The sequence below is a fragment of the Neofelis nebulosa genome, chromosome 8, assembly GCF_028018385.1.
Source record: "Neofelis nebulosa isolate mNeoNeb1 chromosome 8, mNeoNeb1.pri, whole genome shotgun sequence".
In the NCBI taxonomy this organism is placed as follows: Eukaryota; Metazoa; Chordata; class Mammalia; order Carnivora; family Felidae; genus Neofelis; species Neofelis nebulosa.
In genome coordinates this window covers 63153253-63208230 of record NC_080789.1, presented here as the reverse complement: position 1 = coordinate 63208230, position 54978 = coordinate 63153253, and the positions used below count along the sequence as shown (strand labels likewise).

Sequence of the window (54978 nt, the reverse complement as noted above, 5' to 3'; positions counted from 1 at the left end):
TGGGAAACCAGTCCTATCCGTCTAACTGCAAAGTCTAATGACCTTAACCTCTATACCACTTTACATCAGTGACTCTGCCCCACACAATACCTGCAGGAAAAAAAGAAAAAAAAAATACAGCAACTTCTACAGAACCATAGTTTATAATCCAACAGGGCATCAACAGGGTCCTTAACGAGCATGCTCTGTAGAGCTGTCTCTGCTCTTTCTGCCCTTTCTCTTGTTACATGATTGGTTGTTCTGTTTACATTACCTCGTCCTTGCAAGTATCCAATTAGGTAGGACATTGTCCCAAGGGACCGATTCTGTGTCGTTCAATTAACCAGATCCAAATTAATGTAAATACATTTGGGCTTTTTCCATAATTTGGCTACTGTAGACAAACATCAGGGTATAAACATCAGGGCGCGTGCCCCCTTCGAATCCATATTTTCGTAACCTTTGGGTGAATAGTGCAATTGCTGGGTAGTAGGGTGGTTCTATTTTAACTTTTTGAGAAAACTCCACACTGTTTTCCAGAGTGGCTGCACCAGTTTGCATTCCCACCAACAGTGTAAGAGGGTTCCCCTTTCTTCACATCTGCTGTTTCCTGTGTTGTTCATGTTAGCCATTCTGATGGATAAAGAAGATGTGGTGTGTGTGTGTGTGTGTGTGTGTGTGTGTGTAATGGAATATTACTCTGCAATCAAAAAGAATGAAATCTTGAAAGGAACAGCTTTGAATCCAAATGACAGCCCTGCCTTAGTTTAAAGCTAGGTTCTCTTTTCTGCTTATTATGGATCTTTGATAAGAAATACAATTGCTGAGAAGTGTGTTTTGTTTGCTGTTTGCTATGAGCATTGTGAGACCTTTCCTGATTGTAACCCACTGTAGAATGGGCTGTAAAACTTCCTAAATGTAGTCTGATATGTAATGGAATGAGTGATTGTATACAAACTAACCGGCATTTCTCACTTCTGTAAACCTGCTTGCTTAGCACATTCCTCACCTACCCCCTTCCCCCTTTCTTCCTCCCACCACAAGTAAAAACCTCCCCTGTGCTATTTGTCTCTGTCTATAAAAACGCTATACCAACCCTAATCGTGGCCTCTTGTGTCACCGGCGACGAGTGCGCAGAGGACCAGGTTCGAACCTGCAATAAACGACCCTTGCCGCTTGGCTTTGACTTACGACTCTGGTGGTCTTTTGTGGGAAGTTTTGGAACTTCAGGCATTACAATCTTGCCATTTGCAACAACCTAGATGGAACTGGAAGGTACTATGCTAAGCAAAATAAGTCAGTCAGAGAAAGACAAATACCATATGATTTCACTCAAATGTGGAATTTAAGAAACAAAACAGATGAACATAGAGAAAAGAAACAAAGGAGAGAGAGACAAACCATAAAAGACTCTTACATACAGAGAATAAACTGAAGGTTGATGGGGGTGGGCGAGGTAGGTGATGGCATTAAGGAGGGCACTTGTTGTGACTGGGTGCTGTATGTAAGTGATGAATCACTAAATTCTATTCCTGAAACCAATATGACCCTGAAACCAATATGACCCTATATGTTAACTAACTAGAATTTAAATAAAAACCTGAAGCATTAAAAAAATAAGGTATGCACCTACAAAAATTGTTTAATTTTTTTTCATTAAAAGCAAATTAACTTAATTACACATCCTACAATAAACCCAAGCCAAACAGGAAGAAAGTTCTAGACTACAGCCATATTCTGTGCCTTTATTAAGTCAGAATTGCCAGAAGTTCACAAACCCCTCAAACTGTAACATGGGAAACCGAAGGTAGACATGCCTCCCGTCTGCAGGGGCAGATTTTTCCTGGAGTGACAGAAGCACACATGAGGGTCTTTCCCTAGAAAATGGAGAGACGTCTGCTGCCCACAGAGGCTGGACTCAGGAGGTGGAGCAAGGTGACTCTACCAGACAGCGAAGTCTAAAAGCTGGTTGCCATCCCACCCCCCAGCTTCCGCTATTGTCCTCGGTGACCCTTTGTCCTCCAGCCACTGTTCCCACTCTTATCAAAGAGGTCGTTGGGCCGGGAGATCAGGACCCGAGCTGAAGTCAGACACTTAACCATGGTGAAGCAACCGACTTCAGCTCGGGTCATGATCCCAGGGTCAGTGGATTCGAGCCCCGCGTCGGGCTTTGTGCTGACAGCTCAGAGCCTGGAGCCTGCTTCAGATTCTGTGTCTCCCTCTCTCCCTGCCCCTCCCTCCCCTGCTTGCTCTCTCTCTCTCTCTCTCTCTCTCAAAAATAAGCAATAAACTTTAATTTTTTTTAAAAAAAAGAGAACACTTACAAAGAGGATGGCTTGCTGACAGGGGTGTGGAGCAGGGGCAGGAGGGTGTGTTTGTTTAGGGCTTTCTGAGTGAGGCAGGTGTGCACTCGCATTCAGCCTGGGATTACAGAGATCCCGAGGTCGTTCACGCAGCCCCAAAGCTGGCTGGCGCTGTGAGAAAGTACCCCCGCCCTCCCTGGCCGATCCGTGCCCTTGTGCCTGCAGTCACTGTCACTGGGCCTCGGCCGCACACTGGGCCTGAGTCACCCTTCGGGCAGCCAGAGTCAACTTGGGGATCAGAGACTTGGTAGGAAAGAAGCAGTCGGCATTCAAGGAAGGGGCCAGGAAGAACAGTGAGAGGTGAGGACTCCTAGAATGGGGGAGGGGAGGTTTTCCCACCCTGGGCACGTGCAAGCCGGGACGACCTGACACATATGGATGGCAAAACCATTCTTGCCATCCAAGACTTGCATGGCCCCACTTGTAAAACAAACAAAAGGAGACATACTCTGTCCGACTGCTGTTATGAGCAGGGAAGTGTGGGTTTCTCCCGGGCTAGCCTCCACCCCACCCCGCCCCCACCCCAAGCGGTTCCTGGGGTCTTCAGGCTCCAGGAACTCTGTGTGGGAACCCCTGCGTCCTGGTCATTCCCAGCCTTCAACAAGTATTTCTAAGGAACACGTTGTTGTTAGTGGACCTTCCGGACAAGGGATAGAATCCTTGTGTTTTATTGCATGATAACCCAAATATCTCGAGTTCTTAAGCTGTAAATATAATTTCAGTAAAACTGTTTGCTTGTTCTATTCAACCATTAGCAAGTCCTCCCAGTTCTCAACCCTAGTTTTCTTACATATAAAATCAAAAGTTTGGACTGGATCGCGTCCCCTTCCAGCTTCGGCATCCCGTCCTCTGTATCTTTCTCCACAAAAGCAGCATCACCCAGCTGTTAAGAACTTGGGGTCTGGAATCAGATTGTTTAGGTTCCATGCCCAGCTCTGCTACTTACTGGCTGAGAGCCATTAGACAAGTTACTTAGCCATTAGGTGCCTCAGCTTCCTCATCTGCAAGATCAGGATGATAACAGTACTTCTATCAGAGGCTGTTGGGAGGAGTGAATCGGCTAGAGCATTGACAGTGGCTCCAGCCCACAGTAAGCACTCAGGGGACAGTAGCTGTTATTCCTAGAAGGTGCTGGACATCAGGGGTGGCCTACGATCCACCCCTTGCAACGAGAAACATCACTCTGAAAGTGTGACTGTCTTCCCAGGCTGGAGACCACCCAGTTTGGTAAGGTGGAACTGGTTTTGCCGAGCACTAAGTCTTTGTGTTCCTAAGCTGTGGTTTAGGGTTTGGCTCACAGTCCCTCTGCGGACCTTCCTGTAACCCTAGAGGAAGCTTTCATGGGGCATGTCTGGGCTCTTCCAAGGAGGATGGGGTGACCAGGCTCAGAGTACAGGGGACATCCACCAAGAGGGGTTCAGATGAATCATCAGGAGGTCTAAGGTTGTCCGGGATGGGGTGGATAAAATGATAGCCTCAACACAGGAGGCCACTCTTCTGATTTGGTAGTAAGGCTTGGGGGGGTAGAGGGCATAGACCAGTTGGGTGTAGATTGAGGAGTGAGGTCCAAGCTCAGAGTAGGGAGCTGTGGAGATGAAGAGGGAAAGGGGTGACTCTGAGAGCCACGATAGGGGAAGGACGAGAAGATTTGGAGAGAGAGGGAAGCAGGGGTGGGACAGAGATAGCCTCACAGGAAAGGGACATAGGGCTTGATATCAGCAGCCCTAGAAGCCACTAACCAGCCATATGGCTGCTGGTGTGAGAGTTAGCTTCCGTGAGCCTTAATAGCCTCCCCTGCTTGGGATTCTCGTCTCCCTCTCTCTCTGCCCTTCCCATGCTCTCTCTCTCTCTCTCTCTCTCTCTCAAAAATAAATAAACATTTACTTAAAAAAAAATGCTGCAATGAACATGGAGTGCAGAGATCTCTTCCACATAGTGATTTTGTTTCCTTCAAATATATTCCCAGGAGTGGAATTACGAGATCATCTGGAGAGTTCTATTTTTTATTTTTTGAGGACACTATGCACTGTTTTCCATAGTGGCTGCACCAATCTACATTCTCATCAACAGTGCATGAGGTTTCCCTTATCCTCCACATCCTTGCCCACATTTGTATCTCTTGTCTTTGTGATGGGGGCCATTCAAACAGGTGGGAGGTGATATCTCATTGTTGTTTTGCTTTGCATTTCCCTGAAGATAAGGGACATTGAACATCTTTTCATGTACCTGTGGACTATTTTAATTTCCTCTTTGGGAAAATGTCTATTCAGGTCCTCTGGCCATTTTTTAATTGGGTTATTTGGATTTTTTTGCTTTTGAATTGTAAAGGTTATTTATGTAATTTGGATCGTATATGTGATTTGCAAATATTTTTTCCCAATCCATGGTGGCCTTCTCATTTTGTTGATTGTTTCTTTTGCTGTGTGGAAGCTTTTTAGTTTGATAGAGTCCCACTTGTTTATTTTTTATTTTGTTGTTTATGCTTTAGGTGTCAAACCCACAAAACATCATTGCCAAGACCCTGTCAAGAGGCTTTTTCCCTGTTTTTTCTTCTAGGAGTTTTATGGTTTTATGGTTTCGGGTCTTACCTTTAAGTTTTTAATCCATTAAAGAATTCACTTTTGTGGGTGCTATGAGATAGTTTTATTCTTTTATGTGAATACCCAATTCCCTCAGCACTATTTATTGAAGATAATGTCTTTTCTCCATTGAGTATTCTTGGCTCTCTTATCAATATTAGTTGACTGTATATGCATAAATGGGTTTATTTCTGGGCTCTTGATTCTGTTCTATTGGTCTCTGAATCTGTTTTTACACTGGTGCCATACTGTTTTAATTACTATAACTTCATAGTATACTTTGAGATCAGGAAGTGTGATGCCTCTAGCTTTGGTCTTCTTTCTCAGGATTGCTTTGACTATTTGCACTCCTTTGTAGTTCCATACAAATTTTATGACTGTTTTTTCTACTTTTGTAAAAAAAAAAAATTACTATTGGAATCTTGATAGGGATTGTATTGAATCTATAGATGGCTTTGAGTAGTATGGACATTCTAACAATATTAAATTCTTCCAATCCATGAACACAGATATCTTTCCATGTATTTATGTCTTATCCAATTTCTTTCATCAATGTCTTACAGCTTCCAGTGTACAGATCTTTCACTGCCTTGGTTAAGTTTCTTCCTAAGTATTTTATTGGTTTTGATGCTATTGTAAGTGAGATCATTTTCATAATTTCTCTTTCAGATAATTCATCATTAGTGTGTAGAAATACTACTGACTTTTGTATGTTGATTTTGTGTCCTGCAACTTTACAGAATGCATTGATTAGATCTAATGGTTATTTGGTGGAGTCTTTAAGATTTTCTATATATAAAACCATGTCATCTGCAAAGAGAGACCATTTTACTTCTTCCTTTTCCAATTCTGACAGCTTCTATTTCTTTTTGTTGCCTGATTTCTCAGGCTAGGACTTCTAGTACTTTGTTGAATAGGAATGGTAAGAGAGGGCACCCTTGTGTTGATCCTGATCCAAGAAGAAAAACTTTTAATTCTTCACCATTGAGTATGATGCTAGCTGTGGGCTTGTTATACGTGGTCTTGTTTGCTGACAGTTTGCTGACAGTTGCTGACTATGAATGGGTGTTGAGTTTTTTCAAAAGCTCTTCCTACATTCATTGAGATGATCATATGATTTTTATCTTACATTATATATTTTTTTAGTTTCTTAAGGTTTATTTGTTTTTGAGATAGAAAGAGAGACAGAGCCTGAGCAGGGGAGGGGCAGAGAGAACAGAGGCAGAACCTGAAGCAGGATCCCAGCTCTGAGCTGTCAGCACAGAGCCCAATGTGGGGCTCGAACTCACAAACTGTGAGATCACTACCTGAGCCAAAGACAGACGCTTAACTGACTGAGCCACCCGAGCGTCCCTATCTTTCATTATATTAATGTGATGTATCACATTTATTGATTTGTGTATTTTGAACCAATCTTGTATGCCAGAGATAAATCCCACTTGATCACAATGTAAGGCCCTTTTTTTTTAAGCTTATTTATTTATTTATTTTGAGAGATAGCACGTGTGCACAAGCAGGGAAGAGGAAGAGAGAGAGAATCCCAAGCAGGCCCCATGCTGTCAGTGCAGAACCCAACCCAGGACTTCATCTTCTGAACCATGAGATCATGACCTGAGCCAAAATCAAGAGTCGAACACTTAACCAACTGAGCCACCTAGGAGCCCCAATAGTGTAGAGTCCTTTTAACGTGCTGCTGAGTTCAGTTTGCTAGTATTTTCTTGAGAATGTTGGCATCTATGTTTATCAGGGATATTGGCCTGTATTTTTCTTTTCTTGTAGTGCCCTTGTCTGCCTTTGGTATCAGGGTAGGCTGGCCTGGTAGAATAGTTGGGAGTGTTCCCTCCTCTTCTATTTTTTGTAAGAGTTTGAGAAGGATTGGCATTCATTCTTCTTTAAATGTTTAATTCACCAGTGAGGCCATCTGGTCCTGGACTTTTTTTTGTTAGGAGATTTTTGATTACTGATTCAATCTCCTTACTTAGTAATTGGTCTGTTCAGATTTTGTATTTCTTTCTGATTTGGTCTTGGTAGGTTGTATGTTTCTAGGAATGCAGCCATTTCTTCCAGGGTGTCCAGTTTTTTGTCATATGAGTGTTCAGAGGAGCCTCTTATGATCCTTTGCATTTCCATGGGATCCGTTATTGTACCTCCTTTTTCACTTATAATTTTGTTAATTTGGATCCTCTCTCTCTTTTCCTTGGTAAGTCCAGATAAAGGTTTGTCAATTTTGTTTGAAGGGTCAAAGATACAACTCTTAGTTTGGTTAGTCTTTTCTATTGTTTTCCTACTCTTTATTTCATTTATTTCTACTCTAATCTTTATCGTTTTCTTCCTTCTGCTGACTTTGGGCTTAGTTTGTTCTTCTTTTTCTAGTTATTTAAGGTGTAAAGTTAGATGGTTTAGTTGAGGTCTTTCTATGTTCTTTTTTTTCTTTAAGGTTTATTTTAATGTTGAGGGAGAGAGACGGAGCGTGAGCAGGGGAGGGGCAGAGAGAGAGGGAGACACAGAATCTGAAGCAGGCTCCAGGCTCTGAGCTGTCAGCACAGAGCCCAACATGGGGCTCAAACTCATGAACCGTAAGATCATGACCTGGCCCGAAGTCAGATGCTTAACCAACTGAGCCACTCATGAGCCCCTCTTATTTCCTTGACATATGTGTTTATAGCTATAAAATTTCCTCTGAGAACTACTTCTGCACTATCCCATAAGTTTTAGTACGTTATTTTTCCATTATTATTTGTCTCAAGATACTTTTTTATTTTCCTTTGAATTTCTTTTATGATCCATTAGTTGTTGAGGAAAGTACTGTTTAATTTCCATGGGTTTGTGAATTTCTCAGTTCTCCTCCTATTACTGACTTCTAGTTTCATACCATTGTGGCCAGAGAAGACACTTGGTATGATTTCAATCTTCCCGAATTTACCAAGACTTGTTTTGTGCCCTGACATATGATCTACCCTAGAAAATTGTTCTGTGTGTGCTTGAGAAAAATGTGTATTCTGCTGTTGTTGGAAAAATGTGGATTTTTCTTAATGACCAGATATGAGGGCTGAGAGAGAAGCTATCTGACGCCACGATGATGAGTTACTTGGGAAACCAGGAGCCAGAGTGAAAGCAAGTGAAGAGAACTGGTTCTTGTTAAGACCCTCATTAGCCAGGTGATTTACACATGTTCTCATCACACCTTGCTTTTATGAAGGAGGAAACTGGGGCTCAGCGGTTAAGTGACTTGCCGAAGGTCACACAGTAAGTGGCAGAACTGGGATTTGAAGCCAAGTCGGCCCAGTTCTGAAGGCCAAGTTGAGCCCCTTAACAGAGGGCTCAACAGCATCAGGGGATGGGCTGGTAATAGGCAGATGCTCAGTGGCTGGGTTCTGCCTTGAACAACTTAGATATTCCCTCAAGTCTCCCCCTATGAATTCCACAAGGGAGAGAGTAAGAGCCAGGCCTACAGTGGTGATGGTTATCAGTGGATGTGTTTTTTAACACGGTAATTAGCATGGGGCATAATGAGCATGTGGTTGACAATTTCAGCTCCCCCGGGGCAGGAGAGACCGGAGCCACAGACATTTAGCTGCAGTTACCATTTATTGAGATACATCACAGGCACAGACAGGGGAGGTGGGGTGGGTAAATTTGGAAAGGGATTGGGGGTTGGTGGGAGCCCGGGGAGGTTGAAAGACCTTCGGGGACCATTCCCAACTTCCCTCCTTCCTCCCCCAGCCTGTCCCGAGTGCAGAGCAGACAAGCAGAGGAACTGAGGGAAATCTAGCCTCCTCTCGGTTGTCAAAAGATCACTCCCAAAGCACTCAAATACATCATTCAAGATGGTAGCCTTAACCCCCGTCCCCCTCCCATCACATTGCAGAAGCAAGGAGAAAACCTGGGCAGATTTGAGCCTTCCCAAAATGCAGATCACGTGCAAAGAGTCTGGCATGCAAGTAACACTGGACCTGTGGTCCGGGGGCTGTTCCCGCTCCTATGGAGGTAGGCAGGGAGGGCAGCAGAGGTGGGGTGAGTAGAGCAAGGAGAAAACGGCAGGAGCCCCGCTTGCGAGGCTGCGCAGCTAATACCTCCGGCTGGACGTCTTGACCGTGGTGGTCTTCCGCAGGATGGAGGTACCCCCAGAGACGGGCCCTCCCTTGGTGCTGTAGCCCACACTGGTGCTGAACCCGCCCTTGCCAGCACCCCCACTCCCGCCCAGGGACATGCCACCCCCGAAGCCGGCGGCACCGCTTCCGCACACAGTGGTGGAGTTGCCAGTCACCGCTGCAAGACAAAGGGTCTGGGTGAGGTAGGGCAGCCGTGCTGGAGGAGGGCCGGGGACTTGGAGAAACCAGTGAGGGACAGCAACAAACGCAGGCCGTGGAGCCATGGAACACTGATGGAGAAGGTGGGGCGGGAAGCTCATTCTTTGAGAACCCCCCAACTGGTCTCCAGGGGCTCAGGCGGGGGGAACATGGGCTCCTGGCCAAGGATAGATTGAGTGGACTGAGCAGAGGACGGGGCTGGGCCTGGGGCAGGGGAAGGCAGCAAAATACTCACAAATGCTGACTGCACTGGGGCACTCTCCAGACATCCTGCAGAAACAGAAAGACCAGGAGAAGGGTCAGGTGTCCCCGGAGCCCAAGCGAAAGCCCTCTGTCTCCCTGACTCCCTCCTTCCCACTCTCTGCCTTTACAATGGATCAACTCAGTGGGTCATCTCTCGAGCCAGGGCCCGCAAGACAAGACCAGGAGACACGAGAAACACGTCGTGGCCCTTCCAGCCGCTGCTGCAGAGAAAGCAGAGCCAGGGCGGGCCAAGTGGCCCCGTCCTGCGCCGTCCTCACTTCCCTCTGCACGCACACCACGGACAGCAAACAGAGCCCATGCCGAAAGACACCCAGTTTCTGGCTGAGGGGACTTTCTTTACATCTCGTGCCTTCCCAAGGACAGAGATGATTCATTTTTTCTCGAAGCTCCAGAGGTGGTGGCACCTGGTGTTGGAAGGAGAAGGCTCACTCCTGCAGGGATTCCAGACACCCTAAGGATTACTGATGGCTCTGCCAACCAAGGAAACACGTGGCAGAAGCGGTCAAGCTCTCCCCCAGGGCAGGGCTGGGAAGCCCTCTGAAGCAGGAGGGGCTCCCACCTGCTCTCCTCGCTCTCCAGCAACTTGCGGTAGGTGGCGATCTCCACATCCAGGGCCAGCTTGACATTCATGAGGGCCTGGTAGTCACGCAGCAGCCGGGCTAGGTCCTCCTTGGCCTGGTGCAGGGCCGTGTCCAGGTCCCCAAGCTTCTTCTGAGCATCCTTCAGCGCCAGATCCCCACGCTGTTCCGCTTCTGCGATGGCAGTCTGCAGTTGCTGGCACTGCCCAGGGGATGAGAGGGGTTAGGGACACCCTCCAGGGCCATCACATCCACCTCTCTGCCCTCAAACCAGACGTCACCATCCCCCACCCACCCCACCCACCCTGACTAACCGAGCTGGAAGGAAAGCAGAAATATTCCTCTGAGAGAAGAGATACTATTACACAAGCAGGGTCTTGTAGCACCACTGGGGAAGTCCTTACTGAAGTCTAACCTTAGCCTTTCCTGCTGCAACTCAACCCAGTGCCTCAAAAGAGATAAAATAAATAATGTAACCTCACCGTTCACCAGGTGCTTCACCCTGATACGGGGAAAAGTCCTTGCTTTTTTAGCCACGCCCTAAATGGAATCAGCATCTAGGACCTGAGCACTTGAACCCTCAGCCTCCTGCTCTGACCCCCTGGGGATGGGACCAACCTCCTTGGAGGACGTTGTCCCAACTGCTCTACCACTAATATGCCATGTGACCTTCCCCAGGCCTCAGTTTCCTGTCCTGTAAAAGAAGTACATTGATCCAGCGTTTGAGTGTGTCCCATCCATCAGGAAAAGAGCAGCTCTGACCCCCTCAGCATGACAGTGAGAAGGTCCCCACCTCCGCCAACCCAGGCCTGACCCCCAGGCTCCCAGCCAAAGGCTCACCTGCTTCTTAACTGCATCCGCCTCACCCTGCAGCCTCTGGACAGTGCGGGTGAGCTCAGCAATCTCGTTCTTAGTGTCCCGCAGGTTGTCCCCATGCTTCCCAGCTGTCACCTGTAGCTCTTCATACTAGAGACCAAAAAAGTGGCTGTTGTGAGCTGTCAGTTCCCGGCCCTCCTGGGTGACTAGGGGCCCTGCGGAGGCTGGGTGTGTCTGGCCCCAGGCCTCGCACGATGGGGGATGTTCTGTGTCCAGTCCCAGCCCATACACCTGACCGGCTATTCTCCTCACCTTGGTCTGGTACCAAGCCTCAGCCTCAGCCCTGCTCCTCTGGGCAATCAGCTCATACTGGGCCTTGACCTCAGCAATGATGCTATCCAGGTCAAGTCTGCGATTGTTGTCCATGGAAAGGATTACATTGGTGTCAGACACGTGGGTCTGCACTTGGCTCAGCTCCTGCGGAAAAAGAGAGAGCTGCCAGCGGTGCCCCTGCTCCAGGCCCCCAGGAGACAGCTGAAGGGTGAAGGATGGGGTCCCCAGGTGGCATCAGGAGGCCTGTGCTCTGCCCCAGGCTCCAGCCTAGAAGGAAAAGCATCATTCTCCCCAGCTGTGAAATGGCACTCTCATTTTGGTAAATACCATTTCTTTTTGTGCATTTACAAGTTTCCAAGAGATTAAAGAAGGGGAAAGAATGCATACTTACTGCCCTCAACCCTGGTGCCAGGCATTCGGCCAGCACGTCCACCAGTCCCTTTCATCGTCAGAAAGCCCTGGGAGGCAGGCAAGGCCATGGCTGGCGCACAGGGTGCTTTTGTCAAATTGGGAAAAGTCTCCCCTCTGAGTGGAAGCAGCTGGTGGGACCCAGGGAGCTGACCGTGGGCCTGATTCGAACCCCACTCTCCACTCAGCCAGTTAACAACCTGCAGCATCATTCACGGTGGTCCTGACAGAGGTTGGTGAGGAAAGAGTCTTGGAGAAGAGAAGTGACACATCCAAGGTCATCCAGTCCTGTCCTGGAGCCCAACTGGAACCAGTCAGTTGAGCGACAAATCCCAAATCGTTTCCTCTAGAATATACTGACATTTATAGACCATGGTGATATTCTTGGACCCTTCCTGGGTTTCTAGGACCATCAACTTTGACATATAAACAGGCATTTAAAGATGTCATGAACAGCAGCTTAGTTTCTGTGTTCTGGCTTTGGGTTCAGCTCTATCACTACGCCATATGCATTGGCTCCCAGCTGAGCTCTGCCTCCGTCTCTCCCATGGTCCTTCCTGCCCTGGGCTGCCAACAAACTGCCCAAACCCCAGCGGCAATCAAATACCTCATCCAGAGGCGCCAGAGTGGTTTAGTAGGTTGAGCATCTGACTCTTGATTTTGGCTCAGGTCATGACCCCAGGGTCATGAAATCAAGCCCCACACCAGGCTCTGCACTGAGTGTGGAGCCTGCTTGAGATTCTCTCTCTCTCTCTCTCTCTCTCTCTCTCCCTCTTCTCCTCTCCCCCACTCACTCTATCTCTCTCTCTAAAATTAAAAAAAATGTGGGATGGGTGAAGAGAAAGGGGTGAACATCCACGCTGCTCCCCAAACACAAGGCGCTCTATGCTGCCTCCGTGTCACTGTGCAGGCTGGACCCTGGCTAGCAGGCCCTTACTGCTCTTCCTTTAGAATTCCTGCCCTTCCCTCAAAATTCGTCTCAAATCCCACCTCTTCTGAAGCTCCCACAGCTCTCCCAGGAAGAATCAGGCTCAGCCTGCTCCATATACCTTGTCTCTGTCCCAGCACGGCCTCACCACATGGTAACTGGAGATACAGGGCCCCCAAAGCAGGGACTTTGTCCTTCTGGTGCCATGTGGAAGCTACTCAGTAATATGTGTTAAATGAATAAGGGACCGCAAAGGAAAGAAACACTGAGCATGCAGACATGGGTCTTAGACAGTAAGAAAGCCAATTGTTGTCCATTCAGAGAAGAGAGGGTGGGCACCGTTGACCTGGCCCAAAAGTGAAAAGAATCTAAGAGAAGAGAATGAGGAATCCGCAAGCAATGAATGACCATCAGTGGTCCAGCAAGGAAAAAAGTGGGGAGGCACCTAGGAAATCATCGTGATGGCACAGAACACTCCCCAACAAGTTCCATTCTGACAGGGCAGATGGAGATGTTAGAAGGAGAAAAACACAGCCATGGATGAGCCAGGGGAAATGCTGAGGCCAGTAGACAAGGGCTGTAGGTAAGCTCTAGGTGAAAAGAACAGAGAGGCAGCATTGGACTAACCCAAAACACCAATAACTCAACTGCTACGTCATTTGCCTCTTTCCCATCAAAGGGAACAATCATCAACTTAGAAAGAGCAGCATGCTGGAGAAGAAATGGAAAACCAACACAGACACAGAGAGTATGAGAGGCCTTGGCCTTGTTGGGGATCTCAGGGGTCCAGGCCAAAGGAGCATATCCTAGAAGGCCATGGCATTGCCAAGGGGATGAACACTCCCAGAGATCCATGAGAAATATGGAGAGTAGGACAGGTTCCAGAACCCCAGACACAGCAAATGTCCTCATTTTTGAGGGGATGATATTTAGACTTTTTCGACTTAAACTTGACATCAACTTCCTATGAACCTCTAGAAATACAAAATATAAGTAAGAGGCAAGGAGCCAGCAAGACTTCCCTAAGGAAAGGCCAAGCCAAATGGATTTCACTTTCTACTATGGTTGTCTTACTAAAATGCTAAGGGACCATCACAGATATTGCTTAACCAACAACTTCTTGAACACAAGACAGAAAGATGTGGGCCAGATAATGATGTGGTCACCTAGATTTTACAGTAGCTGAGCCACTTGAACCATAAATTATTGATTGGTGGAGTGAGGTCAGCCTGGGAGAAAGGCACCCCTGAAGGCCTAGGTCTTGCACTAGGACTCCGTTCTTGGCCCCGTCTGCTTTAATGTACTTACCAGTCATTTACACTGAAATGTTATCACCCCACTGAGCGGAAAGTTGACCAGGTCCACAGAGAACCCAAAGCTGGGGCATCATCAATAAATATATCCAATTACCCAACTGGGTATCTCCAACATATGGATGGGGGAAATCAAGTTTCAAAGTGCCCAATAGTGTCTGGTTGCCCAGACAATGGGACGAAACCACAATGACATTTCACAGGAGAAATGGGACTCAGTAACCCTTCGGTTACAAAAATTCAACGGCCAACTTCCTGTCTTTGGAAGCTGGAAGCAAACAGATACATACCTCACTTGAAAGCACTCATGTGAAAAACTCCAGGGTTTTTATTAAGGATCAAATATCGTGAAGTGACTTCTAAAGATGACACATAAACTAGTGCGACATTAGGCTGCAGGAATGCAAGTCTGTAACCGCCCTCCCTACCTCCCCTGTTTTCCAAAGTCTGAGATCAGAACCCTATTTCCTCAGCTTCTTCATATGCCACAGATGGCAGTCACCTAAACATCCTGACCTCTAAAGTGCTGCCATATGAAAGACACAGGCCACACAGATGTGTGCAGCCTGGAGGGCAGAAGCAGGGCCAATCAAGAACAGAAGTCACGGGAAGAAGATTGAAGTCAGCTTTCTAATTTGATCAACAATGAAAGTGCCTGCCCTAAAAAATAGTGAGTTCCCTGCCACTAAAAGCATTCAAGTCGAGACTACATGACTCCTATCAGCGATGTTAGAGGAAGGGCTCCAGCATGGAGGGGAAGGGGGGCCATGAGGTCCCTTCCAAGTCTGAGTCTGAGATGCTAGGATCAACTCGGTTAACTTCAGCCCTCTTAGCCCGGTCTTCAAAGCCCCTTGTTTCCTGGGACCTGGCCTGGATTCTACCCACTACCCATACCTCAACTCCTGAGGCAATCTGGAATCTCCGTCCCCTCTCTGTCCATCTCTGCTCCTCCAACCCTTGCTCCATTACAAATGGTCTAGAAGGGAAATGGTCTAACACAGGAATAAGAGTCAGACTTTGAAGAAGTCCAAGAACCAGGCTTTATTTCCAGCACTGCATCTAACTAGCTATGTAACCATGAGGAAGCTACTCTGAGCCTCAGTGTCCCTGACTATAAAATGGAAACAATAATGGTATCTATATTGTGGCTTTGTTGAGAGGATCATATAAAGCTTAGCCCAGTGTCTGACCCATCCTTAGCACCTGATACATGGAAGCCTGTGTTAATGAAAGGCCCAGGTTCTATATTCCCGCAATTAAATTGCACTGGTGAATTCAGATCAGACCTGCGGGGGAATCCCCAATGCCATATGTAAATGTCATTGTCTCTGTCCATTGCCATCTCACCAGTTCATAGAGGTGGTTTAGGAAGTCGAGCTCCTCAGTCAAGGTCCCTACTTTGCTGTGTAGATCCATCCGGGTCATGTACGCAGCATCCACATCCTGGGGGCAAGAGAGACAGCAGGGCAGATGCTTCAGCCCCCAGGGCTCTCACCTCCCTCTGAGTCAGCCCAGCACCCTGGCGAGCCCAAAAACCACCTCCCCCACTCCCTGCCACCCTGCTCACCTTCTTGAGCACCACAAACTCGTTCTCCGCTGCAGTGCGCTTGTTGATTTCATCCTCATACCTGTTACACAGGAAGACTCAGGCCAGGCTCAGCCAGGTTCTGCCTTTTGGGACATTTAACCCACTCGGCTTTAAGCCCCGTTGGGTCCCACGTTATCTAAGGACACCTTTGAGAAGGAGTTCTGTAATACAGCCCACCAGTGAAGAAACTTGGGGTACAGTCTTTAAATATTCCTGCCCTGCCCCCCCTTTGAGGAAATGGACACAGAATGTGTGCAATAATATGGCGACCAAGAGCAACTATCTCTTTGGATCAGAGCCCTGAGGAGGCTTTTATAAGAACAGGCAAAGATGTGTCCACAGTGGCTCATCTTTGCTTTCACTTTCAACAGACGGGACATCTTTTTTATTTTTTTATTTTTTTTTATTTTTGGGACAGAGAGAGACATAGCATGAACGGGGGAGGGGCAGAGAGAGGGAGACACAGAATCGGAAACAGGCTCCAGGCTCCGAGCCATCAGCCCAGAGCCTGACGCGGGGCTCGAACTCACGGACCGCGAGATCGTGACCTGGCTGAAGTCGGACGCTTAACCGACTGCGCCACCCAGGCGCCCCTGACGGGACATCTTTTAAAACAACTAACTTCTCTCCAACTGCTTTTGCTGAGACTTGAAGGGTTAGAAATTGCCAGTATCGAGTTATTGGAAAAGTTATGAAAGATTGGGCCCTAAAATGACAAATATACATATCAACTGATCATAATATGTGAACTTTATTTGGGTCTTGATTCAAACAAACTGTATTTTTAAAACTTAGGACATGTATGGACAATTGGAAATTCATAATGAACGGACAGTCAATGATATTGAAGAATTACTCTTTTGAAAGTTTTAGGTGTGTGAGGTGCCTGGGTGGCTCAATCGGCTAAGCGTCCAACTTCAGCTCAGATCATGATCCCGCGGTTCATGATTTCGAGCCCCACGTCGGGCTCTGTGCTGACAGCTCAGAGCCTGGAGCCTGCTTTGGATTCTCTCTCTCTCTCTCTCTCTCTCTCTCTGCCCCTCCCCTGCTGGCACTCTGTCCCTGTCTCTCTCTCAAAAATAAAACAAACATTAAAATTTTTTTTTAATTTTAAAGTTTTAGGTGTGACTATGGCATTGTGTTTATGTTTTATTAAGTCAAGCTATGCAGATAGGCTCTATGAATATAGCCAGCAAATATTTGTGAATGGAATCACACGATGGCTGGGATTTGCTTCAAGACAATAAGGTAAGGGAAAAATCAAGTAGATGTAGAAATAAAACAAGATGGGCTACGAGTTAAGAATTATTAAAGCTGAGTAATGAGGACATAAATGTTCATTACACTGTCCTCCCTACCTTAGAGTTTTTAAAATGAGGAACAATACACAAGTAAGTGGGACAATTCTCCAGGACGCAATGGGTCCAGAGCCTGGACACCCAACGGGAGTAGCTCTGTCTGGGCACTGCCCCGGGTGGGTCCCAGGAGCCTGGGAATGGGGTGATTTCCCACGCTGTCCCATCCCCGCCTCCACAAGCTCCCAGCCTGTCCAGTCCTCCTTACTTGCTCTTGAAGTCCTCAAGGAGATCCTGCACATTTCTCAGCTCTGAGTCCAGCCTCCCCCGATCGCTCTGGAGGCTGTCCAGCTGCCTCCGCAGGTTGCCCAAGTAGCTCTCAAAGAGGGGCTCCAGGTTGTTCCTAGTGACACCCGTGTTCTGGCCCTGCTCCTGCAGCAGTGCCCACTTGGTCTCCAGCACCTTATTCTGCTGCTCTAGAAACCGCACCTGAGCCAGAGCAAGAAGGGTGGTGGGCTGGTACCATTCCTCTGGCCCCAGGAGGGACCCAGGACTGGGCCCATCACCACCACCCATCCCCAACCAGGACGTCACAGGGCCAGTGCAGACTACACATTGCCAAGGGGAGGAGTTCCTGAGAAAACATTCTTTGCTGGAAAAAAACAGTCCAATCCAATGACAAGACTCTAAAGAGTTAATAAACCATCAAAGCCCCAGCTCAGTCATTTGGTGGTTGGTGATGGTCAAGTCACTTCTCTCTGCATCTCCCTTTCCTACTTACACTGATTACACTGGACTAGATCAATGTTTGTGAACCCTCATTCTGCATCAAAATCAACTGTTAAAAATGCGGATGATGGGGGCACCTGGGTGGCTCAGGCAGTTAAGTGTCCGACTTCGGCTCAGGTCATGATCTCGCGGTCCGTGAGTTCAAGCCCCGCATCAGGCTCTGTGCTAACAAGCTCAGAGCCTGGAGCCTGTTTCGGATTCTGTGTCTCCCTCTCTCTGCCCCTCCCCCACTTGCACTCTGTCTCTTTCTCTCTCAAAAATAAACATTAAAAAAATGTTTTTAATGCAAATTCATATATAGTGTATGTGAATGTATGTATGCATATATACAAACATGTATGTATGGACATGTGGACACGCACACATATACAGAGAAAGCAAATGTGACAAAATGTAAACATTGGTGAATCTAAAGCAAAATAAGTCCGTCAGAGAAAGACAAGACCATATGATTTCACTCATGTGTGGAATTTAAGAAAAAGAACAAACAAGAAAAGAAAATAGAGAGAGAGAGAGAGAGAGAGAAACCAAGAAACAGACTCTTAACTCAAGAGAACAAGCCGATGGTTACCAGAGAGGAGGCGGGTGAAGTAGGGGACAGGGTCTGAGGAGGGCACTTGTCATGATGAGCACAGGGTGATGTATAGAGCTGTTGAATCACTATACTGTTCACTTGAAGCTAATATAACACTGTAGGTTAACTGTATTGGAATTAAAATTAAATTAAATTTTAAAAATGGGTGCATCTGGGTGAAAAAATAGTTAGAAATATGTTGTACTGTGCTTGTAACTTTTCTGTAAATTTGACTTTTTTTTTAAATTTTAACTCTAGATGCCCAGTCCTATCTCTAAAGACTTAGAAGGGAGCTCAGGGGTGGGCTCTGGGGGGCTTCTCTGCCCGGCCAACAGGGACGACCACACAGACCACGTCCTAGACTGTGATGCTGAGAGCCTGGGAGAGGTTTTTGCTTGTCTGACCTCTGGGACAGTCCCCCAGGAGGACCAAAAGTCACTAGGGGAGAAGGTGAGGAGGTGGGCGGAATAGCTTGCTTCACCTTCCACCATCTGGTTTCTCCAGGTCCCACCTCCACAGCACCCCAGGCCCTAAATCACATGGCCTGGGAACCATGCATCAGGTGCACCTGCCATGAGCGGTGACAGGGCCTCTTAATGCCAAGGACCATAGGGCCCATGAACCTGAGTTTCAGGCCCACCTCTGCCTCCAAGTATCCATGTGAGCCTGGGAAAATGTCTTGACCCCTCTAGACTTCTGTTTTCTCTTCTTTAAAATAGACACAATATCACCTATTCTGATTCCTCATGGGACACTGTAGGTTTCACGTCAGAAAAGGACATGAATGTTCTCTGGGAACCCACACATCACTGAACCAAGGTGTGGTCATCCGCCAGGATTTTCCCCATCATGGTCCCTCTACCTGGGGGGTTGGGGTAGAAATAGACGATGCAGTGAAATGGACCTGAAAATGCCGGAGGGCAGTACAAGAGCCATGCGGTCAGCCTGGAGGCCAGGGAAAGAGTCAGGACGCCCCCGATCTGGAACAGACCAAACTCTATACCCCTAGCTCTGGTGACCACCCTCTTCACCATCCATCCCCACTTGAGCTTCTTGGCCAGAAGAGCAAGTAGGAAGAGAAGAGAAAGGTGACTTCTCCCAGGACAACCCCCTCTATCGCGCTGAATCACATCTTTGTCCTTAGGCCTTCTCCAAAACTAAGAGAACAGGAAACAGATGGGGCTCCTTGGATAACATGTGTGACCTTTGAGCCAGTATCCCCAGCGGTGAAATGACAAAAGGCGATAAGGACCACCCTGTTAAGAGGAGCAATGAGGACGGTCTGCCCCTTCACTATGTGATAGGCTGCTGTGTGACCGTGTTAATTATGGCCAGAGAAAAGGCTGCACCACAGTCAAGGTGGGCTTGGCCACAGACCTCCTGAGCAGAATTGAGATTCACCTGAGCAATGACAGTAAGATCCAGAAGACTGTCTCCAGCCATCCACGTCTGGGCATCCCAGGCACAGGCGGGAGAACTCTAAAAGTCATTCTATCAACCCCACCACACTGCACATGGGCTACATCAGCCTCTGCCCAGCCCACCCTCTCTTAGGGACCCTGCTTCTACTCCAAGGGCCCCTCCCGGCCTCCTTCCACCGAGGCTCACCTTGTCAATGAAGGAGGCGAACTTGTTGTTGAGGGTCTTGATCTGCTCCCGCTCCTGGGTACGAACCCGCTGGATCTCCGGGTCTATCTCCACGTTGAGAGGGGTCAGCAGGCTCTGGTTGACAGTGACCTCCTGGATGCCTCCGGGAGGACAGGCAGGCCCGAATGTCTGCCTGCCGGCGCTCAGGCCCCCATAGGCCCCACCGCCAAAGCCGAAGCCCCCCAGGGCCCTCCCTGAGGAGGCCCCTCCAGCCACACTGACCGAGATGCTCTTGCTGCCCCCCAAGTTATAGAGGCTTCGGCTGCCAAAGCCCCCCTTGCTGGGGCCACAGCGGGTTCCCCCAGCACTGCCACTGCTCCGGGACACCGTCACCGAGCTGAAGCTGGTGTGGGCCCGGGACCCGCCTCCTCCACCTGCAGAGTTAGAGCTAAAGCCTCCTTTAGTGGAGTATGTCTGCCGAGACACAGAGGACCTCATGGCTGTCAGAGGGGCCGGAGCACAGGCTGAGAGAGCTGTGAGGGAACGCAGTGAGCTTCTATGACACTGAAGGGCTTTTTATCTTTTCCCGGTTGGGCTGGCTCCTGGGTTCCACAGACACTCCTGCCCCATTGCCCCAGGAAGAGAGGGAGGGGCCCCAGGGGCCAGGGGAGTCCCCTCTCCCCCAGTGGGAGGGAGGGGCTGCCCAGTTATCACCTGTGCTCCAGAGCTGGGGCTGAGCCAAGACTGTGTGGGACAGGATGCCACCTTCTCCCCCCTGGGGCTCTCCTGACTTGGAACAGGATGATACAGTCTCCCACAGCCACCCCCACCACCCAGTGGCTGGCTTGGTCTCCTCCTACTCAGCCCTGATGGCCGCCATCAATGGGGCTCTGTTCTGTGGGATTTGGCCCAGGCCCCTGTCGTAAGCCAAGGCCCCAGGGCCCATGGCTGCACAGACGGTAAGGGAAGGAACATTGAGCAATGGACTGGGGAGAGGGTGCCCAGGCCTGCTCCAGTCCCAGCCTCCCAACCCACGGCTCCACTGCCTCCTGGCAGGTCCAGGGTGGGGGGCACAGGTGACAGAGCGGGGCGGGAGCAGTCTGCTCTTCAGTCATACACAGGCAGATGGTCTGCTGGGTGGGGTCCCCGAGACCAGGGAGATGAGTGGGGAAAAGCACATTCTTCTAGGGACCGAAGAGAGATGGAGGGCTTTGACCATCACCTGAGACCCCCAACCCTCTGCCCTGCAGCTGAGCATCCCCAGAAGGGCCCAACCACTTTGGAGGGGGCTGGAGGCCCCATTCGGACTGGACATAAGTACAGATCTGAGAAGTGTGTGTTCAACAAAGACCACAAGAGGCCCACGAAGCATCCCAACATTCTCATCTTCCCAGCCCCCAAGGATCCTGATGCTTGAATCCCAAGGGCCGGAGGCTCTTCAATCACTTCACACAGTCCCAGGCACAGCCCCAAAGGAAGACTTGGAGGTGTCAGCCGTTAAGACTGAGACAACTTTGAGGAGGTAACTTCAGAGATGTCCCTCCTCCCCCCTTGAGCTTTTAGCTGGAAAACTGGAAAATGGGCCCAGAGAGGTGAGAGAAACTCGCCTGAGGGAAGGAGCAGACGCAGTGCTTGCCGTGCTCCTCCCACAGTGGCTGGGCAGGGAGCTGGGGCTGTGGCCACTTGTGTCCCCAGGATCCCAAAGGAAAGGACATGGCCTGCTCCACAGCCCAAGGAAGTCAGGCAGAGAGCGGGCCCATTCCAGGCCCAGGGGAGGCTGTGGGACTCTTTCCCAGGACCACTGTGAGAGGCTGCAAGTTAGGTCAAACCTAACACCCAGGAGGGATGGGGTGAAGGGCACTCAGAGAACTAGACCCTTACTTCCCAAGAGAGGCTCTTCCTCCCTGCTGGGAGCTCAGATACAAGGCACTGGGGCAAGCCAGGCTGGGACGGAATCCCCACTGAGCTGTGTGTCCTGGGGCTGCTCTCTCAACCTCTCTGGGCCTCCTTTGCCTCTGCCTATAAGCAGAGCCCGCAGGGGAAATCCTTTCAAAAAGCCTCGGCCAGCCATCCCAGGACTGAGCCATTACTTCCCACTGACCTTTGCCTGCAGTCCCAGTCCCGAGGCTGTGATCACTTTCTCAGCCTCCTTTATCTCTCCCTGCAGGGGTGTGGGAGGGGGAAGGCGGGAGGGGATGTGGGGAGTGGGGCTTCTGAGGAAGGTGGGGAAGGGAGTGATGTCAGCCTTCTGAGTCAGGGCAGCGGGGGAGGTGGGAGTAGCGTCAGCTACAAACAAACAAACATTCCACCGCTCCCCAGGAATGACAGCCTCATGTCATTGACCTGGCATGCTGAGCCAGGCTTTGTGGTGAAAGCTGGTGACAGACAGCGGCACAGGCCACCCAGGGCTTGTTCTCTGAGTTACTGCTTGGAGACATGCTCCCTCCTAGGCAGTGGGGGGGATGGGGGGCTCACGGGTCCCAACCCAGCCACCGTTGGGACCTTCTTTTTCGGGCCTTGACTGTCCTCTCTGCTTTCATACCGAACACCCAAGCTTAGACCTTCTTTCTGTGGCTTAGGAATCGCTTCCTCCCCTCTGCTGCCGCTCCAACCAAGGGCTTCTGTGTCTACAGACTGTCACCTGCCTGGGGTCCCCCCGGGTGTGGCAGGACACAAGAGCAGAGGGTATGGCAGGCTGCTGCAGGAGGGACAAGGTAAGATGGCTGATGGTGTCAGCTGAGCACCCAACATAGGCCAGGCTGGGGACAGAGCAGTAGGAAAGATATGGGTGCCAGGCACCTGCGTGGCTCAGTCCATTAAGTGTCTGACTCTTGATTTTGGCTCAGGTCATGATCTCATGGTTCGTGGGGCTGGGCTCTGGGCTGATAGTGGGGAACCTGCTTCAGATTCTCTCTCTCCTTCTCTCATCCCCTCCCCCCTCAAAATAAATAAACTTTTTTTTAATTTTTTTTTTAACGTTTATTTAATTTTTGAGACAGAGAGAGATAGAGATAGAGCTCCTCCATGAACGGGGGAGGGTCAGAGAGAGGGAGACACAGAATCTGAAACAGGCTCCAGGCTCTGAGCTGTCAGCACAGAGCCCGACGCGGGGCTCGAACTCACGGACCGCGAGATCATGACCTGAGCCGAAGTCGACGGCTTAACCGACTGAGCCACCCAGGCGCCCCTAAATAAACTTTTTTAAAAAAATTTTTTAATGTTTATTTCTGAGAGAGAGAGAGAGACAGCGTGAGCCGGGGAGGGGCAGACAAGGAAGGAGACACAGAATCCGAAGCAGGCTCCAGGCTCTGAGCTGTCAGCACAGGGCCCAATGCGGGACTGGAACCCACGGACCAGGAGATCATGACCTGAAACGAAGTCGGACACTTAACCGACTGAGCTACCCAGATGCCCCTCAAAATAAATAAACAAACTTTAAAAAGAAAAAAAAAAAAAAGGAAAGGTACGGGGTAAAGAAAACACTTGCTGCCCTTGGGAGCCCTCATACAGGGATAGGACTTTCTAAACTAACAGCAATGTTTCTTATAATCAGCATTTACTGAGCACTTCCTACGTGGCAGACACATCAGTGCAGTAACACATCTCACGTCCATGATGGGTAGGCTCGGTCCACCTCCTTCCTGCCCCAGATCAGTCATCTACCTTCTAGACCCTTGTAGGTTGCTCCCTTGCTCTCCGGCTTCCAGGTGGGTTGGCCAAGGCAGAGGGGAGGGGGGGATCAGTAGGAGATCTGGGAGAAAGGAAGGGAGGACTGGTATTTCTCCCCAGCCTCTTCCATGATTACGGCTTCTTCCAAGTGATCCCCCCAAAAGTCCCTGCTCCTGTCTCATCTGTCACTCCTTCCTCCTGTCTTTCGGCTCTACACTGGGTGGCCTCCTCACCCTGGTTCTTCCAGGATTGTCCTTATTTAGCACTGAAAGCCCCACGTCTTGGAAAAAGGCTCAGTCCTGGACAAACCACTAGCCTCACTACCTCTAGGGATGGCAGTGGCTTCCCACTGCTCCCAGCCTCTGGCCCCTCCATCCTTTCTGTGCCCTTAGCCACGCCCACACCTCCATAGGTACCCCTTTCATTAAAGTCCATTTAGCCGACCTTTCGGGTGAATTTCATTTCCTGCTGGGATGACAAATGGCAGGCCCCTCCGCCAGCCCTGTGAGGTAAGCGCTGTTATTAATCTCTTTCCACGGATGAGGAAACTGGAGAGGTTCCACAGCTTGGTCAAAGTCACACCACTAGTAAGTGGCAGAGCTGGGACGCAAGCCCAGGAATCCTGGCTCCTGAGCCGTGTACCCCCAACCCCTGTCTCCCTTAAAGAAGGCTCAAAAGCTTCCTTCTCAGACATTTTTGATGGAGAGATCCACAGGTCTGAGAAAAGGGCTGACCTCCCCTTAAAACTGGGACGGGGGGTGGGGAATGGCCTGACTTCCTATGGCCAAGACCATGGAGTTTGGTGTTAGCCACATGGGGAGGGAGGAGACAAGAGGAGCCGTGCAGGAGCCGACGGGCTGCTGGGGTAGGGGCCCGGGTGGAGAAGGTGACCCTCCCCACCCTCTTAGCACCTGGCCCTCATGCCCACACTCCTGGCCTCCTGCAGAGCTTCCCACTGAAGAGGGAAGAAGACTTTTCCAGTCTCATGTTCAGACAGGCCCGGTGGTGGGATGAGAGTCAAGAGGTAAGGGGACGGGCTGAGTTTCAGTCCCAAGTGCCCACCAGAGCCCCCCTGCACAAGCCGAGCAGCTGGTCCCCATCCTGGGTGCAGGAGAAGAACTTGCCCATGGGTCCCAGGCTAATGGGAAAACCTGGGTCCCAGGCAAGAACCAGACAGAGACAGAGCCAAGGATAGCTGCGGGTACAGCCAGGCTGGGCCGGGGACAGAAAGGGTCTGGCGCATTCAGACCGAGGGAATTAGAGAAGGTTTCCAGGAGGAGAAAAATCCGGTGCAGACATGGGAAGAAGGAAGAACAGGGATGAGGGGCTGTGTTCAGTCAGGAGTACAGCCAATTTACCAGGGAACAAGCGAGAAGAGATACTGAAACATCAGCAGAGATGGAGGGAATGAAGGACATGCCAGGGAGCAGAGCAGAGGGCTGGAGGGAGCCCCCCAATGAGCTGATTGGGATGAGGGGTGGGATGCCCGTTGGATATTCCCAAACAGTGATCGATATTTCCCAGGTTTCCTTCTGCGGAGAGCGTGGGCTGGGCAGCAGGCCTGCTTCTGTTTTACTGGGTGAGGTGCAAGCCTGGGGGCCGAGCTGAATTGCCAGAGGGAGTGGCAGAGAGACTGCACACCGCCACAGGGCACCTTCATCTCTGCCCTTCAGCCTCCCCTCTAAATGCCCTTGGATCACCTGTTTAAAGCTAGTGCTTAGCATCACTGCTGAATTGTTAATCTTCTGGGGGCACTGCTGTCCAGGAGAAGGGCCAGGTTAAAGCTCAGAGATGAGGTGGGGCTGAGGCAATAGGACCCAGCTTGCTACCTCGGATGGAGCTGGAGCCAGCGTGTCCCTGGAGGAGACTGTACAAAGGGGCAGGACACAGAGGGAACTTCACCAGAAACCCCCATCCCCCAACGGAGGCTGTCTGAATTAGCTACAGGAGGCTGGCCTCTGGCCCTGGTAACCAAGGCCTCTGGAAGGACGATCTGGCTCTCATGGGTGGGAGGGGTTATGTTGGAGAACCCAGAAACTGAAGGGGACGGGGAAGATGCTGAACCCCAGGGGCGCCTGGCTGGCTCCGTCTATGGAGCATGCGACTCTTGATCTTGGGGTCATGAGTTTGAGCCCCACATTGGGCATAGAATTTACTCAAAGAGAGAGAGAGAGACTGAACCCATTAGGAGGGCAGGCTGGGATTGATCCAGCTTGCCAGCATAGCCCAGTCCTGGCACAGTGCCTCGAGTATGGTTTACACTCAGTAGAATTCGTGAGAGGGAAAGAGTGGGAGAGGGGAGAGAGAGAAGGGAAGACGCCCCCTCAGGGAGAAGTGGGTGCTGCTTCATGTCACAGAAGAGCTAGAGAAACGGTCCAGAGACAGGGGAAGAGGAGTAGGCAGGTTGGCCCATGATTCCAGCCCGCAGGCTCTGGTCAGTGGTCCTCAGGCCTCTCCCCTCCCCACAAAGGACAATATTTGGCTGGCCAAGCCCATCAGGGGTTTCCCAGCTCCTCCTGAGGGCTGCGAGGAGGAGAGGATGAGGCTGGCTGGCTAGAGGACAGGGTGCTGTGGACTTGGCCTGGGGTGGACAGCAGGCAAAGGAGATGTGGGTCAGTATGCAGAGTAAGGGAGACTGGGCAAACACTCGGAACAGCAGGCAGGCATGATTTTATTGACTTGTGCAGAGTCCCCTGTGAGCTGGCTCAGGCTGTGGGCAAGGGACACAGAGCTGGCCAGGAAGGGCAGTGGAGGTGGGAACTGGGCTTAGAAGGTTCTGGAAGGCAAGGGGAGCAAGCGGCTGCCAGGTCACTCAGTATGTGACGGACGTCTTCAGACTTGACTCCACCGTCTTCTTCAGGATGGTGTGGCCGCCGGAGCTGGAGCCAGAGCTGAAGCCGGAGCCGGACACAGAGCAGGGGCCCCAAACCGGGCCCTGCCCAGGGCCCAGGGTGACGCTGGAGCCTCCGGTCACGATGCTGGAGCAGCCAGACCCAAAGCTGCCTTTCCCATCTCTGAGTCCACAAGCGCCCCCCAGGTCACCACCAGCTCCTCCAGACACGATGGTGCTGCCTCCCCCTACAGCTGCCAAGAAATGCGCCAGAGTCACGGCAGGGTCCTCAGCTCCCCACGGGGACCCCTCTCCCCAAGTCCCCTGATACTCACAGACAGTGACCTGGCTGGTGCATTCCCCAGACATCCTGATGGAGAAAGGACAAGGGAAGGAAATGCTAAGAAGGGCTGCAAAGAATGCATTCCCTCATGCTTTTTAGCTTCTTGGAGCAGCTCACATACCCAATCAGCAGATGAAACCCACAGTCCTGATTTTAAATCCCTGCCTCCCCGCTCCCCAGCAGAATGGGTTGCCCTTAGTGGCTCGGAGTGCCAGGAAATCTCAGAATCCCCCTCAGCAAGGAGAGCATTGCAGTGGCAGTCCATCCCCCTCTGCCCCCTCGGCTGAGTTCCCAGGCCCCCCACCTGCACTCCTCGGCCTCCAGGAGCCTGCGGTAGGTGGCGATCTCCACATCAAGGGCCAGCTTCATGCCCATGAGCTCCTGGTACTCCCGCAGCATCCGGGCCAGGTCCTGCTTGGCCGCTCTCAGAGCAGCCTCCAGCTCGTCCAGCTTGGCCTGGGCGTCCTTCAGGGCCAGGTCCCCACGCTGCTCAGCATCAGCGATGGTGGCCTGCAGGTCGGCATTCTGGGATGGGTGTAGAAATGAGGGAGAAAGTGGCTGCAAGCCCAATACAGCCTCCCAAGTCACCTGCTGTGGATGGAGCTTAAAGCCCAGGGTAGACCACAATCTCATGCGCTCAAAGTATCCATGGTCACCCCCACTTCCCCGTTGCTCTCATCCTAAGGGAGCGCATTGCCTCTTCTGCTTCCTTAACTCCCCGAGTGGGTCGAATAGTGTCCCCAAAAAATGTCATGTCCACCCAGAACTTCAGACTGTGGTCTTATTTGGAAAGAGGGTCTTTGCAAACATAATGCATTAAGGACCACAAGATGATAGCATCCTGCATGCAAGATGAGCCCTAAATCCAATGAGTTGTGTCCCTAGAAAAAGACAAGAGAACACGGAGACAAGCACAGAGAGATGACGCCATGTGACAACGGAAGCAGGGACTGGAGTGATGCAACCTTAAGACAAGGAATGCCCAGGAGTCCCAGGGCCGCCAGAGGCTAGGAAAAGGCGAGGAAGGATTCCCCTGCCGAGCTCCTTCAGAGGGAGCGCACCTGCTAACACCCGATGGCATGCCTCTAGTCTCCAGAACTGAGAGAATACACGGTCTGGTGTTTTCAAGCCTCCAAGTTGGTGGTACTTTGTTTGGGCAGCCACAGCAAACTCATCTGCTTCCTATCTCACCTCCTCCGATGATCTTCCCCTATTTCTTCCCACTCCTGCCCCTTAGCTCCTTACCCGAGGCACTGTAGCTCTACCCAGGCACTTAATGCCCTTCCTGTCCTGTATGGAGCAGTATCTACAAGTCTCATCTTGAGGGTGACCACCACCCTTGATGGTTTGAGAATAGCCCCATTTCAAACACTTTGTCCTGTTATCAAAGTACAGTAAAACCTTGGTATGGGAGTGTAATTCATTCCGGAACCATGCTTGTAATCCAAAGCACTCCTATATCAAAGCGAATTTCAAGAACCGTTGGCTCAGTTGTGATCATGTGACGTTCAGTGTCACATACTACTCATATGGCCAGACATCGCTCGTTTGTCAAGTTAAAACATATTAGAAATGTTTGCTCACCTTGCAGAACGCTCGCAGAACAAGTTACTTGCAAGCCAAGGTTTTACTATATATCAAACCATGTGCCTCAGTTTGGGGTTTGAGAAATACACTCTCTGTGCTTACCTCTCTGATCTGATAGAAAACTCCCAGAAGGGGAACAACTTCTCTATCTAATCTGCCATCCAGTGGGTTTACCTTCCTGTTTGGATCAGGAAAGAAGGTATTCCCTAAAGGCTCTCATTATTCTAGTCCCAGTGTAGTCTCATTCCATTCTATTCTATTCTATTCTATTCTATTCTATTCTATTCTTTCTATGTTTTTCTATTCTTTTCTTTTCTTTTGTATTCTATTCACAAGCACCTTGTTGTTGGGAAATATCATCTCTATCCTACAGATGAAAAAACTGAGGTTCAGAAAAGTGGTGAGGGGCAGAACTGGGACCCTAACCCCGGACAGCTGATGTCTGGTCCTAGACCGCGGGGCTCTGCCCTAGGTCTGGCACAAGGATATCCAGTCCACCATGTGTGTGCAGGAAAATGGGGCCGGGCGGGAAGAATTCCCAAGAGGGATTCTCACAGGACAGGCACCTTGTTGTGTGGCAGAAGCTGTGGGTCCCAGATGTGGGGACAGAGTAGCACTCCTAAGTACTGGCTGCTGGGCTGAGGCTCCGCACCCTCAGTCACCCTGGTGAACGAACTGAGCTTAGAAAGTATCTGGGCTCTGCCCTTAGATACTGATTCCCTCAGTCTGACAGAGGCCCAGGGATCTGCATTTTAACAGACATTGCCGAGGCATTCGCAAGCAAGGAATTCAAATCTATGGACAAAACACTGGCAGCAAATTGAACGATAGGACCTGGTCACCTTCATCTCAGGTCCTGAATCACATCCCACAGGAGAGCAGGTGAGGATGGGTGGAGACTGTGTCTGGGCTTTGAATGGCCTGAGCTCCAAGGGCTTTCCCAGGGGGGCCCCACCGGGGAGTGGACGGGTCACACGCGCCCTGCTTGCCAAGCTGAAGTGTGTGAGGAGCCCGCCTGATCTGTCGTCTCGGCTCTCAACCCTCTGCCGATCCCAAAACCGATTCTTCGGGTTTGGGGAAAATGGGTGCAAAGATACTGAGAGCTGAAGAGTCTGTAATCCTTCACGTCTAGAAGTGAGGTCTCCGGGACTAGCAGGAAACCATGTCTCTCTCCTTGCTGCCCTCTCCCTCTCCCCCTGCCAGCCCACACCAGGCACCTACAGCATCACCTCCAACCCACACAAAGCATCTAAAGCATCTGCTTACGGAGGGCTCGCCCCCCCCCCATGCACCCCCATTCCACTTCCCATCTCACCTGCCCCCTGAGTTCCTGGCTTTCACACTCCCCAATGCAGGACCCAGAAAGTCAGCACCTAGCCTTAGAGTCTCCGCTGGGCTTGAGGAGTAAGACTCAAACGAAAAGACTAGAAAACAGACGGATTAACACTCTCCCCCAAGGAGCCAAAAGCCAAATGTACACCTGGCCATGAAAGGCAGCGCGAGCAGCGCCCCCTGGAGTTGTTCAGTGCAGAACACACACAGGCTTGAATTCAGAGGGAGGTCAAAATCCTCCGAAATGGGGCTTGAGGTTCTCTCCACCCAAATTATCCAAAGCTTCAGCCAGTACTCAAACCTGGACACAAACCTAGCAGTGACCCTGGCACCAAGAGAGTACCGGGAGGGCCTGGGGAGCTCTGGGAGCCTTACCTGCTTCTTGAGGTTCTCAATCTGACTTTGCAGCCTCTGACTCGCCTGCTGCAACTGAGAAATCTGGACTTTGGTTTCCTTCATGCTATCCCCGTGAAGCTGGGCGGACGCCTGAAGCTCCTGGTACTGAGGGGGACAGAGGTGACACCATTAGTTGAGAGGACTTTCACCTTTGACCCCAAGACCATGAGAAACATCGTGTCCCCAATTCTTCGCCTCCTCGCATCCTCACTCGGAATGCAGGTGAAACGCTGAAGGCAGGACACGGTGGGATGAGCCCACGCCAGTCTGGGCTGGTGTCCCCTGGTTTCCCTCACTGTCCCCCTCCTGGAGAGGTGAAGTGGCCATGCCCACCCAGCCCTGGAGCCCCAGGGAGGTTATCAGAACTGCCCCAAGGGGACCGAGGGGGACGACCACCCTGGGGCATGGGCATGGAGACACAGCCCTTTCCAGCCCGGTGCTGCCCCCTGGCCCTGGCACCTTGGTCTGGTACAGCATCTCGGCCTCGGCTTTGCTGTTCCGGGCAATCTCCTCGTACCGGGCACGGACCTCAGCGATGATGTCACTGAAGTCCAAGCAGCGGTTGTTGTCCATGGACAGCACCACGGACGTGTCGCTGGCCTGGGTCTGGAGCTGGTTCAGCTCCTGCAGGGAAGACTGACTCAGTGTCCACCTGCCCCTGCTCCCTTTCCCCCTTGGAGTCCCGGGCAGGTTGTCAGGATGCCTGACTTCTGCCCACACTCCGTCAGGGGGCAGCCCTCATTCCCCTGGGTGGTGCTGAGCATGCCTTCTGTTGTCTCCTCTCCTGAAAAGGAGGGTTGTAGGAGGTGATGTCTGATGACTCTTGCAGCATGGACATTAAAGGTAAATGTCCTGCAAGCTCGAAATCGCCTGGTCCCCATCACTGCCCTGACTTCTTATCACACCTGCCTCCCTCTCACTCCTTCTGCTCCAACCCCCACAGCCTCTTCATTTCCACAAAGGAACCAGTGCTCCACTGGGGGCCCTGTGCTCCACCTGCAACTCCCCGGTTCCACCTGCCTGGTTAACTTCCCCACCAGCCTTCTAATCTTCTCTCAAACTTTGTCTTCCAAATAAGGCCCCTCAGGGTGCCTGGGTGGCTCAGTCGGGTAAGCGTCCGACTTCGGCTCAGGTCATGATCTGGTGGTTTGTGAGTTTGAGCCCTGCATCAGGCTCTGTGCTGACAGCTCAGAGCCTGGAGCCTGTTTCAGATTTTGTGTCTCCCTCTCTCCCTGCCCCTCCCCCACCTGTGCTCTGTCTCTCTCGGTCTACCAAAAAAAGTAAACGTAAAAAAAAAAATTACCCTATCTGAAATTGCCACCTGCCTTACCCCCTCCCCACCTTCCTAAGCCCCCTTTCCCTGCTCTGATTTTTCCTGTTGGTCATAGCACTGATCACGTTCTAACATACTCTACAATTTACTTCTTTAGTAGGTCTATTGTTTATTGCCTGTCTCCCAACAGGAAGCAGGCGTTGATTTGTGTCTGGTTATTGACTAGTGCATCTCTAGGACCTAGCAATCCACACAGTACATTCTCAGTATTTGCTTGTCAAATGTCTGCATGACTGGATCCAAGTCACCCTAACCAGGTTTCGCCTCCTGGCCACTCCCACTGTGGCCGGGGAGCCTGCCGGCCCCATCCCCTCCCGTCACTCCCACCTGCCCTCAGCAGACCACCACCCTGCATTGGTGGATCCTCACTTCTTCGTACAGATGCCTCAAGAAGCAGAAGGACCCTTGCAGAGACTCCAGTGTGCCTTCTAGCTCCATCCTGCTCAGGAAAACCCCATCTGCATCCTGGGGACAGGAAGACAGAAGCCATGTACTCCCACTTCCTGCTTGTGGGTCCCACTCTGGCTCAGGAATTCTGGTCGCACACTGCCCAATACTCATCCACAGCTCTCCCCGCAGACCCACTCCTTCCTCCTCCAACCCCGCCCCACCCTGTTCTCCCTTTTGCCTGACACTGACCCACACTGCCTTCAGGAAGCCTTCCCGGATTACTCTCAACCAGTTCTGCTTCTTCCACTCCCTCCCCACCCTCTCCCACAGTGACACCCAGAGCTCATCATGCAGTCTTTCCATCCGATCTTGTCCTGGGGTCCCTCTGTCTACATAGATGTCTCATTTCCCTGGGGCCCCCTACAGGCTGCATGAGATCATGTGCTGCATTAGGATTCCCACCCCCTGCCCTCCCAGCCCTGAATTGGGCTTTAAAGGTGCATGGTGGGTGCTCAGGATCCGCAGGAAGCAGCTGGACACCCCCCCCTCACCTTTTTTAGGACCACAAAGTCATTCTCAAGTGTGGCGTGCCTGTAGGCCTCCTGCTCATACCTGTCAAATACGTACAGAAGGACGAGGCCTGAGGTGGTGAGATCAGAACCCATGCCCCTCCTCCAAGCACAACCTCCCAGAAAAGGCCCCTCTTGCCTTTAGATGCTTCCAAGCAGGACACATAACCAGCCAGCTCCCCTACCTTCCCTATCAGGAGGTCATTGTCACAATCTGGCTATGACCCTCTCCACTCTTTCAGCCCGTGTCCACCTGACCACATGAGGCCACTTTCCTTCACGTCTATAAGGCACATTCCCACACCTCTCCTCACTACTCACAATCGTCATGTGAAGGGGACATTTTGGATTGTGTCAGGGAGATCACGTGACTTTGCCCAAGTCGTAGATAATTAGGTGGCGCGAGCAGATCTAAGACCAGCTCTCCCGGTCCCATCCTGGGCTCTTTGCAGGACCCACCCCGCCTCACAAGCCATCCTCCCAATGGCTCTGGGAGATGAGAAGGGCAGGTGACATGTTCCCAACCTACAGGTAAGGAACTGAGGCCGGCAAAGGTAAAAGGCCACACAGCTACCCCTTGCTCACAGTCGCCAAACCCAAGCCTCTGGTTAGTCCAGGGCTCTCTCCACACCAGCAGGTGACCTAGGTGGGGAGCCCAGAAACACAGCCCAGCTGTGAATCATGCCACAAGCCTGGGGATGGTCCCCCTAAATGGATTCCCTTCCACTACCGAGACCAGAGAACATCTGAGTCATTTTAGCCCACAGCTTGCTCAACAGGATTTATTGAGGAAAAACCCACTGCGGCATTGTTTAAACAGGCCCCTCCCAGGCCCCTGACCGGACACGTGGCCCTTGTAGCTGGATCTATTGGAACTGAGGCTCTCTAGACCTGGGCATCAGGCACTGTGGGGCCTCCTTACCTGTGACAGCGGGGCACCCTGAGAATCAGAGGGCTTGGGATACAGAAGGGAGGCCACCCATGTGTCTCTGGGAGCTCAGCATGTGGGAGACCCTCCAACCAACAGCCCCGATCCAAATCCTCCTGGACCCCACCCGGGCCCCCGGGGGCACTGGGGTTTGCCTACTTGGCCTTATACTCCTCCTCCTGGTCCTGGCAAAACTTCAGCTCGGCATGCAGGGCCCCTCGATCTCTCTGGAGCTGCTCCAGCCACCTCTTCAGCTGGGCCACATAGGCCTCGAAGAAAGACTCCAGGCCCTGGGGACTGTCGCTTATCCCCTGCTGCTGTAGCAAGTGCCACTTAGTCTCCAGGACCTTGTTCTGCTGCTCCAGGAACCGCACCTGCAGCACAAACAGAGGGTCCCTGAGGCTCCGGTAGGACTCCCTGGCCACAGGCTCTGGAAAGTCAAGCCCCAGGAACCCCCCACCACCACTTAGCCCACCTTTCCCCTACCTCCCAAATCCAGCCTGGGCAGGGGCAGCCTCATGCCCTCGCATGAGGCTCTGAGCACATCAAAATGATCACGATGGCTAACAGGGGAGGGGCTTCCCACTGCTGAACAACTGTTCTCTGTCTCTGTGCCCCAACCATAGAACAGCAGGGCCTCAGCCTAATCAGGACTGCAGTTAAACCACTGGAAGGACTTCCTCACTGCAGAAGTGATTAGAAAAGTGGTAGCCAAGGAAACTTCTCCATTCCCAAATCCACGGAGGACAGTTCCTCCGAGGGAGGCCCAGAAAGAGGGGCTTAGCCGAGTTGATCCTCACCTTGTCAATGAAGGAAGCAAACTGGTTGTTGAGGGTCCTGATCGCTTGGGTCTCCTGAGTCCGCACCGCCTGGAACTGGGAGTCAATCTCAATCTTCAAGGGGGTCAGCAGACTGTGGTCGATGGTCACTTCCCGGATGCCCCCCGGAGGGCACAGGGAAAGCCCAGGCCCACAGCGGCCCTCCCCAAGCCACACCCCTAGCCTTCCCCCTGATGCCCAGGCCTTCCCATGAAAGCCCCCCCTGCGCCCCCCAAAAGAACCGAAGCTCCTGCTACTGAAGCTGCCTCTGCCACAGCCCCCAGAGTGAGGAGAGCAGGCCGAGCGAGCACTGAAGCCCCTCTGGGCCTGGCAGGAGGGGTGAGACATGGTAGAGACGGAAGGTCACACAGTTGCAGGCAGACAGACGGACAATAATCAAAGTGTGTGAGTTCCTGCCCCGAGGCCCCAGCACGAGACTTTTATCCCCTCCCATGCCTGGGCTGGGCCTTGGGGAGCAAGATGTTCTTGGCCTGACTGTATCTGTCACTGGCTCCAGCTGACCTATTCCGACACGGCTGGAGAACAGGGGCCCAACACGTGCGGAGCCCAAGAGAGAAGGAGGCCCGGACCCTGCCCTCGGAGCTCCCAGACCAGCAGGAGAGCTGGGCCTGTCCCAAAGACAAGGAAGCAGCCTGAGACCTGGACCCCGGGGCTGGGGGTGGGAGCGATGGCCCCAAGCAGTCACTGTGGGTCATTCAAGGAAGGCTTCCCAGAGAAGGAGATGGGGGGGTGGGAAAGGAGAGATGGGGTTCAGACGGAGCATCTGAGTGCCCAGGAGACACTGGACAGAAGAGAGTGAAGCTTCTCGAGGGAGAATCTACCTACAATAATTGGAGAAGGAAGGCGCTTGGTGGCAGTAGGAGAAACTACGAGGTTAATAGAGGTGTTATTGTCATCGTTGGCTGAAAGACGCTCCAGGATTTGGAAATGAAACCGAAAAACAGGGTGTCCAAGTCCCTCCTCTTGCTCAACCCAGCAATCATCCATGAGGCGCCACCCCACTCCAACCAGGCATCTCCATCCAGGATCTGGGCAAGTGGCTCATTTCCAAGCCCAGCCTGTGTCCCCGCTCCTTCCACAGGCACGCAGCCCAGGCCCATCCACTTGGGTCACACACTGAGTGTATCAGCTTACAGATCAGAGGCACCTGAGCTCTGAAGTAAAATATGCATTTAGAAAAATACTCCCGGGGAAAGTGGGTGATGGGCATTGAGGAGGGCACCTGTTGGGATGAGCACTGGGTGTTGTATGGAAACCAATTTGACAATAAATTTCACATTAAAAAAATAAGAAGAGGGGCGCCTGGGTGGCTCAGTCAGTTAAGCGTCCGACTTCGGCTCAGGTCATGATCTCACGGTCCGTGAGTTCGAGCCCTGCGTCGGGCTCTGGGCTGACAGCTCTGGGCTGATGGCTCTGGGCTGATGGCTCTGGGCTGACGGCTCGGAGCCTGGAGCCTGCTTCCGATTCTGTGTCTCCCTCTCTCTCAGCCCCTCCCCCGTTCATGCTCTGCCTCTCTCTGTCTCAAAAATAAATAAACGTTAAAAAAAAAATTTTTTTTTAATAAAAAATAAAAAAATAAGAAGAAAAAGAAAAATACTCCCTTGGGGTACTAGGAGCAGACACGGGAGTCCGGGGCTCCCCCCAAGATAGATTCTGTGTCTGCCCTCTGGTATTCCGTGAACCTCCCACCAGGTCCAGGACACCTGGTAGGGGGCATCCAGCCACCACCACTGAAGCTCCCTGAAGCTCCTCCACTGCTGGTGAGCAGCATTGGACAGCTCGGATTTTTAGAAATTTCTAAAGTTCCTTCTTTATATGGTGGGAGGGCAATTTCTTCCTCCTCTCCCCCCACCTGCTCCTAGAGCCGGATGGCCCCTGATACTAGGATACTGTGCCTTTGATAATGCAACTCAAAGCAAGAATAAGCAGGGACTCGGCATAATGAACACTCAAGGGACATGCTATGAGGAAGTCAGTCCTAGCAATGTGAACCATCCTGTGGCTGCCCTACCCGCAGGCCAGACAACAGTGAGCAAGTCTCCCCTCCCTCCAGAGGATTAGAAGCCCCTTCCTCCTTCTTCTCGCCCCACTTGGCACACCCCTGAATGAAGCTGAACCACAGATGACCTCAAGGGGAAGAAGTAGTGGGGCCTTCGGTGGGGAGAACAAAGGAGATCAAAGCACTAAGGGGCCAGGTGAGGAAGAGAAGAAGAGCGAAAAGATCCCAGCAGGAAATCCGAGTGTGCCATGGAGAGGGAGGCAGTGGGGAGCAACTCTGGGGTCTAGAAAGAGAATCCGGGAAATGGGCTGAATCCCACTGAGGACTCACCTCCAAACCCTCCCCCCCGGGGACCGCCTTGCAGCAACAAGGAAAGCCAGATGCCTGCCTTCCAGGCTCCGTGAATGTGTTTGAGAAACATCTCTGTGAACTGGACTCTACCACCCCTCCCCCTGGTATTAAGGGTGGAGGACAGAGATCACGGTGGGATGGCACCAAATCCACCTCCCTAGAACTTCCTCATATTTGTAATGTTATAGAATAGTAAAGCCAGAGTGAACTTCAAGGGCATCTGACCAATGCCCCCATTTTACACTTAAAGACTCAGGCCCCATAGGGTGTAGGGCACCCTTGGGTAACCTAAGAGATGGCACCAGATGACCTCTAAGCCTGCTTTGACTAAAAACTCAGGCCCCATAGGGTGCACCCTTGTGCACCCTTGGGTAACCTAAGAGATGGTACCAGATGACCTCTAAGCCTGCTTTGACCCATCACTCCGTGATCTGAGTGACTTTTGCTCAAGGCCACCCACACAGCTGATCAGGCTGGACCCAGGACCACCACTCAGCTCAGGCCACCGTCCCATGGAGCAACCCTCTAAGCCCTTGGTCATAACTTGTCCACCACTCTATCCAGCTCAGGGTCTGGCATACGCTAGGCACCAATAAGTATTTGTTTTAAGACATGAGTCCTTATCCGTGACTGTCACACCCAAGGACCTTCTTGAATCGCCCCTGTTCTCAAATGCTGCTGTTTCCTTCCATTAAAAATAATAATAAGGCGCGCCTGGGTGGCTCAGTCGGTTAAGCACCCGACTTTAGCTCAGGTCATGAGCTCATGGTCTGTGAGTTCGAGCCCCACGTCGGGCTCTGTGCTGACAGCTCAGAGCCTGGAGCCTGCTTTGGATTCTATGTCTCTCTCTGCCTCTCCCCGACTCACCCTCAGTCTCTCTCTCTCTCTCTCTCTCTCTCTCTCAAAATTAAATAAACATTAAAAACAATTTTAAAAAAATAAAATCAAAATCAAGAAATCAAAAATAAATAAATAAATAAATAAATAAATAAATAAATAAGTAGGGGCGCCTGGGTGGCTCAGTCGGTTGAGCGTCCGACTTCAGCTCAGGTCATGATCTTGCAGTTGGCGGGTTTGAGCCCCACGTGGGCCTCTGTGCTGACAGCTCGGAGCCTGGAACCTGCTCCGGATTCTGTGTCTCACTCTCTCTCTGCCCCTCCCGACTCGTACTCTGTCTCTCTCTCTCTCTCAAAAATAAATAAACATTAAAAAATTTTTTTGAAATAAATAAATAAGTAAACAATCATTCAGTGATGGAGAGAATGCTGACGCAGTTTGGAGATTTGAATGCGAGGCCCTCACGGCCTGAGCAATCTGCTCCTGTACACAAAGGTGCACAGAGAGGTCTCAATTCATGCAGCAGCCGAAGGACAAACAGCTCGAATCACAGACTTCACACCAAACCCGGGAGTGTGAAGGCTCTGATGGGTCACAATTATGGTCACGGTTACGGCTGTCCTCAGGCTCCCTGCTCCCAGTTAACCCTCCTCAGCCACACCTCCTGCTCTGTAGCCCCTGACCACTTGGGCCCACCTTCAGGAAAGTGCCAGGCTGGCACCGCTTCTTGAAATTCCCGGGGGCCCTAAGCTCACTAGAATTCCCCAACCTCTTTGTCTCAAGCCTGTGCTGCCTGCGCAATTTCTTGACCCAAATGCCATTCGTTACTCACATTTATTCAATTTTGTATCAACAAAATGTAATTGAGCACCGACTGCGTGTGGGAGCCTGTTCTGAAGGTTAAGAATTCAGCAAAGGGAAAAGCCCAGCCCCCACACCAAGAAAGCCTAGAGTCTCGTGGAGACACACACAGTGAACAGGTAATTGGACAAGTATTTCATTGCAATTACAATAAGGAAAGAAAAGTATACGGCATGAGACAGGCCTAACCTAGCTGATCCCCTGATTTATTCTTGAGCGTGCCAGGAACACTCATGCCTCAGAGCCTTTGCATTTGCTGTTCCTTCTTCCTGGAATGCTCCTCCGCTGATACCCATGCCTAAAAGTCACCTTCTCTGCTGCCTTAAAACCAAAATCGCAATTCTGGGTCCATCCCTCCTCTGACACTTTTTATCCATTTCTCTGCTTGCTTGCTTTCCACTTAGCTCCTGGCACTTCCTAACATTCCATGTACTTTACTTACTCATTTTGCTCACCTGCCTTCCCACAGCAGACTGTGAGCCTCATGAGGGCAGGCATTTGGCCCCTTTGTTCATTTACGTATCTTCTGCACTTAGAATGGCACCTGGCAGGGGCGCCTGGGTGGCTCAGGCAGTTAAGCATCTGACTCTTGATTTCAGCTCAGGTCATGATCTCATGGTTTGTGAGTTTAAGCTCCACATCAGGCTCTGCGCTGACAGCCCGGAGCCTGCTTGGGATTCTTATTCTACCTTTCTCTCTGCCCCTCCCCCACCCATTCTCTGTCTCTCTCCCAAAATAAACAAAAATAAGCTTTAAAAAAAAAAAAAAAAGAATGGTGCCTGGCATACAGGAGGCACTTAATAAATACCTTATGAATGAATGGATCCCATTCAGTTTCGTTTCATTGATTTCCTTCCATCTTTCAACCTCTGGAGGTCCTTGTGACTCTTAATTCTCTGAAGCATTAGTCAATCCCCAACCAACCACTGAAGGTGAGGGGCATGAATGCATTTGAGAAACATGGTCGTGTGTCTGTGTGTCTGTGTGTGTGTGGGGGGGGGGGGGTGTTTATGTTTATTGAACGCCTACTTTGGGTGAGCACTGAGCTACATGATACAGGAGATGAAAAATGGATAAGGCCCCATCCCCATTCTGAAGGAATACATAGTCCCACAGAGGATACACATATGAATACAGAATGGGAGGTGGTCTGAGAGGGGCCGCACCGGGTTGTAGGTTGGTGTGTTGGCGTAATTGGTGTGGGGAATTCCTCTTTTGGAAGAACCTTGACCCAGGGTCCTGGTCTTGGAGGAAAGCAAGGGCAGACTCAGGTAGCATGCCACTGGACGCCCTCCCTTTACATCCTCCCAGGGTCTGTGCTTTTGGGTCTTATGCTCAGCTATTTGGGAATCTACCCAGTCATACTTTTCTCCAGACCCCATTTTTTCTAAATCCAGCATCCAATTCTTTCAACTGAAGTAGAACTGACATACAACGTCAGTTTCGGGTGTACAACACAGTGATTCCACAACTCTACACATTGTGCTGTTCTCACCACAAGTGTAGGTATCTGTCACCATGTAACACTATCACAATAACATAGACTCCATTCCCTGTGCTGTGTCTTTCATTCTTGTGACATTCATTCCACAACTGGAGGCCTGTATCTCCCCGTCCACTGCACCCATTTCACCCTGACCCCATTTTCCTGTCTCTCTACAAGAAGATCAGAAAATGTATCAGATGTCTCATTGGGGCACCTACGTGGTTTAGGCGGTTAAGTGTCTGACTCTTGATCTCAGCTCAGGTCTTGGATCTCAGGATCATGAGGTCAAGCCCTGTGCTGGACCCACTTTAAAAAAAAAAAAAATCTCACTGAATCCCAGAAAGCCTTTGTCTGACCTAAAAAACTATCAAGGTAACATTGTCAGTGAACTATTTTAAACAACAATAAAACACCAAATGGGGCCTGCGTGCCAAGCCCCATTCTAAGAATTTTACGTATATGAAGCATTTAATCCTAACAACTCTATGAAGTAGGGACTCTTAGTATCACCATCTTACAGAAAGGGGAACTGAGGCACTGAAGAGAACAAACAATTTGCTCAAGGCCACACAGCTAGTATGCTACAGAGCCAGAACGTGAACAGAGGTAGTTGGGCTCTCGAGTCCCTGTGCTTGGCCACCACGCTATGATGCTCTCAGAGACCTGGAAATATCCGTGTTGAAGGACACCGTATCCAGCTGAAGCCCAGAGAGGTAGGACTATTTGCCTGAGATCACACAGTAGATGCAAAAGTAAAGGTCATTCCTCCCCATCAATTATCAACATTCATTAAGCACTACCGGGTGCTAGACATGATGAAACAAAGAATACCGAGAAGTCCCTGCCTTAGAGGAATTTGCAGTCTGGTGGGGAATCTATGTGAAAACCAGTAAATGCAACAGAGGTGTTGGAGGTGCCGCTGTACTATGTACAGGATACCGTGGGGGCCCGGGGATCTTCTAGAAGCAGCAGCAGGTGTTCATGTTCTTGACACGTTCAGGAAGAGGATAATCCTCTCCTGGGGTCAAGGCGATGCTGTGCTGCCCGCGCTTGTTCTGGTTTTCCTGGCTTTTGCAGGGCAATGAAGGGGTTGGTTACTGTCCTGTTGTTTGAGGGGGACTGGACAGAAAGGTGTCCCTCACTTGTCTTCAGCCAGCCTCCCCACCCCCCACCATGCACAGCCCATGACTTCTCTGTTAGTCACAGAAGTTTGGCCTTCACGGCTGAGAAATACATGCCAAATTCTTACCCAGAACATCAGTCCTTCGCACATGCGATCCTCACCATCATGTACTTAATAGTGTTTTTTTTTAACTTTATTTGTTTTGAAAGAGAGAAAGCGTCAATGGGGAGGGGCAGAGAGAGAGGAGAGAATAACAAGCAGGCCCCACACTGTCAGCCAAGAGCCCGACAAGGGGCTCAGTCGTGACCTGAGCTGAAATCAAGAGTCAGATGCTTAACCGACTGAGCCACCCGGGCGCCCCAATAGTTTTCTTTAAATCAAATCTAAATCAATTCACTTTGTTTCTTATTCTGACCCTAGCCAGTAATGTCCTTCAAATCACGGCTTTTGTGTGGTAGTTCCAACTTTTCCAATTCATATTTAAATAAAATAGAGCTATTAAAATGTCACGCGTTCATCCATGTGTCAATGGCCTACATAGGAAACGCAGTTCAACCTGGAGCTGCTTCCTGCATCAGAGCTGGAAGGCTCAGGGCCCCTGGGTGGCTCAATCAGTTAAGTGTCTGGCTCTTGATTTCAGCTCAGGTCATGATCTCACAGGTTTCTGGGATAGATCCCTGCATCAGGCTCTGCACTGACAGCAAGGAGCCTGCTTGGGATTCTCTCTCTCCCCCTCTCTCCCTGCCCCTCCCCAACTCATGTGCATGCTCTCTCTCCCTCTCTCTCAAAATAAATAAAAACTTTAAAAAAAAGAAAAAGCTGGAAGGCTCGAAGCTGCCCAAAGCCAGTGAGGACAAGGAGGGGGCAGCACTTTTTCAGATGTGGCCAGTTTCTGTAATTAACATCTCTGGTGGCCTGTGGGGCAGGAAAGGAGAGGGAGGAGATTAAAGAGGCAGTCCCTTGCTCCGCCCCAGGCCGAGCAGAGCACACTCCGGCATTCTCTGCCTCAGTACCCTCCTGCCCACTGGGTTGGGACAGGTGGCCCAAGTCCTCCTCATTTCACTGGCAATGGAGGAAGGTGGCACCATCCAGAGAATGGGCTTAGTTTTTTGTTTATTTGTTTTTGAGAGGGGGGAAAGGGGCAGAGAGAGAGGGAGACACAGAATCTGAAACAGACTCCAGGCTCTGAGCTGCCAGCATAGAGCCTGACATGGGGCTGGAACCGACAAACCAGGAGATCATGTCCTGAGCCGAAGTCAGACACTCAAACGACTGAGCCACCCAGGCACCCTGAAAATGGGCTTATTGCATCAAGGGTGGGCCAAGCTACAGCCCCCGCAGCCCCTCCAAGTCCAGGTAATGAGGCCCCAAAACCCACAGGGAGTACAATCCCAAGACAGAGGCCTGGGAGAGCAGGGATTTGCAAAGCTTTGCCTGGGAGTTCCAAATTTAAATGTATGTCCCCGGGGCGCCTGGGTGGCTCAGTCAGCTAAGCGGCTGACTTCAGCTCAGGTCATGATCTCATGGTCTGTGAGTTCGAGCCCCGTGTCGGGCTCTGTGCTGACAGCTCAGAGCCTGGAGCCTGTTTCAGATTCTGTGTCTCCCTCTCTCTGACCCTCCCCCGTTCATGCTCTGTCTCTGTCTCAAAAATAAATAAATGTCGGGGCGCCTGGGTGGCGCAGTCGGCTAAGCGTCCGACTTCAGCCAGGTCACGATCTCGCGGCTGTGAGTTCGAGCCCCGCATCAGGCTCTGGGCTGATGGCTCGGAGCCTGGAGCCTGTTTCCGATTCTGTGTCTCCCTCCCTCTCTCTCTGCCCCTCCCCCATTCATGCTCTGTCTCTCTCTGTCCCAAAAATAAATAAAAAACGTTGAAAAAAAATTTAAAAAAAAAAAATAATAAATAAATAAATAAATGTCAAAAAAAAATTTTTTTTAATAAATAAATAAATAAATAAATAAATGTATGTGTGTCCCCAAGTTCAGGGTTGAGAGAGGCAGTAAGGGACAATGCCCCAACTCCTACTTTGGAATAATAACCTTTTACACATAAAACCTGATCACGTTTCATGAGGCACTCCTCAAACGCCTGTTGAGGACCCTCTGGGCACCATCGCTATGCCCGGGCCAGGCCTTGGCAGATCCTTCGTCTTGTTTCCAGAATCCAAGAAGCGAGCATTATGGTTGCTTACGCTACAGGCACAAAAGCAAGTGCCTGAGATCTCGAAGACGGCAAGACACCAAGGCAGGACACGAACCCAGGTCTTCTCAGGAGGCCCGCGGCATGGCGCTCGGGCCAGTGACTGCAGAGCCGGGACAAAGTGGGCACAATTAGCTCCCCTGTGTTTGCACAAGCTGGCTCAGCACGCCACTAGCGGAGGTGAGAGAGACCCTCCCAGGCATCGGGGAGCAAACCAGTGGTGCCTGGGAGAGGGAAACGGGGCAGGGCCGGACCGAGAGAAGAGGGAGGTGTTCACACCAGACAACCTGGGAGTCCAGACTTGCCCGTCCAGGGCTCAGCACGCAGGCGCCGCCACTCTGAACCAATCAGGTTCAGCCAGTTGGGTGCCCTGTCGCTAGCAGCCAAGTGCTCCTGATGTGGTAAATATTTGTGAGACGTGTTGCTAAGGTCAGCCTCCTAACACCCCAGAGGGTGAAAGGCCCATGGGGCAATTTCTAGGGGAAAGTTCCCAAGATTCCTACAGCGCTGGGGAAAGTAAGGTAAGGCCTCACTGGAAGTCCTGGACTGGGAAGTGGGGGAAGGGGGGGGGGTTACCCGGATGAGCTACCCCCCACCAGCACCCCCACCCCCCCCCCCCCCCGACCCGCTCATCCCCCTCGCCAGCATCCCTCCCCTGGCCATCTGCAGAGCTGTACCTGCACCACAGGAGGGATTGGGGATGGAGGTTGAATCTTCTGCCCCCGCCCCCCAAGGAACTTCAGTCTGAGAGAACAGTATTTTCAAAACTGCAAGTCACAACCCAGCAGGAGGTTGTGAAATCAATTGAATGGGTCTCAACCAGCCTATCAGCGTGCATCACAGTGAGGCACCACGAAATTTTGTTCTGTGTGTGTGTGTGTGTGTGTGTGTGTGTGTAAGTGTGTGTGTGTGTGTAAGTGTGTACAGTACTGTAATATAAAATGAATTTCTTCCAGGACGCCTGGGTGGCCCACTGGGTGAAGCATCCGACTCTTAGTTTCCGCTCAGGTCATGGTGTCACCCTCTGTGAGTTCGAGCCCCACATTGGGCTCTGTGCTAACAGGGCAGAGCCTGCTTGGGATTCCCCTTCCCTGCTTGCTCTCTCTCTCTCTCAAAAATAAATAGACATTTTAAAAAATAAGAATAGGGGCGCCTGGGTGGCTCATTCGGTTGAGCATCTGACTCTGGCTCAGGTCATGATCTCACGGTCTGTGAGTTCAAGCCCCACATCGGGCTCTGTGCTGACAACTCCAAGCCTGTTTCAAATTGTGTCTCCCTCTCTCTCTGCCCCTCCCCCACTCATGACAGAGCTGTCTTTCTCTCTGTCAAAAATAAATAAACATCTAAAAAATTTTAATAAGAATAAAATAAAATGAATTTCTTCCTAGGGATCATTGTCCAAAAACGTTTAAGAAACTTTCTGATAGAAGTGGTCCCACACCCAAATACACACAAACCTAAGAAATAAGACCAGAACCAGGAGCAGCGTTAGCTGTCAGGATGGGGGATGGGAAAATAGAGGTTTCCTCTGGGAAGCTTTTCCAGAAGAGGCAGGTAATGAAAACAGGTTTGAGAAGGGGGAAACCGGAGGGTAAGGGGCTCTCCCAATCTATCCCGAGGGTTTGGAAATTCTAATATCTAATCTAATCCCTAAACCCACTGATGCATGTTCTGCCCTGCAGCGCGCCCACCCCCCAAAGCGAAGAATCATGGCCCCCTCATCCATGGAACCACTAAGTCATGACAGTGATGAGGGCGGGAACCCTTGGTTGGGTCCACGGAGAACAAGGCTGGCCCGGCTGGGAAAGAGCAGACAGCAGCAGGCTGAGCACAGACAGGGCCCAAGGGGCCTGACAGTGGGCCTGCTGTGAGCCACCCAGACTGGGTCAGACCGTATGCCTGACCTTGAGGAATGTAGACTCCAGTTAAGAAGACCACAGGGGCACCTGGGTGGCTCAGGCGGTTAAGCATCCAACTCTTGATTTCGGCTCAGGTCATGATCTCACGGTTCGTGAGTTCCAGGCCCACATTCAGTTCTGCGCTGTCAGCACAGAGTCTGCTTGGGATTCTCTCTCTGCCCCTCCCTTGCTTGTGTTCTCTCTCTCTCTCAAAATAAATAAACATTAAAAAAATAAAAGACCACAATAACGCACAACCAGAGAGTGACCCAACAACAAAAATACCCCATGTAATACCTGCCAGTTGTAAAATGTCAGAGCAGAGAGATCTAAGAGGTCATCTTGTTCAATACCCTTGTTTTACAGCACAAGAAACTGAGGCTCAGGGAGGGAAAGCAGCCTACCCAGGGCACACAGCAAGGATAGGACTAGAACCCACTAAGCCAGGACTCATTTCATCCCGCATTATAGAGAGCCGTGAGTCTAGGATAGAGACCCACAGAGGAGGACCCCAAGCCCCCAGTCACCTACCCACTCCCACCACCCCAGCAAGCTCATGAAGGCTATCCTCCACCCATCACATTTACCCAGCCACTTTTCACCACCAAGCACCGTGCTAGGTGTTTCAGATACAACAAATAATCCCATCCAGCTAAGAATGCTGTCCTCCAGGAAGGGAGACTGGCTCCGTGACCCCCTCCTGCCCTGCCCAGACACTTGTTGCTTTCTGGATTGTAAGGCTTGTGGCACTTCCTTTTCTTTATACAAATGATACAAGTTCATCACTGAAAATTTTAGAATGACAGATAATGAAATAAAGTTAGGAAAAACAAAACTCTTCCAAAAACTACAACCTAGAGGTAGTCGCTGTCAACATTTTGGTGCCTAACCTTCCAGACTTTTTCCACATGTAAATATCTTTCATTATTCCTTCAACCCATATTTATTGGACACTTTCTCTGTGCCAGGTACTGTTATAGTACTATCTAGCGATAAAGTAGCCAACGAAACAGATCAAAATCCATGCCCTTATAGAGTTTGTGTGTTATAATTATATATATGCATATATCTGAATGCATATGTGTATATGCGTGTTTCTAGCATAGTGCTGTATGCTACTCTAGCGAAAGCACCACTTATTCATATAAATATGTATTTCCCAGAGGTGGGATCAGATTACACATATGGATTTGTGGCCAGTTTCACCCTGTCTGTATCAATAAATGTAGATCAGAGTATTGTAAATGGTTGGGTACTCCTTTGCAGGGATCCTCAGGGCTTTCCACCCACCGGGTCCACCGTGTGATTTCTTTCCCAGAGGACACATGAACCTCTGGGAGCCCCGTCTGAACGCACGTACGCACATACACGAACATGCATGCATACACTGTCTCCCTCGGGGGCCAGCCAGCAAGTCACTGGACAGGGCAGGCTAATCCAGTCCTGGTCCCAGACATCTTTCCAGGATTTTCCAGGGCTCAGACCCATTCCTGGTATTCCCTTCCAGGCAGGAGCAGAAGCAAGCCTGGCTTCTCCTGCTCTTCACTCCCCCTGCAGGAAGCCGGGGCTCTCACAGCTAGAACAGGGTCTGGGAGCCAGGCAGAAGCCAGCCCCGCAGCAATTCGTGAAACAGGAGTAGGGGCTGATCAGGACCTCCCTGAAGTGCCTTCCCTGCCACCACTTCTGTGGTGCCTGATGGGGTTATAAGGTGAGAGCCCCCAAACAGGCCCCCAAATGGGAATGTAAACCACCAGGGACTCCTGGGTGTTTTTCTGGACGTGGTGAAGTCCCAGCTGGCCCTGGGGAAACCCACACAGTACGCGGACTCCCCGGAAGCTAGCTCCTGGGGTCCTCGGGGTACCTTGGGCAGAGCCCAAGAGTGACCTGAGGGTCAGGATCAGGAAGAGAGGACCTATAGGCTGATGGTTAAGAGCATCAGTCAGACTGCCTGGGTTCAGGTTCTGTCTCCACTACTGACTAGCTCTGTGGCCTCAGGCAAGTGACCTAACCTCTCTGTGCCTCCATGTTCACAACTATAATAAGGGAATAATAATTCCTATTTCATAGGGTTGCTGTGTATGTCAAACAAGATGATACACGTAGTGCCCAGAACAGCACCAAGCACAGGGTGGTGTCTATCAACTATTAGCTTTATTATCTTCTCAGCCCCCACTCACCAGCCAGGCCCTGGCCTACTAAAGGCTGCCTTTCCCGGGACTCCTCCTGCTCTCACATTCTCTGAGGACAACCTGGGGCAAGAGAGAGAGAGAACGGGGACATTTTGGGGGGGGGGGACATGTGGGGAGTGCATCGTGGGGAGCTTTTAACTGAATGTAGGACAATGAGTGTGAATGTGCAGAGATCAGATGACCACATAGGACTAAATATGTGTGTGCACAAGTCAAAGTGTAGGGGCCCTGGAAGCATATATGGTTCACACGCGACTGTGGAAGCTAGCTGTGCATGTATAAGGGTGGGAGTGTGCACACATAGCTCTGTGAACATCATAGAAGATACTCGTGCACATCAGCATGTAAGGGGGTGTACCAGGTTGTATATTGTGAGTGCGTAAGGGTATGTGTGTGTGCGAAGGCTGTGTGTGAATGTCCATGCTCCCCAGCCCCACCCCAAGCACACAGCTCTTGGGGAGGGGGCCACCAGAGACACAAATTCCCCATGCTGAGGGGACAGTGCCCCTGACCTGATCGGGGAACAGCCTTCATGTTTTTCTCTCTTCTCGTTTCCTAGAGAAAAGCTGCTAGCTCAACAGAGCCCAGCCTTAAACCCCGCCCCACTGATCGAAACTCGGGAAGAAAACCAGCGCCAGCCATCTCCACCCTGCACCCCCACCCCTGTTGTGGAATGCTCCCGGCAGCACAGGACCCACACCTCGCCCCCCACTTCCCACTCGCTGCTCTGCTGGACCGACACCTTCTCCCTGTGAACCAAACCGCAGCCCCTCTGAGGGCAACCGGGGCAGCTCCCAGCCATGGACAGAAAGCTTAAGCCCTTCTCCAGGCTTTGAGAGCACTTTGCCTCCCTGCCCCAGCCATCCTTATGGGGGGTGGGGGGGCTGGCAACTCCCTGCCAGAGGGGAACTGGGGCCTGGGGTGGGGGGAACAACTTCAGAGCCCACAACCAACCCCCTCCCAGGAGGCAGGCACCCCACCCAACCCTGCCTCTCCTAAGAAGGCAAAACCACAATACAGGAGTGGGTGGGGAGGACATCGCAGAAAGAAGGGTCACTTGGATGCAGAGGCCAGACATCAAGAGGGGTCCTTCCCTTCATTTCGGCGTTCCAGAGAAGACCTCTCTTCCAGGAAGTTGTCTCGACAGTTCACGGTGTTATATGCATTAACAGTAATCATCACTTAATGCACAACTACTAATGCCAGGTGCTTTGCATATAGGACCTCTAATTAACCCCATTTTATAGACGGGGAAACTAAAGCTCAGTCAGGTTAAATAACCTGTCCCAGATCACACAATCAGTGGTGACAGAGTCCGGATTAGAACCCAGGTCTGTCTGTAAAGTCTGGACCCTTTCTTAGGCCCTGTTCTCATCTTCCTGTCTGTTCTCAGCCAGAATGGGCACCTCCGTTCTTCCTCCTCCTCCAAGGGGATGGGGGCGGGGGGGGGGGTGCCCAAAGACAGACAGAAACATGCTCAGACCAGACAGAACAACTAGGGGGAATGGGGGGCTGGGCTGTTGGCAAAGACTTGCAGACGATGGGAGCGTGGCGGGAGCTCAGGAAGCAAGGGGGAAAGGTTGTTGAGTGGAGGAAAGCAGGGATGAGAAGGAGGACTCTGGCTTCTGTGACACTTGGCTGGGGAGGGTGGGCGCATGGCTGCATGCAGGGTGGAGGACAGGGGGGAACAGAGAAGGTAAGAATTGAGGCCTGGTGGCTGAGCCCCCAAAGTACCCGTCTCCCTGTGTCATCACTACTCCTAAGGAGGCCTGGGCCATCTGCCTCTTGACCCCTCCTGAGCCAGGGGTCTCAGACCCCAGGGAGCCCAGGCACTGAGCCACTGAGCACCTTCAAATTCTGGAATGTGCCAGAGCTTCATTCCTCGAGCTGCCTTGTTCCCAGCAACAGGGAGGAGCACTGGAGCCCCTGGGCTTGTGGGGAGGAGAACCCAGTGGGACTCCAGAGTAACCATCCAAAGTGCCCAGAGAGGCAGGCCTGGAGGAGGGGTTGCCCAGGGAAAGATTCAGGAGAGAGAGGATCCACAGGGGCCGGAGGGAGAGGGACAGGAAGGCACGGTGAAGGGAAGAGAACATGGGGGGAGCGGTGCCAAGAAAGCCTGGCACAGGATCCTTGCTGAGGTGGGGCTGAGGCAAAGCACTGTGGGGGGAGGGGGGAGGGCACACCTCCCCTGGCCCCACCTCAGCCCCCTTCCAGCTTGTCCAGGCCCAGCCAAGTGCCAGGGAGAACCCGTGTCAGAAACCCAGGGAGCCAGAGCATCAGTTCCACTCGGCCCTCCCTCTCTGGGACTCTACTCCCGGAAAGCGACCCGTGCCTCACGTAGGCGCTTTGCAAGTAGGAAGCAGAGAAACTTTATCAAAATTCCTTTTCCCATTTAGCCCCCTCCCACTGGCTGCAAATTTAAAACATAAAATTAAAAAATAAATAAAAAGCCCTTTTCAAAGTTCCTTGGCAAGCCTGGCCCAGCCAGGGTAAGGGGCTAGTGCTGCAGCAAGGGTGCCTGGGGGCAGACAGCTGACAATGAGGAAAGGTCAGAGTCAAGGAGCATTGGGAGAGGGGGCTGGGAGACCCGAATGAGGCCGGGGGAGGCTGCCCCACAGAGGCAGGGGAATGCTCAGATGACCTCTTTAGAGTCCTCTCCCAGGCTTGACCCCCAGGAGTCTTTTTGTGGCAAAGGGCAAACCAAAGCCCCCTTTCTCAGGGACCTCCCAGGAGGACCCAGCTCTCCAGAGGGTGGGGGGTGGGGCCGCGTCACATTCTTTTCCAGCCCATTCGGTATCTGCTGATTTGTAAGGAAAAAGGGAGAGACTGGGAAACCTCATGCCAAGCCCACGGGGGTAAATGAGGGTGACGTTCCCTGCCAGTGGGTTATCGTGACAAGTAAGCGCAGCATCTAAAGCACCCAGCGCGTGCCTGGCACAGTTTCTCGGAGGCGCAAGCAGCCAGGATGGGATCCTAACACCCACGGGGGCCGGCAGACAGCAGGCCGCCAACTTCTCTCCACACCCCTCCGATAGGGAAGAGGGGCCTGGGCCCAAACACCCGCTGGCTCAGGCCTGGGCGCGCTAGCCAGGCTCATTTGCATGTCCTTTGCAAGCTCTCTGTCTGGCCACCCCAGACATTTGTCACTCCCGTCGCTTCAGAGTCCCTGGGCCCCATGGTGCCTCTGTCCCTTCCTACACTGCTGGAGGACCCCAGCGGGAGAAGAGAGCCGGTGCGGGCTGCAGGGGGCTGAGACGGGACCCCGCCTCTCAACAGGGCCTGACCGCCGGCCGCCGACAAGAAGCCTGGCTTAGGGCGACCCCTGCAGGGCATTCCCAGAATGGAGGGGGAGGAAGGAGAGCGAGCGGCCGCTCCTCCCCTCCAGGCCCCACGTGGGCGCAGCCGCCCAGCCCCTAAGCCTCCCGGGCGCCCCAATGCTCCCCGGCCCCATGGAGACTGAGGGTCGTCCCCCACTAGATCTTTATAGAATCTGGAAACTCACATCTCGCCCCCGACGAGCCAAGACCAAGGGCTCAGCGGGGTTGTAGCAAGCACCAAAGCAGAAACACTGGGAGTTCTGAGCTGTCGGCATCACCCGTGGCCCCAGATACCCGTGGATCTGCACCAGTGGCCACCTGGGCACCCACGCTCCCATCCTGCGCCCCGGCCACAGAAGGGGTCGTGGTTTTACTGTTGGAAGAATTTAGGGAATACAGAGAAGATTGAGGAAGTGGGGAGAGCCTCACACAGCCAAGGCTGAGGTCTCTCCAGCCCAGGCCTCAGCCCATGGGGGATGAAACCACTAGGGAGGGGCAGCAGCTGGCTGCATTGAGGTCAAGCCAGGGGAGGATTTCCCCCACAGCAATGGGGCTCTTTGGGGGCCTCTGGGAGACACCTATCTTCCCGTCCAGGTCAGTTCTGCCAGTTCAGTTCCGATGGGAGGGGAGCCACGGAGAAATGCAGTGCCTGCAACATTTGACTCTCAAAAAAAATGTCAAAAATGCTCTGAGCCTGCAGTTTGCTTGTTGACATCTACACATACTCACAACCCTTGCTTTCGCCGCTGGGCTCCCTCTGCCTGCCGCCCCTGCCTTGGCTGGGCGTGTGAATGGGGGCAGACAAGAGGGCAGGGCAGAAGGGTGTGTGTGTGAACAAGTGAAGTCATTCTTTCTGGGTGGCTCCTTTTAATTAGCACCCTGAAAAACTCCCAGCCAGCAAAATTGAGTCTTGCCAACTGGGAGCCCCACCCTTCTGGCTCATCCAGGCCCTGGGGGCAGAAAGGGGCAGGAAATCTGAGAGCAGGGAAGGAAGGGGTCTGTTGAACGCCTGGGTGTTTGAAAGGCTTTCTCAGTCCTCTGAAGACCCCTCAGCAGGACAGGGCCACAACCAAGGGCCAGCATGCCTCCGGGAAGTTCGGATTGGCTTTTTCTGGAGCAGGCGAGTGGCAGTTGGCAAGGAATTGGTGGAACCATCATCTCCTTGCTCCCAGCTCCACCAGTGAGACCAATCCCTGAACGTTTCCAGTGTCCTACACTACAGGGCATTACGCCCAGGTCCAGGCCTGGGTAAGACATACAAGCCTCTCTCTGGCCATTTTAGTTGCGCCAAACATTTGAAGCAAAGAGTCACCCAGTCAATCCCCGGATTCAAGTCCCCAGGGTAGAAGCAGCAGAGATTTACTCCTTAAGTGGCTAGAACAAGCCTCATCCAACTTCCCTCAAGACCCCCAGCCCCACTGTCTGGAGGCCATCCCCTGGACTTGTCCATGCCCCCCCAAACCCTCCTCCAGGCAACTGCTTGATAAACCTCCCAGAGGCTGTGAGACCCTTCCAGTCTGGTGTGTGTTTATGTTCAAGTCCCAGCTATGGCATGTGCCTCTGTTCCCTGGATCTGACACCCTCCTCCGCCATCAGGCTGGAGCTCCAGAGAACAGGGTCTGAGTCCCCCATTGCGCTGGTCTCCAACCACAGCTCCTAGGACCAGGGGGCCGGGGAAGGAGCTCAGACCTGCTCGTTGTGAAAATGGACAGGAGGGGCAAGGGAGACAGAAGCACTTAGAAGTGGGGTTCCTCTGGATGATCCCACTGCTGCCCCTACAGAATCACTGTGTGACCTCAGACATGAGGCCCTGCATCTCTGGTTTGACTCAGTAACCTTGGGAGTTCCTTCCAGCTCCGACAGCCTGGGGTACTAAAATTATCCAGAATCCTAATGCATCCATGAGGAGAGGGGACTCCGGTGAAACGGCAAAGCACTAAGTGGAAAACCAGGCTGGGGTGGCCATGACTCCACAGGGAAGGATTCTCACTCCCAAAGCTGGGGTCAGGGATTCCTTCTAGCTTTCCCTGAGACTAAAGACCCATTTTCCAATGTCCTCGGCCCTGGGGAGGGTTGAGGACAGGCAAGAGCTGGGGACGGGGGGCATAAGGCAAAGTAGAGGGTGGCTCAGTTGGGCCCCCGAGTAAGTTCTAGAGAGTTGTCGCACACGGCTCTGCCTTTGGTTAGCAATACCGTACTGAACATGTAAAGGTTAGGAGGGTAGATCTCATGGTAAGAGTTATTACCATAATAGAAAGAAAATAAAAAAGTAGAGAGAAGCTATCTGAATCCTGTCCAGAGCCCAAGGGGACCTGAGTCCAGAGGGGTGTCCCCCGCTGCAGGTGGTCCACTTCTGGCTGCTTCCAGGACCCAGCAGCCAAATCCCCACAACCACTACCCTCCAGAGCCCACCGGCCCAGAGACGTGGTGGGGTCAGGGCTACCCCTGACAACCCCAAGCCCTTCCCAGGAAGCCAGGCCATCATGCCCGACCACTAACCACCCGGAGCCCAAATCCTTGGGGGCCCCACCCTGGGACTCAGGTTGTTAGGAGAAGGTGGGGTTTGATTTCAGATGACAGTGGAGAGAGCATGGAGTGACTGCTCTAGGGGGACAGAGAGGGGCGTGTTGGAAGAATGAAAGCGTCCTCTCCCTGGGGCTGAGTGGGAGCAGGAGCTCGGCAGGCACCGCCCGACGCGGAGGCCTCCGCCCCCCACCCAGCTGGGCTGACTGTTCCCATCACACCCAGAGCAGTAAAACTTGCTTTTATGGTTGTCGTGGGGGTTGCTGTTTTCCTTGGGGGTGCTGTTTGTGTCTGTGTATCTATGTGCAAACACACCTGGTCCTTATGTATGTATCGATGTCTGAGGTTTGATGTGTCTGCGTGCCTTGGTATGTGTCCTTAAGCGTGTTTGCGTGGGTATATTCATGTGGGCCTCAGTGATCATCATAGCTGCCATTTATGGAACTATTACAATGCGCCGGGCACTTTCCACCTCTTATTGCCTTTAATTCTCTCAACGACCCTTAAGGAAGGTATTCTAGCAATGTCTATTTCACAGATAGGGAAACAGAGAGATTTGATAACTGACCCAAAGTCCCTAGTAAGGGACAGAGCTGGGATGCCTGCCTCTCATGCTCAAAGTGTGCGTGTGTGTGTGTGTGTGTGTGTGTGTGTTTTCTCAGATATACGAGACATGACATCTGCACGTCTGTCTGTATATGTCCATGTATCTGCACAGTCATACCTGCTCAGGGAGTCTATGCATGTCTGCACGTGGGTCTGTGTCAAGGCCCAGGCCCCAGCCAAGCCAGGCTCAGTAGCTGGGGCCACCAGAACCTCAGGAACAATGACCCTCTAGAAAATAATGCCTGTGTTTTCTGAATACAGCCATGTGCCTGACTGCGGGCCAAGGACTTGTGCCGTGGAGACTGTTGGAGGAAATGCCAGTGCACAGCCCCTTAGCCTGGGAAACGAGGGCAGTCTGTCCCCTCCCCAGAGAGGCTGAGTGCCCTGCAGAGACAACCTGGGAAGGACTCAGAGCAAGAAGGGGGCAATCCCACCCCTGGCCCGTTTCCTAACCAGCCCCTGCGAAGACAGGAAGGGGGCCTCTGGGACAGGAGCTGACTCCGGCTGGGAGCTCTTTTCCCTGAGAGCCCAGTCCTGTCTCCTACAGCCTCCCTCCGGAAGCACTGACCATAGGATCTGGCCAGGTGTCTCATCAGAGGTCCCTTGGGCTGCAAAGGACCCTGGGAGCTGGGAAGCCAGCGCACACCCCACCCCCGCGGGGGCGGGGCCAGAGCTCCAGGCCGGGTGGCAGCCGGTGATTGGCTGGGCCCCAGCGCTCCCACGGCGGCCCCAGGGCCCAGGGCGGCTCCCGCGGGCGGCGGCGGGGCACCTCTCGGTGACTCACCCTAACCCCCATCCCCCACCCCTGGAGTTGGACGAATGCCCAGTAGCTTCCAGCCAACACCTGCCCGCTGCTAAGCTAGGACCGCCTGACTCAGCAGGGAGAGCGCGCGGGACATCTAAACTGGGTCCTTTGTAGGGCGCACAGTCTGGTCTCTGGTTTTCTGGGGGATCCGAGTGTCTACCCTTGGGGTGGTGGGGACTTCTGTCCTTCTGAAACGGGAAGTTGTGCCTATCCTTCTGGAAGTGTCTATGTCTCCCTCTCCCGGATCTTTGTGGGTCCCGCTGATGTTTATGGTACTCTTTTGAGTCTCCATTTGGAGTGTCATTTCCTGACCACCCTTTTAAGATCATCTCTGCACCGCCCCCCGCCCCCCAAGGCCCTCCAAACACATCCTGGACACCACCTCCACACCTCTTTGAGGCCTGGGTTCAGAGAGGCCCAGACCAGTCTGTCAGAGGCTACGTTGGGAGAGTTCTCCCGCTCCGGCTCTGCCCACCTCAATGCTACAGGGCCCCTGGAGGTCAGAGACCAGATGCTACCCTGCACATGAGGCTCAAAGCATCCTTCCATCCCCTGGGCCTTACTTGCAAGATCTCACAGTGCTTTTAAAGCCATCCCTTGAGGGGCGCCTGGGTGGCTCAGTGGGTTAAGCATCAGACTTCAGCTCAGGTCATGACCTCATGGTTCGTGAGTTCGAGCCCCATCGTCGTGCTCTGTGCTGCCAGCTCAGAGCCTGGAGTCTGCTTCGGATTCTGTGTCTCCCTCTCTCTTTCTGCCCCTGCCCTACTTGCACTCTCTCTCTCTCTCTCTCTCTCAAAAATAAATAAACATTAAAAAAAAAAAAAAAAGCCATCCCTTGACAAGAAAAGGACCCATGTCCAGAGACT

The 54978-nt window shown here is 51.9% G+C and overlaps 2 protein-coding genes across 2 annotated transcripts; both read right to left on the bottom strand.

The window, feature by feature from the left end:
* Nucleotides 1-8490: 8490 nt before the first annotated feature.
* On the bottom strand, nucleotides 8491-20336 carry KRT79 (keratin 79). Its single transcript, XM_058742664.1, has 9 exons — nucleotides 19726-20336; nucleotides 17023-17243; nucleotides 15439-15499; nucleotides 15219-15314; nucleotides 11202-11366; nucleotides 10914-11039; nucleotides 10055-10275; nucleotides 9467-9501; nucleotides 8491-9190 (listed from the first exon to the last, which is right to left on the bottom strand). Exons 1-9 carry the CDS (start codon nucleotides 20200-20202, stop codon nucleotides 8988-8990), a joined length of 1605 nt encoding a protein of 534 aa, XP_058598647.1. The 5' UTR covers nucleotides 20203-20336; the 3' UTR covers nucleotides 8491-8987.
* A 5690-nt stretch (nucleotides 20337-26026) lies between these two features.
* On the bottom strand, nucleotides 26027-34379 carry KRT78 (keratin 78). The gene is made up of 9 exons (XM_058742665.1): nucleotides 33882-34379; nucleotides 33241-33455; nucleotides 32136-32196; nucleotides 31564-31659; nucleotides 30321-30485; nucleotides 29841-29966; nucleotides 26851-27071; nucleotides 26539-26573; nucleotides 26027-26457 (listed from the first exon to the last, which is right to left on the bottom strand). The coding sequence occupies exons 1-9, from the start codon at nucleotides 34245-34247 to the stop codon at nucleotides 26186-26188; spliced, it is 1557 nt and encodes a 518-aa protein (XP_058598648.1). The 5' UTR covers nucleotides 34248-34379; the 3' UTR covers nucleotides 26027-26185.
* Nucleotides 34380-54978: the final 20599 nt, after the last annotated feature.

Bases quoted from the DNA above. Each gene is read 5' to 3' on its own strand.
- KRT79 (XM_058742664.1), bottom strand. From the start codon at position 20,202: ATGAGGTCCTCTGTGTCTCGGCAGACATACTCCACTAAAGGAGGCTTT. The intron at 15,315-15,438 runs GTGAGCAGGGTG...TCTTGCCCCCAG, and splicing joins AGTTTGTGGTGCTCAAGAAG to GATGTGGATGCTGCGTACAT. The intron at 11,367-15,218 runs GTGAGATGGCAA...CTTTTTCCGCAG, and splicing joins TAAACCACCTCTATGAACTG to GAGCTGAGCCAAGTGCAGAC.
- KRT78 (XM_058742665.1), bottom strand. From the start codon at position 34,247: ATGTCTCACCCCTCCTGCCAGGCCCAGAGGGGCTTCAGTGCTCGCTCG. The intron at 31,660-32,135 runs GTGAGGGGGGGG...TCCTGTCCCCAG, and splicing joins ACTTTGTGGTCCTAAAAAAG to GATGCAGATGGGGTTTTCCT. The intron at 29,967-30,320 runs GTGCCAGGGCCA...TGTCCCCCTCAG, and splicing joins AGATGCTGTACCAGACCAAG to TACCAGGAGCTTCAGGCGTC.